This window comes from Pomacea canaliculata, linkage group LG6 (assembly GCF_003073045.1).
Source record: "Pomacea canaliculata isolate SZHN2017 linkage group LG6, ASM307304v1, whole genome shotgun sequence".
NCBI classification, from domain to species: Eukaryota; Metazoa; Mollusca; class Gastropoda; order Architaenioglossa; family Ampullariidae; genus Pomacea; species Pomacea canaliculata.
The window spans coordinates 19,634,281-19,706,369 of record NC_037595.1 but is presented as its reverse complement, the minus strand read 5'-3'; the positions used below and the strand labels follow the sequence as shown (position 1 = coordinate 19,706,369).

General features: G+C 38.0%; 3 protein-coding genes and 1 long non-coding RNA gene across 4 annotated transcripts; 3 read left to right on the top strand and 1 right to left on the bottom strand.

The window, feature by feature from the left end:
- Window positions 1-25,764: 25,764 nt before the first annotated feature.
- On the top strand, window positions 25,765-26,847 carry LOC112566928. The gene has a single exon (XM_025243357.1). The coding sequence runs from the start codon at window positions 25,765-25,767 to the stop codon at window positions 26,845-26,847; it is 1,083 nt and encodes a 360-aa protein (XP_025099142.1).
- Window positions 26,848-31,525: 4,678 nt separating this feature from the next.
- LOC112566927 (substance-K receptor-like) lies at window positions 31,526-32,623 on the top strand. Its single transcript, XM_025243356.1, has one exon. The coding sequence runs from the start codon at window positions 31,526-31,528 to the stop codon at window positions 32,621-32,623; it is 1,098 nt and encodes a 365-aa protein (XP_025099141.1).
- An 11,306-nt stretch (window positions 32,624-43,929) lies between these two features.
- On the top strand, window positions 43,930-45,063 carry LOC112566926. The gene has a single exon (XM_025243354.1). It carries the CDS (start codon window positions 43,930-43,932, stop codon window positions 45,061-45,063), a length of 1,134 nt encoding a protein of 377 aa, XP_025099139.1.
- Window positions 45,064-63,536: 18,473 nt separating this feature from the next.
- On the bottom strand, window positions 63,537-68,903 carry LOC112566764. Its single transcript, XR_003099693.1, has 3 exons — window positions 68,783-68,903; window positions 67,549-67,873; window positions 63,537-67,053 (listed from the first exon to the last, which is right to left on the bottom strand). It is a non-coding gene; the product is annotated as an uncharacterized LOC112566764 (long non-coding RNA).
- Window positions 68,904-72,089: the final 3,186 nt, after the last annotated feature.

The window sequence follows — 72,089 nt, the reverse complement described above, 5'->3', positions numbered from 1 at the left end:
TATTCTTCAGAAATTGTTCCATCCAGAGTTATTTCCCACTAGCAGTAGGGAGAAGGGGAAGTCAACTAATTAGGTATTTTGTTGTGTTTGGAAGTAGCGAAAGAGTTGATCAAACCGCATTATCGAAGTCGGTTGTCGACTACTCAATTCAACATGATTGTACACAACCAAAAATGAGAAAAAAAATATTAAGTAATATTTACATTTCAATGTTTATTCCCGTAAAATATATGTTGTTTTAACACTTTATGTTTGTATACATTGTGTAAATAATCTTTTGTTAATCTTTTGTTATTATTACTTTCTAACTTTTAATAAAATACACTGTAAAACCGTGTTCCACAGAGAGTTGTTTGTTTTGTAGGTTAATAGAAAAATCTTTCGAAATTTCATTCGAAGACATTCGCCTCCATGTCAAGACTGATTTCGCGGGAAGGAATTTTCACTCCTGTGTATCAAATTAGTTAAAAATAATTAGCAGTGATCGTAGCTGTGTCTCCTAAAAATCTCATTGTTTACAATTGTAGCTGATGTCAACGGAATCATTGTAAACAAAATAAAATCCGTAGCAATACGGTGTGTTGAGTGCAGGAACATCGCATGTTAATGCATTCATAGACTGACTATATTACAATGGATGTAGTTCAATTTTTTTTTTTTTGTTCAAACAATAAAACGGCATTATTATAATATTTAAAATTGAAGTAAAATATATCACGTGAATAGCTTCAAATTAATTAATGGAATTGTACATTTGCATAGATAACTCGCTGTTCACTCGTATGAACGTACGCAAACGTAAACACGCGCTCATACACACACGTGCTCACTTTCTTCACTATCTATTGTGATAAAATGCAAAAGGCGCGGAAAAAAGAGACTATTGGTTGTTGAGCAAGTCTACCTACAATCTAAAATACATACCCATGTTAATACATGCAAATTGCACTAGCTTATCTTTGCAATCTGTTGATATAGAATCACAATATTGAGAACATAAAGCTATCAAGGGAAGTCAACTTTAACTTACTGGAAAAGTAAACTCGTCGTCGAATTCGAAAACTTCCGATTTGTTTTAACTGGGTTGTGACAATTATTTTCCATTCGTCTCTTAATGTCAATAAAGATGTCTTGACATGTAATACGCAAGTGAAATACACACAAAAATCACAACAGGCGTAGAAAGGGAAAAAACCCAGGATTGTCACCTGTGGAAGACCGGAATTTGACGCTATTATTTTCTAATCATTCCATCTTTTTTTTTTTTTAAATTTTATTTGCTCCGATGTTACCGATTAACATTATGAAAACATCTTTTCAGAGAACTTAGGAAATTCGGTTTCGGAAAGTTAATAATTAATAACTGTTAGGAAACCTTTTATTTGACATCCTTAAAGATTTGTATTTCTTGATGTATCTTGTTTACAAAGGTACATTCTTGTAGTTGCTACCTGCTGCAGGCATCAGTACATTCCCTTATTTCTGCTATCACTGTGGTAAAGAGTCGTGTGTATCCTTTATCTCTGGCCCCTCTAAGGGAACACACAAGAGGTACAGTATACCTGTCTACTCCAGTTAAAATACACTTTTCTATCAGCTTGTATGGGCTTTGATAACATTCAACTTCTCGTTACTAGTGTAGCCTTATTCTTTCGTCTTGTTGCATATTTAATTAAAAATTTTCGAGTTCACTGTAATTCACAATGAAAAACATTTATTTACATAATTCCCGCTTTTCTGCATTAGAAATGTCAAACAGTTTGCAGCAATTCCTGAAATCAACAGAGCTCTTAGAAAGCAGATACACCCCATCAATACCGCGCGCGGAACCTAAAGGTCAAACGTTGAAGTAAGACATTAGTTGATTTCATTAAACTAATCTTCAATCGTTTTCTCGTTATTTAAAACGCCTAAGCTAGAGAAGAAGTAAAAATAATAATGTCACTTTAAAAGTTTTACACAAATTTACAAAACGGTTGCGCATTTGCAAAAGCAATAAGATGAAATCACACACACACACAACACACGAGCGCTTGCACATCCACACATACGCACTCATAAGAAATTTTCCTTGCAAATTAACAATGTTTCCACGAACATTTGATATATTTTCGCCTTAAATAATTCTTTGTAGTTTCCAGCATTTAAAAATAAGATGGTTATGGAATAATTATCATAGCAATAGTTTTAAAAATGAACGACTAAGTATTAAAATTTATTTTCCTTTGCAAAAAGCTTTCTACATATTTCCTTTCTTCATAATTATTAAGGATCTATAAAAGCAGCGTGTTGTATGAGTCTCCAACAAAATGTTTTAAACCAGTGCTAGAACGGCTTGTTGATAGAAAATAACATTGTGGATGTTAGGAACAATGAATGAGTCTTTTAACGTGACGATACCCGGGGTGACATCAACAGTTTTCTCTCCCAGTGAGCCAAGCTTCGCCATTTACAAATTAGTTCATATCATTGTCTATGTAGGTCTCACCCCACTGGTGTGTCTTATCGGTATCCCGGGTAATGTCATCAACTGTGTTGTGTTCTACAGTCAGGGTCTCCGCGATAGGATGAACCTCTGTCTCTTCTGCTTGGCTCTCACGGACTGCGCCTTCTTGTTGTCCATGTTTATAGTTCACCCTGTGAGCTACTTCATCGAGTGGTCTGACGAAGCGACGTCCAAAAAATATAACAAACATGGTTTTTTTGCTGTGATTAGCATGGTCTACACCTTACGATCTACATCGTCTTTCATCACCATGGTGATCGCAGTAGAACGTTGCGTGTGTGTGGTGTTTCCTCTCCGAGCTTCTACACTGATGAGCACGCGCACCATGGCGACAGTTATTGTAACGGCTTTCGTGATTCTTCAGATTTGTTATTCTGTTTTTCCTCTTTCCTTTTACATAGACGCGGTTATTGTACAAGGTAAAAGTATTGAGTTGATTGTGGAAACCAAGTTCTTCCGCGCCAACAAAAGAATGCTGACAATATTTCAAAACAATCTGTTAGGATTTGCATATCCCGTTGCTGTTTACATCATCGTGTCGTCGGCGACTTTAGTGACAATAATCAAGCTGAAGTCTGCATTAAAATGGCGAGAAGGGACGAGTTCTGTCGTCTCAGACAGTTCCAGCCGTCAGAGGGCGCTGACAGTCATGTTGGTAATAGTTTCTTGTGTGTACATAGGATCCATGTTACCAATAGTCGCTTGGGAAACTTGTGTCTTTGTTTGGGCCAATCTTGACCTCAACATCAATGATGAGGCTTTGCTGATCTTTGCTTTGATTATGAACTGGCTCCCACAAACAAATAGCTGTGTACTCTTTTTCATCTACTATCACAATTCTTCCAAGTTCAAACTTCACTTCCAACAAAGTTTTAGACCTCGTGGAAAAAAGACTTTACCCACAATTACTTCAACTACTTGCACATCTTTTAGACTCCGCTTGTGTTTATCATTTTGAAGAATTATGTTTCAGTCAAGGGAACATAATTTTAAAGATTATTATATACTTTGCATCATAACTGTCTCCATAAGTAGACAGGACAACGTGTCACAGACTGATTGAGCTACTGGCTACATACACGAGCTATGATTACTGTGATTCTTAATCAAATATTCATCGGATTTTATTTGTTACACACCCTGTGGAAATGAAAAAAAAACATAACTTATAATGATAAATAACAACTTTCGTTTTAGAGAATGTCCTTAAAATTGTTGGAGATCCTTAGCTATCTTTGGATGTGGATTTCCTTTTTGAAAGATATATGAAAGACTGTCAAATCTTCAAACTACGATATTAGCTCTTCAAATAGGATTCACGAAGGGTTTTTAGCAGCTGCGACTAACGGATGATCCGACCACAGTGTCTGTAGTCAGCCCTGAAGTAAGATAAGCGGATCAGTCGGGCTACAATAATAATAAAAATGTAATTTTTGTAGCACTTTACGTACCCCGCAATTACAGCTTAAACAACTTTGCAAACATCATAAACGAATTAATAGTAATAATTGTCGTAAAAATGTTTGTGCTTTTAGTTAGTGCATTTCTATTATTCATTTATATTTATATATTCATTTCTACCCTTCACTTCTTCTTTCACTTTGTTCATCGTTAGCGTACACCTACCATCGCAGAAAAGAACTTACTGAAACAGTCAAGGTGCCTTCATGCCTTCCGGTTTCTTTCAATAGACCTCATGGACGCAACCGCTGCCTCGGAGTTTTTCAGATTTTCTTTTTTTAATGTTTGTTGGAGGTCGCAAAAATAGTGAACTGTCTTCGTGACCCAGAGCCTACTCTTGTGTCTAGAGCGTCCGAGAACATTGTCTCATGATGCCAAGAGAACTTAAATGATGTTGTCGTTACATGTATGTGAGCGACTTGATTTTCTGGCTGGTCATTTGTTTCTTGACAAGCACTGAATTATTGCTCTGATTATAAGCTAAGAGCATGCTCCTTACGCGCGTGAGTAGACTTTTTAAAAATTTTGAATTCCTCCTCCTCATCGTCATCGTCGTCGTCGTCGTTGTCGTATTCGTCGTCGTAGTCATTAGTTTCTACTGCTTAATATGATTATCTCTTGTGATGATAAGTTTCTACTTTTTGTCGCCGGTCTCGGTCTGTTAAGATTTGAATTGTAAGCTGTTGGTTTCACTGAAGGTAGTCACAGTAAGTAAACTTGACAACACATAAACTGACGAGAAGAGACGAGTTCTGTCTTCTCTGACAGTTGCAAGATGACTTTTGATGTTACCTGTGTGATTGATTACAGGTAGACACTGTTACATGCTGATAACTTTCAGCTAGGTCAGTAATAAGAACTAGCGGTATACATAAACATATTCTGGAAAACTACGTGGAATATTAATATGTCTGAAGTGAAGAACTATTAAACGAAATTCAAAATGAAAGAAACAAGCATTACAAAATGCCCCGAATTGGAGTTTTTTGAAATGGAAATGGTAAAGATAGAAATGTGTGATGCGTGTCTTTTAGTTTATAAAAGTTTGGTGTTTTAAAGCACTGTAGAGGGAATATCTGTAAGTGTCTGTATGTGGACTACTGCGCATTGACCACTCAACTGCCAAACTAAAAAAATATATTAGATTTTCCTTCTTTGGCACCAAGCTATTGGTGTTCATCTAAAAACCTGCAGGGGCTTTTAGGATCCCATAAGGACTTTAACTAGGTCGTGTACAAAGTATTTCATCTTCCGCTGTCTGTGATAGATACTAAGGAATCTCTTGAAGAATTTCATCTCAAACAATTGAATTTTGTTCTGTTAGCAGGGTCCATGCTCCTCAGACTTACAGCAGGATGGACAGAGCGAGAGGTTTTGAACAGATTGAATTTGGAGAAAACGCTGATGTTTGTGCTGCTTAAATTTTAAAGTCTGGTAGTTGACAATATTGTTAGTGTGATTCTGTGACCTACGTCCTCCGCAGTGCTACCCTGTTTGGGATTGGTCTCACCCAAGTCTTAGAGGACTGCACCTCTTCTTCGGATCTCTGCCAAGCTGCATCAGGCATCATTCCCGTGCTGATCTCCACCCCGTTCGAACTTAAATAGGTGGTGGATTCTGGAATGATTCACGTATGTTTTTCTCTTACTAGATGTTGAAAAGTAGTGCGGAAAGCAAACATCGTATGCATGCACGCACTTTCTTGTGAGGAGCACCTGGAATTTTTGTACAGATCCTTGATGGTCCATATCAATCTTTTCTCCACATTAAACGGGTGAAGTAGTTCCAAAAAGTTCCTAGACTTAATTTCTGTTAAAGATCTTCTGAAAGTCCTATAAACCTATAGTACAAATCATTTACCCACTAGAGATGCTTTTGTATGAAAACTCGTGTGTTGAAGATCTGCTTAACGGTGCTTTTTCTGGCGAGGTAACAGGCGGCCTTTGCTGTTTGATCGCGGATGATATTTGCTTGTTTTAATTCCTGATCATGTTCAGGGCCATGCGGTTGCTTTAAGGACAAATTACTGACCTCACTGCATCTCTCCTCTACTCACATGGCCGGATGCAGTTTTCTGTCCTCCTAAGGTTGTCCGCAGGACAGTGAGTCCAGCACGCCTGGCCGCGCACACGTGACATACCCTCGTGGTGAGAGTAGAGTCATGGAAGGTGGGAAGGTACACATACTTCGGAGAATGTTTTTCCTAGATGTTGTGTCAGCACCTCTTTTTGTTTTCAATTGGGATTGTCTATCTTAGCCTATGAATAAATGTGCATGCAATAATTGAATAGACCATTATTTCTTTTTGCTGATTTTCAGAATACCTAAAGATTAACATGAACAGACGGCTGCATCCATATTGCAGTGTTAGAAGTGAAATTATTGGATCATCTCAAGTCGAACTAATGAGAAAGTATTAGCTAAGCACTTTTTTAGTAGTCAAGAACGAAAAACTGGGTTTAAGACCAAGACAAATATCTAAGTATTAGCATATTAATTAACTATGACCCCAGCTTATCCTCATGTACAAAAGTATGTGATTGTTATTGAACCCATTAGCAAACACATTCATAATTGGCTGTTAATGTCTGCATAAACCTTGAAGTATAGTGATGTGACAGGTCTCACAACAAACGAAAACTGACATTGTCCAGCTTCTACCGTGGCGTCCGGTGAGCTCAGTGTTATTGAGTTGTTGATGAGACAGAATTATGAACTACAGATATCTTTAGTATTCATATGCCATTAATTGTCACGGACCGTCCGCAGACACGCGCATTCTTTCCACAAACCAAAATATCCTGATCGCTTGAGGGTGGGCGTACTCTCTTAGAGGCACGAATAATTATTCAATTCAAATACAATGTCAAATGAAACAAAGGCAAAGTATCAACACTCATAGATTCACTCCTTCATTCGCCACTGTTCGGTGCGAACACGGACTACAGTGACTCACGACCTGTGAAGTACATCCACCTGTAGTTTACCCACGGTATTACTTTCCGTAATACTTTTTTCCGCTGTCGCAGCAGTTGCGAGGAAGTCCCGAGAAAAATCCACCAGCTCTCACTTCGGTTCTGCTTTTCGTTTTTTTCTCTAACGTTATTTTCCTCTATATTTTACGTCACCTTATTTTGACGTCCCAGTTTACGTCATTTGCTCAAGGGCAAACAACTTCCAGCCCACTACGCTAAATCAGATCAACCACGGTTGTCGATCTTCCCTCCTAACCCCCTCTACTAAGTACTTATCCGTTACACTAATAAAGAAACAAAAATATAATGTAACTACAAAGTATGCATGCATGGAATTATTTTGCTTTATTTCTGTAAAAAACAAAATCGAGACTACATTTCCTGTCAATACAAATTAGTCGTGTGATATACATTGGTCAGTCGTTGATATTAGCAAGTGACAAAAGGACGCCATTTAAAGTGATACAGCACGTGGAACTATGTATAAGCAGGAAAATACCTGTTGATGCTTAGTGACCATAATATGGTTTGATTACAAATTTTTGCAAACTGTTGCTTTATGATATAGTATTATAATTGTAAAGAAGATGGTATTTCCATCTGTAAAGACTGGAATAACACTCTGTGCCTTCGTGTACCTCAAAAGGACAGAAACCACTCGGGATACAATTGGCTCACCTACAGAGTTGTAAATGCTACACTAAGGGTAAGAAATGTTTTTGAAGGGGAGGGGGACTTTCGTGAGCATTGACTGAATCAATGTAAGTAAAGAGAGGAAAACGCGAGAATTGAGAAACATCAGGGTTGTCCATGGGACAGATTTTTCTATCCCGTCCCATCCCGTCCCATGGCAATTTATGCCTGTCCCGTCCCATCCCATCCCACGGGACGTTTCCCATGGGATTCCCATGGTAATAACAATCCTATAGACAACACTGAAAACCACTTTTCGGCTTTTATTCTATAATTCGTGCTACTTCAAATACAATAGATGATTCAGAGGAAAGATTTAAATCCTTGATGAATGAAATAACAGTAAATTTATTTTGCAATATCAAGTATCGACTACCATGGGAAATACAAATGTGTGCTGTCCCATCCCATCCCATCCCATGGGACGTTTCCCATGGGATTCCCATTCCTATGGACAACACTGAGAAACATCGTGTTGACTCGTAGCTTATTTACTCAAACATTTTAAAGTGAAATTGCTTCTATAAATAGATTTACTTGGATTGTATTTGGTATTGTTGTCTATAAATTTATTTTGTTACACAATTCAGAAGGTGTTTATGCTGTCCAGAGAATGAAATTTCGCCATTTGTGTTCATCGATTAAAGAAGGGATATATAAGGAGAACAAGTGAAATATGAAATTTGTTTCGTATATGCCAAAGGTATATGTAAATTGTTAATCATTACATATAAATAAAACCGATAGCGGCATTACATTTAGTTTATTTTACAGCTAATAACTAAAAAAGTTATTCCAGTATTTGTTTTTCTCTAATAAAATAGTTTTTGATCTTGCATAATGTTTTGATTCAAACAGTATGAACGTTAACTTTTTAAAGTATTTCGTAATCATTTTAAGTAACTGTATGGAATCTCTTTTAACCTTATTAAAAAATAACAATTTTAAAGTGTATAAAATAAAGGAAGTGTTTAGCAACATTGTGTGGACATTATTGAGTGTAGTTAAGTTATGTCTTTCTTATTTTACATCTATTTCCTCTTTGAATGCTCAGTTTGTTTATAATATTATTTATAGTATGACAAGGCACCACCAGTTAATCAGCAAAGACTATAGGAAGCATAAGCACAAACACAAACAAAAACTGTAAAACGTGTCAGTGTGTCATGTGTCGTGTAACGCAATCGGACGATGCTGAACTCGCTGTCACAGGCACGCTCACAGTCACACAGACAGTTACACGCCCGACGTGAGCAACGAAACCAACCGTTCCCCAGCGCAGACATAAAATAGAAGAGAATACAAAGTAATGTTTATCGGTGGTCGAAAAAAGGGTAACAATGATGGAATAGTTTTTTGGTTGTTTTTTTTGAGAACACGAACTTCATGCGCTGTATTCTTAAAGGGCAAGGCAATAAAATATATTAAAAAACAATAAAGACTACAAACAGTGGGGACTGAGAAGGAAAAAATAGTCTCTAGTTTCCCCATCCATATTATGACAGACGATTATTGACCCTGCTAGGTGTGCGGACATCCTATCTCCCACAACCCCTGATCACCTTCATACAACACTGTAGGTCTGTTACCTGCCACATGGTCTCTACCGAAAAATACACGACGCCTCAGCCCTCTCCTCCTTAAACGGAATAAATGACTAAGCCCCGGCACAACTCCCTCCCCCGCACCTCGACCCCCTGCAGCACGCGACACCCGACATCATGCTTTTTAATTACTTTACCACTAATCTATGCTTAGATATGGCGAAGTATGTTTTGTAAAATAGCGGTATAAGTATAAATATAGTGTTGGGACATGGTATGCCTCTTTCGGTGGTACTTGACATTCATAACTTATGTTATCGATGATCAATTCGCCTTTTGGACCTTGGACGATACACCTTCTGGTAATGTGAGTCTGTGATCTTTCTCGGGGCGATATGGACTTAGCAGGGACGTTTTGACTCAAGCTGTGGGCGACATGGTCTTGTGGTGAAGTGACCTGACCCCGTGACACACAACATGCACTTTCTTTAAAAATTATTATTTCTGTAGAAAATTCGTAAAAGAGGGTAAAAGATGGGCTAGAAGCAATGTTGCAAAATCTTCTTAGTTTTTTCAACACGCAGCTTTTGCTAGAAGGAGCGATTATAATGCATAACATGTCAGTCGTAAGTCAGGTTGTTTGGGTAGATGTAATAGAGATGATATATAGATAAGATACACAAAAACTGAAATACGTTCTTGATAAAGTTTGGGCAGTTACTAGATGGAGGTCGTAATGGGGAAGGACTTGATAAAGATTTAAGTCTGTATGACAGAAACAAATGTGACTCATTCTCGCTGGATAGTACTCGGCGTTACAAGTAGGGTCAGCATCATATCACACATCGAGCTGTGCGCCAAAGACTACATAAGGGAGGTAACTACTGTATTCTTCAGAAAATGTTCCATCCAGAGTTATTTTCCATTATCAGTAGGGTGAACGTAAAGTCAACTAACCAGGTATTTCGTTATCTTTGAAAGTAGGCGAAGGTTAAGTTGATCAAGCGCCATGTCGAAGTCGGTTGTCGACTACTCAATTCAACATGGATGTGTACACAACCAAAAATGAGAAGAAAATATTAAGTAATCATAACATTTTAGTGCTTAATCCAGTAAAATATTTGTTGTTTTAACACTGTATGTTTGTATACATTGTGTAAATAATCTTTTGTTACTTTCTAACTTTTAACAAAATACACTGTAAAACGTGTTCCACAGAGATTTGTTTGTTTTGTAGGTTAATAGAAACATCGATCAAAATTTCATTCGCAGACATTCGCGGGTATGGAATTTTCACCTCTGTGTATCAAATGAGTTAAAAATAATTAGCAGTGATCGTAGCTGTGTCTCATAAGAATCTCATTGTTTACAATTGTAGCTGAGGTCGACGGAATCATTATAAATAAAATAAAAGCCGTAGCAATACTGTGTGTTGGGTGCATGAACATCGCATGTTAATGCAGTCATAGACTGACTATATTACAATGGATGTAGTTCAATTTTTTTGTTGTTTAAACAATAAAACGGCAAATGACTTGCATCAAAAGTATAATATTTAAAATAGAAGTAAAATATATCACGTGAAGAGGTTCAAATAAATTACTAGAATTATGCATTTGCATAGATAACTCGCTGTTCACTCGTATGAACGTACGCAAACGTAAACACGCGCTCATACACACACGTGCTCACTTTCTTCACTATCTATTGTGATAAAATACAAAATAAGGGGAAAAAAGAGACTATGTATTGTTGAGCAAGTCTACCTACAATCTAAAATACATACCGATGTTAATACATCCAAATTGCACAAGCTTATCTTTGCCATCTGTTGATACAGAATCACAGTATTGAGAACATAAAGGTATCAAGGGCAGTCAACTTTAACCTACTGGAAAAGTAAACTCGTCAGCGAATTCGAGAATATCCGATTCGTTTGAACTTTGATTGTGACGATTATTTTCCATTCGTCTCTTAATGTCTCTTTATTACAGGTGATCGAGAAAGACACTGAGAGGTCGTGGACTTGTGAAGGTCAGTCAGGCTCACGTGACACATTTCAAAGGTGTTAAACTTGACAACGGATGTTGAAATAACGCCATTTTTTTAAGACAAGAAGACTGCAATTCCATCTTCGTGAAACAGCCTGAGACAGAAATGAAGAATAAAACCTGCAGATGGGAGTTTGTGTCTTTACTTTATCGCTGGAAGAAATGAACCAAGTTTTTAGTGAAAAGCATCGACGAAACAGTCAAGAAAACAGTCAATATAGACTTTTTGTTTTTCCGAGACTTACTTTAGTACACGACTGATGAAAGAGTCGTATGTACCTTTATCTTCAGCGCCTCTAAGTGAACACACATGAGGTACAGTATACATGTCTGCTCGAGTTGAAATACACTTTTCTATCAGCTTGTATGGGCTTTGATAACATTAAAGCTTGTTGTTACTAGTGTAGCCTTATTCTTGCGTCTTGTTGAGTATTTAAAATAAACTTTTCGAGTTTACTGTAATGTACAATAAAAAACATTTAATTATATAATTTCCGCTTTTTTGCATTAGAAATGTCAAACATTTTGCAGCAATTACGGAAATCAACAGGATTCTTCAAAAGAAAGTACACCCAATCAATACCGCGAGTGAAATCCTAAAGGTCAAACGTTGAAGTAAGACATTACTTGATTTCATTAAACTAATGTTCCATCGTTTTCTCTTTATTTAAAACGCCGAATCTAGAGAAGAAATAAAAATAATAATGTCAGCTACGAATTTTAAATATATTAATAAAACGAAATAAATCACACACACACGTTTGAACATTTACACATACGCACACATAAGAAATTTTACTTGCAAATTAACAATGTTTCAACGAACATTCAATATATTTTGGCCTTAAAAAATTCTTTGTAGTTTCTAGTATTTAAAAATAAGATAGTTATAAAATAATCATATTAGTAATAGTTTTAGAAATGAACAGTTAAGAATTAAAATTTCTTTCTTTTTATAAAAAAGCGTTCTGCATCTTTTCTCTCTACATAATTATTAAGGATCTATAAAAGCAGCTTGTTGAATGATTCTCGAACATAATGTTTTAAACCAGAGGTGGAACGGCTGGTTGATAGTAAATAACATTGTGATTGTTAAGAATAATGAATGAGTCGTTTAACGTGACGATACCCGGGGTGACATCAGCAGTCTTATCTCCCAGTGAGCCAAGCTTCGCCATCTACAAACTAGTTGATATAATTGTCTGTGTAGGTCTTACCCCACTGGTGTGTCTTATCGGTATCCCGGGTAATGTCATCAACTGTGTTGTGTTCTACAGTCAGGGTCTCCGCGATAGGATGAACCTCTGTCTCTTCTCCTTGGCTCTCACGGACTGCGCCTTCTTGTTGTCCATGTTCATAGTGCAGACTGTGGGCTACTTAATCGAGTGGTCTGATGAAGAGACCTTGAAGAAATATAACAGACATGTTTCTTCTGCTGTAGCAAGCGTTGTCTTCGCCTTACGATCTACATCGTCTTTCATCACCATGGTGATCTCGGTAGAACGTTGCGTGTGTGTGGTGTTTCCTCTCCGAGCTTCTACACTGATTAGCACGCGCACCATGACGACAGTTATTGTAACGGCTTTCGTGATTCTTCAGATTTCTTATTCTCTCTTACCTCTTTGCTTTTACAAAGATGAGGTTATTGTACAAGGAAAAAGTATTCAGTTGATTTATGAAACCGAGTTCTTCCGCGCCAATAGAAGAATACTGACAATATTTAATAACAATCTGTTAGGATTTGCATATCCCGTTGCTGTTTACATCATCGTGTCGACGGCGACTTTAGTGACAATAATCAAGCTGAAGACGGCATTAAAATGGCGAGAAGGGACGAGTTCTGTCGTCTCAGACAGTTGCAGCCGTCAGAGGGCGCTGACAGTCATGTTAGTAATAGTATCTTGTGTGTACATTGTAACCATGTTACCAACTGTCGCTTGGGAAACTGTGTCTTTGTTTGGGACAATCTTAAGATGAATTACAATGATGAGGCTATGCTGATTTTTTCTTTAATTTTGATGTGGCTTCCACAAACAAATAGCTGTGTACTCTTTTTCATCTACTATCACAATTCTTCCAAGTTCAAACTACACTTACAACAAAGTTTTAGACGTTGTGGAAAGAAGATTATAACCCCAAATACTTCAACTACTTGTAAATCTTATAGATGTCGCTGATGTTCACTATTTTGACAAGTTATGTTGAAGATAAAGGCACATAGTTTAAAAAATATCTATATACAGATTATCATAACTATTTCCAAATGTAGACAGGATAACGTGTCTGAGACTGAGCTTGAGGATAAATGCATGATGTATGATTACTGTGAGTCAAATATTCATCGGATTTATTCCTTACACACCCTGTGGAAATGAATAAACGCAACTAATGATGATTAAATAACAAAAAAGATTATAACGCCAATTACTTCAACTACTTGTAAATCTTATAGATGTTTCTGATGTTCACAATTTTGAAAAGTTATGTTGAAGACAAAGGCACATTAAAAAAGGAAAGAATAAACATAACTAAGGATGCTTAAGAACAACTTTTGTTTCAGAGAACGTCCTTAAAATGATTGGAGATCCTTAGCCATCTTTGAATGTGGATTTCCTATATGAAAGGATAATTAAAGACGTTCAAATCTTCAAATTACCGTTTGCATGTTTCTACGGAAGTAGCTCTTCAAATAGTATTCACGAAGAGCTTTTAGCAGCTGCGACTAACGGATGATCCGACCGCAGTGTCCTTAGACAGCCCTAAAAAAAGAAAAGTGGATCAGTCGCGCTACTATAATAATGAAAATTTAATTTTGATTACTTAAACACTTTGTAAACAGTATAAACCAGGTAATAGTACTAAATGTCGTAAAATATTTGTGTTCAGTTGGTGCACCTACTAGATAAATGTGAAATCCACAGGCATAGATTCAGTTACTCTAGTACCACTATAGATATATTTATATATCACTCTATACCACTATAAATATTTATTTCTAGCAATCTCTTTCTTATTCTCGTTGTTCATCGTTAACGTACACCTATCATCGCAGAAAAGAGCTTACTGAAATAGTCAAGTTGCCTTCATGTCTTTAGGTATCTTTCAATAGACCTCATCGAGGCAACCGCTGCCTCGGAAATTTTCAGATTTTCTCTTTTGAATGGTTGTGGGCGGTAGAAAATATAGTGAACTGTCTTTATAACCTAGAGCTTACTCTTGGGTCTAGAGCGTCTGAGAACATTGTCCGATGATACCAAGAGAACTTTACTGATGTTGTCGTTACATGAATGTTAGCGACTTTATAGTCTGGCTTGTCTCTATCTTGACTAGCACTGAATTATTTCTCTGATTATGCGCTAAGAGCATGCTCTTTAGGAGAGTAAGTATGCTCTGTAATATTTATGAATTAATCATCATCATCATCAGCAGCAGCAGCAGCAGCAAATAACGTTGAATATTAAATAACTATCAAAAGAGCTTCAAAACTAAAGAAAACATTTTTAGAAATGACAAAGCTAGAAATGTGAGATGCCAGTCTTTTGATTAATTTTAAGAGTTTGTTGTTTCAATGCACGGTAGAGGGGATCTCTGTATGTGTGTGTGTGGACTACTGCTCATTTACCACTCCCTGCCGAACTACAAAATAATATTAGATACTTGTTCTTTGGCACTAGCTAAGTGGTGTGCACATTAAAACCTGCAGGGGCTTTTCGGAACCTATAAGGCCTTTAATTAGGTCGTGTACAAAGTATTTCATCTTCCGCTGTCTGTGATAGATACTAAGGAATCTCTTGAAGCATTTCATCTCAAACAATGGAATTTTGTTCTGTTAGCAGGGTCCACGTTCCTCAGCCTTACAGCATGATGGGCACAACGAGAGGTTTTGAACAGATTGAATTAGGTAAAAACGCTGATATTTCTTCTTTCCAAATTTCAAAGTCTGGTAGTTGACAATATTGTTAGTGTGATTCAGTGATCAATGTCCTCCCCAGAGCTACCCTGTTTGGGATTGAACTCACCCAAGTTCTTAGAGGACTGCATCTCTTCTTCGGATCTCTTCCAAGCTGCATCAGACAGTGTGTACCACGACCTCGCTTTTTCCGTTCTGATCTCCATTCCGTTGGCATTTAAATTGGTGGTCTGATCTGGTATGATTCCCGTATGATTTCTGTTGGTAGATGTTAAAGAGTAGTGGGGAAAGGAAACATCCTATGCATGCACACACACCGTCTTGCGAGAAAACGTATCTTAGGATTACTGAGAACATGGAACTTTTGTACAGCACATTGATGGTCCATATCAAACCTTTCTCCAATAGAGAAATATAGTTACAGTACAAATCATTTAGGCACTAGAGATGCTTTTCTACGAGGATTCGGGTGTTGAAGATCTGATTAACGGTGCTTCTTCCGGCGTGGAGTCTGGCTGCTCCTCCGATAGAATCTTTCTCTCTGTTGCCGTACAGCAACTTCAGCTTAACTCTACTGAGTGACTCATTAGGCTGATGGTCCGATAGTTCTGGCACAGTATTTCCTTCTTGAGTAACTCCATCCCCTTCAGGCCTGGTATAGTCTGCTTCACCTCCTCACGCAGGAAGTGCAGGTCTTCAAAGTTAATTTTGGAGTCCTAGGTGTCTTGCAGGACACTGAGGTTTGTTATCGGTGGGGAGATGTAAAGCCTACTGCAGTACTCTGTTCATTAAATAGCAGGCTGCGTTTGCTGTCTTTGATAGCGGTTAATATTTACTTGTTTTAATTCCTGACCATGTTTAAGCCTTTGCGGTTGCCACTCAGGACAATTTACTCACCTCACTGCATCTTTCGTATAGCCATGCAGTCAAAAGAAGTTCCACCATTCCTTTTCTAACAGGATTAGTTTCCTTAACATTAATCTCTCCCAAGGTTGCCCGCAGGGTAGTGGGTCCATCACTCCTGGCCGCGCACACGTGACATACCCTCATTGTGAGTCTTGGAAGGTACTCCTACTTCTAGAAACGTTTTCGTAGATGCTGTGTAAGCAACTCCTTTTGCTTTCTTTCCGGATTGTCTTTATTGGCCTATGAATAAAGGTGTATACAGTAATGGAATAGGCCATCAGCTCTATTTTACTAATCTTCGTAACACAAAATGATTAACAGACGGCGGCATCCGTATTGCAGTGTTAGAAGTGAAACTATTGGATCATCTGAAGACGAAGAAACGATAAAGCATTAACTTAACAGGTTTTTAGTAGTCAAGAACGAAAAACAAAGGTTTAAGAAAAGGACAAATATTGAGGTATTAGCTTATTAATGAGCTACTTCCCCAGATTATCTCCATGTAAAAAAAATGATGTGAGTTTTTTTAAACCCACTACCAAACACTTTCATAATTAGCTGTTAATGTCTACATAAACCTTGAAGTGTAGTGATGTGACAGTTCTCACTACAAACAAAAAGGGACATTTTCCAGTGTCTACTGTGGCGTCCTCAGTGCCATTGAGTTGTTGATAAGAGAGAATTTTAAACTGTAGATACCTTTAGTATTTATAAGCCACTCGTACAGAAACGAATATGTAATATACTTTCAAAGTATGCATGCAGTTTTCGAAATATCTTGTTTTATTTCTGTAAAGAATTTGAACTACATTTGCTCTCAATTGAAATCGGTCATGTGATATACATTGGTCAGTCGCAGTTGCTAGTAAGTCAAAAACGGACGCCGTTCAAAGTAATACAGCGCATGGAACTATGAATAAGTAAGAAAATAATGTATTTCTTGCTGAGTGTAATGTACACAATAATCAGTATACACAGCAGTACGACTCGTAGCCTCCATGCAGGCTGTAAACACAACTTTGAATGGTTTGTAAAATTACAAAGTATATCTGTTAGTTAAACAAGAGCATATGAGACGGAATAACTGTTGATACCTAGTGATTATACAATGGTTTGATCACAATATTTAAAAAAATAGTGCTGGACGACAGAGTTTTATAATATTAAGGAAGATGGAATTGCTATCTGTGATATCTTGTAAAACACTCTGCGCCTTCATGTACTTCAAAAGAACAGAAACGATTCAAAATACAGTTTGTTCACCTAAAAAGTTGTAAATGCTATATTAAGGATAATAAATGTTTTTGAAGTGGAGGGAAACTTCCGTTAGCATTGACTGAATCAATGAAAACAAAGAGAGAAAAACACGAGAATTGAGATACATTGTGTGAACTCGTAGCTTTTTTACTCAAATATTTCACAGTGATATTGTTTTTTAAAATATATTTCCTTGGACTGTATTTGGTCTTTTTTGTCTATAAACTTATTTGTTTCACAATTCAAAAAGTGGTTATGCTGTCCAGAGAATGACATTGTGACATTCGTGTCTATTGATTAAGCAAAGGATAACTTACGGAAATAAATATAAAAATTATGAGAACGAATGGAATGGGAAATTTGTTTTGCATATTCCAAAGATATATGTAAATGGTAATACTATGCCAACGGAAGAGCTAGAGGCAGTTTTACACACTGGTACGCATGATTTTTAACGTTTTTCAAAAAATTATATAAAAGAAACTATAACAGCTAGAAGAATAATTCAAATTGATAATGGTAGATCAAAATAGGTAAAATAGGATCTGTGAAAACCAAAAAGACTTGTCCTTAGAAATTTTATGCCGAGATCTACACATTTCACGTACATCGTCTCGCCATTTTTTTTAAAGAAGGGTTACTCTGGAAAATTGACGATAGTTCAGTCAAAACAGAGTACATCCTTTACAAGTAACTGTGTTCAGAAATGCACAAGCTATCGTAACTAAGCGATTTTTTACGAAAAAAAGCGCTGTAAACGCCAAAAAAAAAAAAAAAATTTTCGACATAACCGCGTGTTGCATTGAGTGTCAGATAAATAAAACCGATAGCGACTTTAAATTTATTTTATTTCACATCTTATAAGTAAAAAAAGTTATTGCTGTAGTTAATTTTCTGTGATAAAATAGTTTTTTATTTCACATAATTTTTCATGGAGACTGTATAAATTATAACTTTTTAAATTATTTGTAATCCTTTTGAGTAACTGTATAGAGCAACGATTATATATTTAATAGTTATTTTTTGCTCGTTAAAACCTGAATAGTTTTAAATTATACAAAATAAAGGAATGGTTGGCAAAATTATGTGGACTTAGTGTAGTTAAGGTATGTGTTCGTTATTTTACATCTATTTCTCCTTTGAATGCGGGTTTGTTTGTAGTTGTATTTATAGCATCACAAAGCACCATCAGTCAATGAACAAAGACTATATGAGACACAAACAAACACAAACTGTAAAATGTGTCAGTGTGTCTGTGTGTCATCGGACGTTGTGGACCTCAGGCATGGGATTACTGTGTATATACATATACCTCTGGGGTTAGACTTAGAGCAGAGGGGCGACCAGCGACACTGCTTTTGGATAACAACTAATTGCAGACTGTAGAGGGGCAACAGGAATCTGAACTGTCATAGACAAACTGTGAACTACACACATCACCTGGAAAAGCAGCGAGTTCAGTACAGGCTGATTGTTGGGACGACAAGTTTGGTCGGAGGTCTTTTGAAGTCCAGGTGGAAAAACATCGGAAAATGATCGGTAAAGCCTGTCAGTCACACACACACACAACCACGATGAAGGAACACAAAATATAGCAAAGCAGATGGTTGATTTTTTTTCAAAGGTTGTCTTTGAAGGTAGATTTTGTTTGTTGTGTTATTGAATGGTGGTGGATTTGTCAATATTCTTATTCCTGATTCGAAGCGAGGAGAAAAATGGCGAAATAACGATTAGAATGTAAATAAAAACTGGAGTAGCAAACAAAAAAAAATACAAAAAAAAAAACCAAAAACAAAAAAACAAAAAAAAGAGAGAGAGCTCGGAAACCCATTAATTAAGAGCAGACGTTAACGTAAAGAAATTAAAAAAACAAACAACTAAACCTGGAATGTGTCAACTATTGGAATGTTTCGACCACGCTGGAGAAAAAAAATTAAACTCAGATCCTAAAGTTTTAAACTTTAACAATTCTTATTCAGGATTATTTGTCGGGTATGTTTTCCCTCATGAAAAAAATATTTGTATTAGTTTTCACTGTTTGTTTAGAATAAAATAAAGCAATAACGTTGAGTTTATTATTTATGAAATTGCACTAAGAAGGTAAGAAAACAAAATAAATTTTAAATCTCTTATTTACCTGTTTGGCCAATAAATAAAATAATTTACTCATTTTATAACAACAACGTCTGTTACCTGCCTCTGTAACAGTTAATATGTGTGTGTGTGTGTGTGTGTGTGTACATTTGAACGTTCTCCAAAATTCCGTCACTTTAGTTGATGATTATTTTGCAATCATTTATGTAAACAATCTTTGCACAGAAAAATGTGAAATGATTATCCAACTATTCCTGCAGACAGCTAATGATGTACTGTAGATGGACAATTAGATGGCAAACACCGACCGGAATATTTACTGTCATGAGATTGATTTTTAAATAAGGACGAAACTCTGGTTATTTACACACGCAGTTTGTTAGTTAGGGATTGAAATCTTAGGGTGGAGTCTTCCTCTCCGACTTTAAAAAGGCTTTCTTTTCTCCCCGATTCCTATAACTCTGAGACTGATTTCGGAAAGACCTCATTACGAAGAAACTGAGCTACATATCTTTAGTTGCTAGAAAAGAAATACGGATCTCTTAAAGCGTTTTCAAACTTTCATTGTATTTAATTATCGTTAAAATTTCAAACCTGTAACGCACAGAACATTGTTTTACTTACTTTTCATAACTTGTTCTCCAGTAAGTAGACATATGGACGTAGAAAGACAATGAATTATTCATTGGAAACAATCTTGTTGACCAGGTGTGTCAATGGTTGCACGACTCAGAACTACGAGGACAGTCCTTCTCATCCCGCCCTGGTGAGCGAGGAGGTTTATAAAATATTTCGCTTGTTCTTTTTGGGATTTATCTTATTAATTCTGTGTCTTGTTGGAATCACTACCAACACACTCAGTTGTTTCGTGTTTCATCGTCAGGGTTTGCGGGACCGAATGAACTTCTGTCTCTTTTACCTCAGTTTAGTTGACATCGGATGGCTTATCTTCACAGTCCCGTTCAGCATCGTTCCTATCTTCATCTACCTGTCTTTGTTCGGCCTTACTGACGAGCATTATTTTACGATATGTCTGTACACTATAGGCGTGGCTTATGCCTTCCGGGCTATATCCGGGTGCTACAACTTGGTGATAGCTATAGAGCGCTGTGTTTGTGTCATGTTCCCACTTCACGCCACATCACTGATACGGACCAGGACCATGGGGATCATCCTAGCATTCATCGCCGTCATCCTTCAGGTTGGGTTCCTCTCGCTGCCTTTCCGGTACCAAGTCGTTAGAGCCGAGGGTGACGGGAACTTCTGGCATCTGGGTCTTTCTCCCGTTGGGGAGAAGTACCGACTTTTGCTAGACTTTATTTTTCTCCACTTCCTCGGTGTCATCCTACCATTGGCAACGTTTATCATCGTTTCCTTAGCAACCCTCATAACTGTTTTGAAGCTGAGACTCGCCGTCAAGTGGAGACAACGCACTAGCTCCAATGGCAGTGACAACCAACGCCAACAGATGGCGTTGACGAAGACGTTGGTGTTGGTTTCGTGCGTCTACATCGTCACGACGACCCCGTTTGCGGCATCCAAGATCTTCAGCCTCTTGTTTGTGGACTTTGCCCTCGCCGGACCTTACGCTCGAGCCTATGATATGGTCATGCACGTTGCAAACTGTGCCTCGGTGGTAAATACCTGTGTTAACTTCTTTGTTTATTGTAGTCGCTCATCACGCTTCAAGCGTGACCTCAAGTCTGCGTGTTTTCCACACCAGTCTGGGACGTCCAGCAACTCGGTCACGATGATGGTCTCTTTACACAGTGTTTCTCTTCGTCAAACTGAAGACAGAAAGTGTTAAACAGTTTTCATCAATGTGTAAACGAAGTCGAGTCTATAACTGCTTTAATTTGAAGAAAGTAACCTTAGCTGCCGTGGTCATGTGACAGCCATTACCTCTAAATGTACTTGTGTATCGGTGTGGCCGACTCATCCGTATCTTGGATGCCCCAGGTGCTCAAAGCCCAGGGCTTTCGTCAGGAATGAGTTACATACCACGTCTATAGAAATGCAAGAAACTTTTTTCAAGATTTATACAATGTCAGTACCAGAGAAAACGTTTCTCAGTCTCATGTAACTAAGTTTTATTTTTATGTTATCATGTTTCTGAGTTTGTGTACCTGTTTGGATTGTCTAGAAATAGTAAAATTAAAAAGGAACTTACCACGAGCTGAATATTCTGGCTTAAATATTTCTTTCCTTGATTCTATCTTTCCTTCAATTTTTTTTTATCTTTTCTTTTTTCTTTTTGTCTGTCTTTTATTTGCGCCAACTTACAGTAATCAAAACTCATAAGGTACGTAGAAAAAACATAGAATACAGGTGTGTTTACATTGTGAACCAGTTTCTTTAAGGATGAACCATCTGTACTGCTATGCACGAATAGCTTTAGGGTAAATTTTTGCAGAGGAGTCTGAGACTACAGCAATAACTAACGGTGTAACGACACGTAAGACATATGTAATGCTGACCACATTCGTCTAATCAGGTTATTATTTATTATATTTTACCGAATGACTGCTTCTAAACTTCTAAATACAAAGTAGTAGGCAGGCAGGAGGAATCACTCGGATCTCAATGTAAAAACTCTTAGTGTTGTGAAACCTTCTCTCCCCGCCTATTAATCTTTCCCTCTCTCCATCCCTCTGTGTGTGTGATTTTATATTTTATATATTGCAAAATTTAATTCTTCTTTTTGTGTTAAGTACACTTTTACATCCATTGCATTGTTGATTCTGTCTCATATTATTTTAGTGCAGGTTTCGCTTATACCTTTTCACTATTTTTTTTTTTACCTGCTCGTCATCGCCCTAGACAAGTGAGAAGGACTGACCTTGTCAGCTGCCGACTTTATCCATGTGCTCCCCTCACCTCAACGACAGGTATCAGTCAAGCGATGACTGACTGTATTTGTTGTCATGCAGCTAATTTACCGTTTATTGATACTTATTGAAAAGGATGCAGTCAGTGAGGACCATTATGGTCATTTATAAGAAGGTGAGCTTAGTAAAAGTTATACTGATGGAGTGTTGAAATTTCACAGAATGTTATTGGCATAACAGTTAAAGAGCTGCTCATAATATAATGTTTGTGTTAATCAGGTCTAGGATCGCACGACAGCTAATAAGAAAATTTTCCCATTGATTTCTTTAGAGCTCTTCACTTTTAAGATAAATAACACAAAGACCTCATATTAATAAACACGTGCACGCGAGCGCACACACACACACATTACTTTTGTCCGTACATAGTCAGGTAAAATCACTGATTTCATCAAGGTGAGCCTTAAATTTGAATTGAACGGTCAAACCCGGGATGAAGGCAGCTGACGGGTAATTTGAGTTTGATGGGAAGATGACCTGTCCTCATGTCTTTGTCTCATTTAACGGGACTTGGAGAAGACTGTCGTTAGAAGAATAGGCGAGTTCAAACAGGTGCTGATGGCCAATGGAATTGTGTGGAGAGTTCACAAGCTAAATCAGTTAGCATCGTAACTTATGCAATAAAGGCAATTAGTGTTATCGCTTGTGGCCATTTCATCGTAAACAATAACACACTCTAGTTTGTAGCACCGATTAGGACTGAGCTAATTCTGTGATATTTGTTGCTTTTAGAAGTCAATTCCATAAAGAAAGATATGAAAATATCAGAGTTATGCACCGTCATGACTTAAAATTACTAGACCACCTACAAAGTATTATAAAACAACGGAGGTAAGATATCAGTAGGTGAGGGTTCAAATTTATTTTAGATAATATCTCACTATACACTGCCTCTGTATTTGCTTATTATTTCGAGGCCCTTTAGATTTGTTTATATTTTTACTCTTTGTGGGTTTTTTTCGTATATGAGGTAGAGAAGAATAGCGAAGGAAGGAGGGGTGGAGGTAAGACGATTGACAGATGAAGTGACCCTGAGTTAAATTCTAACAGCACTGGAATGAGATCCGAGGTCAAAGTAATACTCAGCCCTATAATCTGTGAACCAGCCACATGTTCTCCATGTGAAACATAAACAACATATCGCCCCATAGATTTGCTTGCTCTCAATGCTTGTTCCTGCAACAATGAAGTCGATGACAGTTGGGACACTGAGTTATTCTGCTTTGGAATATGGATACAAGCAATGTTAGTAACAGCCCAGGGGATGACAAATGATGCCAGTGTTTATATGTATGCCTGTGTTTTTATGTATCACATGTTTAAATCATTCATCATTTAAATTACAGAAAAATGCAGAATGATCATTAAAACCAAAAAATGCATTCTTATAATACTTTACATATATGCGTGAAAGAGAGTGTGAGTGAGTGTGCGCACGCACGCGGTTTGGAGATGGTGTAAATGTGTTCGCATGTGTATTTTTTAACTCAAAAAAGCTCGTCACTAATTAAAATAGGTTTAAACACGAATGCACCAACGAAATAGCTTGTATTAAATAACTCCACGTTAACTAATTAAATAAATCAGACAGTATATAATAATGCTTCATCAATTTCTCTTCAATTAATCATATCTTTAACAAGGAAGCTATCATCCTGTGACTATCAAGTTCGATTCTCGCTGTAAACTGACGCCAGTAAAAATTATCATCCTCCTGTGGCACCAGAGGGCGAAAAGTCTCTGCAAACACATTTATACAATCAAGATGTTAATTGAAAATAAATAAATGCCATCTTCTGTATTGAAGCAGCAGATATTCGCTAGTTACAGCGGATTCTGTAAGTAAACATAAGCCTCATTAAAGGAGATGTCGATATTGTCGCACCGAGCTCGGACAGCATCGCCAGAAGCTTGTGGAGGAATTGTTATTCAGGAATGGTATATTCAGATTTGTAGGTTTTTTTTTTAGGAAAATAATAAACGCTCTGTGCAGTTATGATCATCGACATCTTCTTCTTTATCGTCATACCAATCACAACCAGAAGAGTTTATCATTACTTAGATATTACTTTTAGAAGACTAATTACAATTATTCTTTAATTATTATCATCGTCTTTTTTATTGTTAGCCACCATCAGCAGTAGTTAAGAAAAAGACATTTAAATATTTCCTCTTAAAGCTTCTTTATTTAAAAAAAAACTCACGAAAACCCTACAAAATATTCATTGAAAAATGAATGAAAAAAGTGACCTTTGTTTCTGAGAAATTTAGAATTCGTTATTTTTAAGAAAGATATCATATGGTAAACACGATACGACATTGTTAAGATACATTTTCCACCAGAAATATCTTTGAGTTAGACAAAATTCCCAGAAGACATGCTTACGAGAAACCAGATAGTTTTACATTTTAATCAAGCGACACTTCATTGACAAGTAGAGAAAAAGAAACTGATTTCAAATTAAAATGTTTCTCATATTTACTTGCACGTTACTCTGCACTTGGAATATTCATAAAGCTGGTTTGGATACAAGGAATGGAGAAGGATGAAGAGATGTACATGAGCAAATGAGAGTAGGACGCACTGTGAGCCAACACAATCGAATCTTTTTAATGACACACGGGGCTGAATTTCAGCAGGTGACAAGAGGACTTGAGACCCTAGAGCAAACACCGACGATAAACAAGAAAACTTATAACGACTGAAAATTCTTTAACAACCTGAAAAAAGATAGAAACCGTGTAATAATTATTAGTAGGGAAAAAAATAAAAAATAAAATTATTCGTCTTCAAGAAGTCCATTGAGGTATAGAAACTTTCCTAAATATAAAAAAAATTCATGTATTCAAAATTGCATCTATGTAAAAACGGGAGTTACAAGCTTTTAATAAAACACTCGTTAAAAATACTATAATTGTTTGGAAATAATATATATTTTGTTAATTATTTCCCATGATTCAATCTACTAATACCAGTATTTGTTCAGGTAAGGAGATGAGCAAAGGAACACAGTGTAGGTTTAATATCAGCTTACCTTAATGATGTATTGTCAGCAGCTGTAATCGATACTTCAGTTTTAGTTATAAACCCCGGTTTGTACCCGGAGAAATCATAACCATAACAGAACTTCTTTCAGTCAAGGTTTATGGGACCTTGCTTTCAAGAAAGAAATATAGAAAAATATGGCATGCTGTGTGGACATAGGATTGAAACTTTCTGCCTCTCGGGGATGAGGTTTGTAAGTGAAGACTACAAGAGTGATTAGAAATAGGAGCATAAACATTTCAAAGAATTGGGAGGAGATGAACAATGTTTTAAACACAACCAGAACTCTAGTTTGGTTCTTGAGGTTTCAGTAAAATCCTTTTTTTATTTTTGTCTTTTCCTGTGGAATAAGATCTGAAAAAAGGATGTCGGAATTTTATATTTTGTCATGCTTAGAGTAAAGAAAGTAGAGAAGAGAATGAAGCAGATGAATATGTTAGCTAACGCAACCGAAGAGAGTCGTGTTCTAAACACAATCAGAGCTCAGACCTACGATACAGACACTGTAGTAAGCAGAGAAATATATACAACATTTCGCTTGATATTTGTAGGATTTCTCGCTCTAGTTCTCGCTATTCTCGGCATCTCCACCAACGTGGTCAACTGCCTGGTGTTCCAGCGCCAAGGACTTGGGGACCGCATGAACCTCTGCCTCTTCTGCTTGGCCCTTGCAGACTTAGGCTTGTTATTGTTTGTCTTCCCCTTCAGCATGATCACCATCTTCTGCGATCTGGGTTTGTTCGGGGTTACTGAAGAACACTACTTCAAGACATCTCTTTATTCCCTGGGTATAGTGTACGCTTTCAGAACCACATCCGGTTGCTACAACATGGTGATCGCAGTGGAGCGCTGTGTTTGCGTCCTGTTCCCGCTTCGCGCCGTGTCCCTCATCCGGACCCGAACCATGGGCATCATCCTGGCGTCCATCGCTGTGACCCTGCAGGTCGGCTTCCTCACCCTGCCCTTCAGACACCAGCTCGTCAGGCTGGACATGGACGGGAAGGTGGTGTGGTATCTCGGTCTGTCAGCAGCGTGGGCCGCCAACCAGAAGCTGTTTGACATTATTTTCTCTCACATACTCAGCGTCATCCTGCCCTTAGTCACTTTTCACGTCGTTTCCATAGCAACACTCGTGACGGTAGTGAAGCTGCGGGTGGCCATGGCGTGGAGAGAAAAGACCAGCTCTGCCGGAACAACCAATGACAGCCAGATGGCGCTTACCAAGACCCTGGTTCTCGTCTCGTGTGTTTACATTGTTACCACGTTGCCCCTTGTTGGCTCTAAGCTGGTCAGTGTCGTGTCATCGGATTTCTCTGTCTTGGGTAGATACCTCATGCTGTACAACCTTATCACATATGTGGCCAACGTGTTTCCTCTGATAAACAGCTTTGTCCATTTCTTCGTGTACTATTCTCGGTCTTCGAGATTCAGACGGGAACTGACACTCTTGTGTTTACAATTGAAAACAAGGCGAAAGATTCTATCCAATCGGCGAAATGTTGGATTCAAGAAATGAGTAAAATTTTCTTATCTTTGAATACTATCTTATGCGCAATTTTTAAAAAATAGTTTCAATATACATTGTCTCATGTTTGCAATAAATATGGAATGCTATAACTGTTGCAGGTTAATCGCCATACCATGTAAAGTCAATAGGGTGGTTTGCCTTTGTTGTTAAAACTGTAGAGTAATGAGCGTAGTAGCTGTGTGAGACAGTAATGCAGCATGTTGTATAAATCTTATTAAGTTGAATTTAAAAAAAAATTATTCATGGACATTCAAAAATCTATCGTCAGGGTTCAGGTCTGGCATGCCTATAGAAAGACAGAAATGATCAGGGAGAGTTCATTGGTCTGATTTTGAGGAGGATAAAAATGCTTTCATTTCAGTCATGTTTCAGCTTCATAACAGTTGTCGCTGTTTGTACTGAAAAGCTAATTTTTTTATCTTTGTCTGAGTCAATTGATCAAAGGATTCCAAACAATCAGTTGTCTTTTCCCACAGATATCCGTTCCAGTGTGTTAAGTGTTGGTGGCCACCGGTTTAGTCTCTTTTATTTGCATCTCCATGCTGTGAGATATTGATGAACAATATTTCCTTCAAGGTATCAATCAGCAATCCAGCTAACCCATCTGTATCATCGGCAAACAGCAGTTTGGGAAATGTCCTCTCACCAATGCCAGCCAAATGCTTAAGTTCTTCAAGAGCATCTGCTATGATTCTTTCTAAGAAGATATTGTACAATGAAGGAGGGAGTATACTGCCTCGTTGTCATTGCCTCTGGTTATTCTTAAGACTCCTTGGCAAGAATGGTTGTTAAATGAAGTGAAATAGTAACCTCAGCTCCTAAATGCTCTCTTCCTTTTCTTAAACCCGATTTTTATCAAAGATAACTCCAGAGTAGACAAGTAAGAGAAACATCGATGTGTAGAAAGAAAAACTACTTAATGTAAGAAGTGACGGCTGCTAGGAGTGGAGCAACACTGAGGTAAGTTTACTGGTTATCAGTCCGTCTGAATGAGTGTGTAGCTTATATGCACTGAGTAGCTCTAGATGTCACAACAGATCCGTGGCCAGAAGAGGACTTAACAATCGTAGCAAGAGCTCTTTCCACAAATTTAGTACTTTTGCCCATCTAGGCTGTCCATCAGGGCATGTTCTCGTCCATTTCGGGTCCTTTTGTATCCCGGCATCACGCCGCACTGGCTCGAATGTTTGCTTTTCGTTTCTCTTACATAGAAAAATAATTTATTTACTTATATACTCTTGTTTGTTTCTTCCTCATGCTCACAGCTCATGTTTGTTTGGATAAAACATTAACGGGTAACATAGCTTTTATATACGTCTGCAAAAATTGATAAAAAGGACGATAACTCTATCAAATAATTGCAGACAGGCAAATGGCAACAATTGTAAATATGTTCCTAGGTGAGCTCTGGTAAACTGTGATAAAAGTGTATTGGTTGTGATTTTATCGTCATAATGAAGTAAAATATAGGATCCTCTCTTAATCTCATCAGCACATAGGAACTCAGTTTACTGGTCAGGCAGGGAGAGGTAAACAACCGGAAATATCTGACTAAGAGATTCCCTGAGTCGTGCAGATGTCCACGTGGCGTGAATTCTATTGTCATCTTCAGTGCAGTCTCGCGGGAATATCACTATCTTGAAAGGGAACATCCTCTATTCTCATTCACTGTTCTTATTCCAAAGATGTTTGCCCCTTGGAGCTTCTACGACCTCGGAAACCTATCTGCTCAAGGGAAGTAAGTTGTTATGCGTCATTATTTGGTTACGTCCCTTTGCTTCTAAGCCTTACAATCAACCGGTGTGCTTGAAATAGCAGTTCGACATCATGCTTCTGTTGGATAGACTGATTGTTAGTAAGCAACGAGTGATATAGGAGGATGAAAGGTTTAGATAAATCAAGTTTATCTTTAGATCGTCCATATGTCAGCCCAGAATCGGAGGTAATTCTGAATCGGCCACAGCTTATTCTGTATTTATAATATTATTATATTGCATATCATATCATAGAATTATAATATTATACGCATTTTTGTAATAAAAAGATGTAAAATACTGCATTTCTAAGGAATTGTGCTTGTTTGTCCTATAAACCTGCGTTTAAATTACATTTTTTGAAGTAAATATTTTAGCAAGAAGTAAGGAAAAAACAAGTTTACAAGATAAATAAAGCCAACCAACGAAAAAGGAATTAGATTAATAAAAATACATAAAACTTGAGTGCATTTTTTCATTTCCTGTTGCTAGTTTGTAATAGTTTGTTGGTATTATTTAATTCTGGTTGTTACTCGATGCATTTGCACCTCTAATCATTCACCTGCAAGCACCACGTCACCTTACACGAACCATCGATGCTCGTCACCTTATCAGCCTCTTGAATGACACTCCTGCGAGTAAAGCTACCCACAGAATTGTAAAACCTCTTAAGATACAAATATCTATTGAATTATTTCAATGGTATCCAGAAATAAAACGCTCTGTAAACACTGCCTCGAATTTCTTACCCAGAGTGCAAGGGACAATTTTCTTAGAACGTGGGGCTGTTAAAGGTCGACAGCAGTCCAGCTTTTGCTGGTGAGATGCCTTTTAGGGCGTATTTAGAGATTATTTCAGTACAAGATAATATATCCTTAAATCTTGGCAAATTAACACACCTGATTTTAAAGTACATCATTATGCACAGAAATATGGCTGGATATTGTGATATTTTGTAGACTGAGACAAGGGAGAGCTGCAGTCAGTTGTTGATTAGCGGTCATCATCATCAGAAGCATCAGCATCAGCATCATTATCATCATCATCATCACCAAGAGAACGGAGGGACTGGGATAACTAGTAACTAACGCTTCATGTTAAAGTCAGTCATGCAATAAAAATAATAAAACAAAAATAAAACAAAGCTTGTTCTCTTATAGGAATTTAAACACCTTTCGCACGCACAATCTCTTTGTTTTCAAGAAAATGTCAGCTCCACTCCAGCAAAAGAGAAAGCGCCTGGAATATGAGTACACCTCCCTCACGGGGAGACATGGATTTTTCTCAACTCTTTGAACAGCGCCTAGCGATGGAAAAGATAAACTGTGCACACCCCCAATAAATCATTTCTAACTCGTCACGAAATGGTTGAGCCAGGAGATGTCCTACCTTACTCTCTCCTGTTAACACTTTGTTACCAACAAATATGGTCATCTTGGCGATAAAATAAGGTATGACCAATTTTAAATTACTACAAGACCTGCAGTCGAAAGTTGCTGTGATGTAGCTTGGGACAAGTCGCTAACAGGGAAATGTTATATCTCACTTCTCCAGGGGTCAGTAGCATGAACTGTCGAATCTTATATATTCCCGCTTATTTCATCATAGTTAAAAAAAAAATTAACTAGTACCATCATGCATAGCAGAATAAAACATAACAAAGATCAATGATAAAGAAACGACTTTTAAAGTCATTCTTACAGCGTTGGAATTACAATAGTGTCCTGCACTGGAAATTAGGAGAGACATGACATTCTCATTATCTTCAGTTAACGCGGAAACTACAGAGGGGAAAATATCTCTAAAACAAAAGTTAAACAGATATTGTAACCGGAAATATTCCCTTACCTACTTCATCAGTTTTATGAGTGAAGGTTAATTAACAACCCCAGTACACACAAGGGAGGAATAGGACTGTTTTATGATCCTGCCTCAAATAAAATGGAGGAGAATGTAAAGGCAGAGAAATATTGAAATAGAAACAGAAGTTAAAAAAATAATTTTTGAGTACAAGGTCCAATGGCATTAGTTACTTTGGGTGGAAACATAAAAGGAGTTGATTATGGTATGCAGATGTATGTACACAAACCCTAAAAACAGAGGATAAACATGTACTCAGCACGATACAATTCATTTATCGAAGATTACAAAATAAATGTCACAGTAGCATGCACAGGGCCAGTTACCGTAATTATCTAAACAAATTTTGAAACTGCTGCAGGATGTTGGAATCAATGTATTTCAGTAAATGAGACCAAATAGACAGTGAGATAAAATGTGAAAATGAAACCTTGCACATCACGCCGTGAATTGTGTAAACACAGAAAGCAAAGCTGATTAGTAGGCTGCACACGATTTGGCAAGTGGAACGAAGAGGTCTGTAATTCAAAGACTAGGATGAATTTCTTGTAAACAGAAAATATTCTGCAGTGACACAAAATCGTAAAAACTCTTAATTTGTCACAATGCATGTGTAGATTGTCAAAGGTAGGTTAACACAGGTAATAGTTTGGTAAACAGCGCACTAGATATTTATCTCTTCGCTTCAGTCTTTCTTTTTGTTCAAATATCAGTTGAAAGATATATTTGGAAGGTTCGTAACCTGATCGATACCCAGGTGCTTATATAACCAAGAAATGTGTCTGTGTATCCGTTTCCGGTATCATTTAGAATGATAAACTGATGAACTTGATGGGGAAGATGGGGTAGGAAGCATGTTTAAAAACAAAAAAGTGCCATCATTTATGTTAGTGTTTTCTTGGACACTCTTGCCTGCTTGTAGTGTTTGGCAACACAGAAATGCTTCCAGTAATGTTGGATTAGTACTAACTTGATTTTTCGGAAAGGAGAATAATAAGTTGACGAAGACAGTAAAAAAACAACAAGAAGAAAGCAGAAGTAATCACAAAACCATGAATTTCACGCTATCGACATCACTTCAGCACAACGAATCAAACATCATTAATGGGACGATAACTCTTGAGGTTGGCAGCGGGGTCGGCGAAGATATCTACAAGACAACTCGTCTCATCTGCGTCGGGTTTATCGGCCTTGTCCTTAGTCTCATCGGAGTCCCTACCAACGCAGTCACGTGTCTCGTTTTCGCTCGACAACGTCTTCGAGAGCGCATGAACCTCTGCCTCTTCTGTCTTGGTCTCGCCGACCTCCTCCTCATGTCAGTAATGTTAGGGTACAGCCTCGTCACCATATTCAGTGATCTACGTCTGTTGGGTTTCACTGAGGAGCAGTACAGTAAGGCTGTTCTGTACGCCCTCAGCTCCATCTACGCTCTGCGCGCCACATCCGGGTGCTACAACGTCGTCATCGCTGTCGAGCGCTGCATCTGCGTCATGTTGCCGCTGCACGCGGCCGCCCTCATCCGCACCAGAAGCATGGGCGTGCTGCTGGCCATCTTGCCGCTGCTGCTTCAGGCCGGCTTCCTCACCCTCCCACTCAGATTCCAACTTGTCCGAACGGAGAACATGGACACCGTCCAGTGGCATCTGCTTCCTTCACGACTGTGGCTGGAAAACCAGTTTGTATTCGATCTCATCTTGTACACCATCCTCAGTACGACTTTACCCCTCATAACATTCTTCATAATTTCTGCAGCTACTCTAATTACTGTTATTAAACTGAAAGTTTCACTAAAATTCAGAGAAAGATCATCTTCTTCGAGAAAGGATGTCATTCGACACCAGACGGCGCTGACAAAAGTTCTGGTCGTAGTATCCTTGGTTTACATCGTAACTATGCTTCCGTTCGTAGGATACATTGCCGGCCACTTATTTGTGGATCAGTTTTCTCCCTTTGGCCGTTACGCTTATCTTTACATGACCTTCAGCACCATCGTCAACGTTTGTCCTTTCATCAACTGCTCTTTCAACTTCTTCATCTACTGCAGTCGCTCCACGCGCTTTAAAGAAGACCTCGGCGCTCTATGGCGGGGTCAACGAAAAGCGAAGTCTCAGCTGATTGCAAGTGTCTCCAGTGTACATAGTCGTTGGTAATTATTATTAGTGATTATTGTTGAATTGGATTCAATTAAACGTCCACAGGAACCTAATAAATGTTACAATATTGTAGAGAGGACACACGAAAGGACTAAAAGCAGAGAAGAGAAAGTAATATATTTAGATCAGACAAAAAAAACCTACATACGACCGAGTTTTAAGAGTCGTTGTAGAATGTGAAGATGAGAAAAAAAAAACAACAACAACCAGCTAGAAAACCAAGGTATTATCAAGTATTTTTAGGACCATATTGTCGTTGTCAGACAAAAACATGTTTTAAGAGCAGTAAAAACACATGGAAATGTTTTAAGGCTTCCAAAGTATGAAGAGAACGGGAGTTTAGAAGCAAGAATGACAAATGTCTAATATATCTTACTTAAGTTGGTGTTTATACGCTCACAGTTAATCTACCGTTTGCAAGATCGACAGAGTAGAAATGTTGGATATTAATGCGTTATATTATTATCATGTACGGACAGGATGAGATGTAAACTTGTGGTTAGTTTGTGTAAGAGAAGGTTGCTTTTGTGACTGGAAAACCCTATCTACCCCCTCAGCACATGGATACTTGATTTCTCAGGGAAGGTAAGCCGCCGCGGAAGGACAGAAGGAGAAGGTAGTAATCTGTCTTTCATTCACCGTATCTAAGGTACCTTGGGCAGCGTTTATAGTATCATATTGCTAATTGCTTGTGTGACAGTGCACCCAGTAGAAAGTCAGCAGGAGGTATGACTCTTGAACCTTGACCTTGTATCTTTATTACTACGATGATCTCTACCTTCTTTGATTTTGTATCTTTTACATACAGCGCAAGAATGTGCTGGTTTTTCATGGATCGACGCCGTGAGTTTTTTGAACGTAGTTCATTATTCTGAATACTATATGCTTCTACTCTCGTAAAAGTTCTCATGTAATTAATAGAGAGAAGTGGTCGAAACAAATCACTCAGTCCCTTGTGCAAGTTTTCATGTACTTTCAATCTAGCAAATATTGATGCTTCTTTGATACCTGATAGTTTTGCTTAACGGAAAATGTATTAAATTATTTTATCAGACGTTTCGTGTTCTTAAAAAATTACTTTTTTACCTAGCTTTAACCGATTCCTGTGTACGCGTATTTATATTGTAATTTCGTTATTCCAGGGGTGTACATTTTGTGACTTAATGATAGAAGAGGACGAATGTGTACGGGGTGTGTACTTCAGACAATTTTCTCTTCCTGCCTGCCACTCCCTTTAAGTAGCTGATATCTACAGAACATCGATGAGGCAAGAGTTTGAACACATTCTGGTATACTGCTTCATGGCATAATAAGTGAGGACGAATATAATCGATGATTTTTGTATCGGGCAATAATTATTCTTGCAACTGCAAAACTCCTAATATTTATTTGTTGTTGTAAGTTGAGGTTTGGGATTTACTGATATTTATTACTGCAGTTTAACTCTTGCTGTCTTCTGTTCCCTTTATTCACCCACCATCCATCTGTGCTCTTTCTCTCTCTCTTCCTTCTGCTTGTCCTGAGATTAAAAAAAAAGGTAATTCATCATACTGCAGACTCACTCGTGTGACCGCACACCCAAACACATATGTACGCACAAAGCATAAGTTTGAACGTAGGTGACTTTTAATAAATATTTAATGGAAACAAACTTCTTATCGACTTATTTCCGAAAGTGTCATTTAGGGGGGAATCGAAAATACTAACCACAGAGCTATTATTTGCTATTGCTATTGTAGTAGCTGGAGTATCTCACCAACAGAGTGTACATTGAATACTATTCCTACACAAGAGTGTAAATGTTCTGTTCTCGTATAATTTCTGGTCAAATGATGACAGTGTTCATGATCTGTTGCTGATCGGCTGCAGACTTCAATAGTACTATAAGAAATGTTTGCATTATTCGTTTTACATCATGGATACTTCGAAGATATTATTTACTGTAGTGGCCGGGTTCGTCTTCTTTTTTCTGTGTGCCATTTAAATGCTCTCCCATAGAGGGCGGGTAGCAAAAGTGCTAAATCGTGGCAAATACGACTAATTTCTTATGTACTTACAATTTATGCAGTTTTATGTCAGTATAAATAGCTCAGTGAAGAAAGTAAACCAATCTACACAAAGTCAAACAGAGTTGCTAGGATACTGTGGTGAGTGCTGGTGCTATCTCTAAGTGTTTTAAGAGTATTATTTTCATTATATTCAGAGTATTATTGGCATTATTTTCAGCTAGGAGTCTCTTCACAGATATAAGTTATCAGGGAAGGAGTTTATTGGCCATAAATCGTGGGAAGTGGCGGTCGAGGATTTTAGTTTCCCATTCAAAAAAGTATCTAAGAAACACATTTCTTGGAAGTTTATTGTTGACTTTAAGAATATTATCACGGTTCCATATTATAAACTTCTAGATGGTTCACCGAGGTTTGAAAGCCTACAAATTCGAGAGAGGCTGAGAGATGGTCGGAGAAAACAAGCAGCAGTCCAGAAACATACGCTCTTTCCTGTACTGATCCCAAAGTTAGCTTTATTAACCATGATTTTCTAATCATTTACTGACATTACATATTGTCTGAGATCAAGTGCACTATTTCCCTTGTGTTAATTAGAGAAACGACTTACTTGTCTCACTGCCTCATCTGCAAAGCATGGCGATTAATAATAATTACCGTAAAGGATCCAAGATAAAGAAAACGCAGGGTGACTGCAAAATTATAAACTTGGTCTTGTCGGCAGGACTAGATTGTTTAGCATTCCTTACTCATGCTCTTTACCCCATATGAGAAAAGTAAGAGATAGAAACCGTTATTCCAGTTGCACAGTTTTGAAAATATCGCCCCAGAACTCCGTTCTAAAAGAAAGTCGATGTCATATGCGACGATAAAAAAAAATTACTATCTCGTTTTAAACTCAAAATGTCCAGATATGGCAGCTAATAAACATAATATGTACCACAACAAAGAGCCTACTTCGGCTTCAAATATAGTTCAGATAATTACGTGAACCCTTTAGAAAGATTTTAAGAGAAAATGCTAGGTACGGTAGACCAACGAGCGCACGTCTACACAGGTAAGTCTCCATGTCCTCACGTTACTTCATTCCAGCACGCGCATGCGCAGGTTAGTTCAGCAAATATCTGCTGTCATGCTCAATGACTGAATAGGACATACATTTGTTTGGACTGAATCGAACTTTGGACAAGTGCTCACATAAATTGAAGTCTGTCTTAATATTTTATGAAAGAAATTGAACACCTCCTCTATTAAAATGTTTTTAAAATGTAGTGTGATCAGTCCCTTGGCATTTGATAATGTCCTCAAAAGGCATAGCAGGGGCAAGTGCTCTTCTCAGAAGGGTATTTTCGTATCATTGAATCAGCATCGGCGGAACTCGAGAATACTATCGGGAAGAACTAGTTCAACAAAGGGATTTTTCAGCCGCCTTATACAAATATAAAAATCAAACTGTGATTATCAGGTTGGATAAGACTTCTCGAGGAAACGATAAGGAGTGTAAAGCATAAAACTTAAAGGCTTTGTTGAAAGTAATAAGAAATCTTATACAAACCTGGCTATGTTGACTCAGTTTTTATATTATGCACTAAAAAATAAAACAATTATAGGAATAAAAAGATCATCAGCAATACATTACGAGAAAGTGAATGCCATGTCAACGAATATTTGTGTGTTTTATTGGAAGAAAAAACACTCACAGCAGACTCAGGGTATTTCCCCTTTTTCAAACATGTTCGATGATTCAGTACTTGTTCATCGTCTAATCAATGGTGAAGAGAGTTTATAAGACGGAACGTGGCCATTGCAGGCAAGGTATTTTATTTTTTGAGAGTTCAGACAAACATGTAAGAGATAGGCCATGATGACTGCAAATTTGTTGTCGGCGGACTTCAGCCATCCAGTGTATGGGAATGGGGCTTTCTATAAAAATATCTGATTAAAGATCAAGTTCTTCAGTAAGACCAATTAGAAGAGAATGGACCAGTAAGAACCATGAACATCTCTATAGATGTGTCGCTTCCTCCCAAAGGTTCAAACATCAGCAGCAGCACAACGATGACATACGGCGGCAGCATCGTTAGCGAAGATGTCTACAAAATAACTCGTCTCGTCTGTGTCGGGTTCATCGGCCTCGGGCTGAGTCTTGTCGGCGTCCCCACCAACGCAGTCACGTGCCTCGTTTAGTCCGACAACGTCTACTAGAGCGCATAACCTCTGCCTCTTCTGTCTGGCGTTTGTTGATCTGTGCTCATGTTGCTAGCTTCGGCTACAGCCTCGCTCACTGTGTTCAGTGATTTAGGACTTTTGGCTTCGGCGAGGGAGCAGTACAGTAAGGCTGTTCTGTATGCCCTCAGCTCCATCTACGCTCTGCGCGCACATCCGGGTGCTACAACGTCGTCTCGCTGTCGAGCGCTGCATCTGCGTCATGTTGCCGCTGCACGCGGCGCCCTCATCCGCACCAGAAGCATGGCGCGTGCTGCTGGCCATCTTGCCGCTGCTGTTCAGGCCGGCTTCTCACCTCCCGCTCAGATTCCAAATTGTCGAACGGAGAACATGGGCGCCGTCCAGTGGCATCTGCTTCCTTCACGACTGGGCTGGAAAACCAGTTTGTATTCGATCTCATCTTGTACACATCCTCAGTACGACTTACCCCTCGTTACGTTTTTTGCTATTTCTGTGGCCTACTCTAATTACCGTATCAAGCTGAAAGTATCTATGAAATGGGAAAGGAGACGACCACTCAAACAAGGACGTCACCGCCACGCAGACGGCGCTGACGAAACAAGTTCTGGTCGTAGTATCCTTGGTTTACATCGTAACTTGCTTCCCTTGTGGGGATACATCCCGGTGTTCACTTATTTATGGACCAGTTTTCTCCCTTTGGCCGCTACGCTTATCTTTATACGACCGTCAGCGCCATCGTCAACGTATGTCCCCTCATCAACTGTTCTTTTAACTTCTTTATCTACTTTACTCGTTCGACGCGGTTTAAAGACGATCTCGGCGCTCTTTGTGGTGGTCAACAAAAGGCGAAGTCCCAAGTACTTGCAAGTGCTCCCTCCATCCGTAAAAGAATTCCTTCGTTCTGACACCTAGCAGAGAAAAAAATATTTACAAAATACAGCAACTTGTTAACTACAGAAGCAAAGATGTTTAAGCTAAATCAATTTTACTGAAGAATATGCAGCATCTGTCTAATTAAATTTATGTCAAAACAGCTAAGATATAAGCCAGTGTCTTTAAAGGCTACTTATCCAAAATATCCTATGCGAATAACAGCTAATATAAAAGTGCAGGTAGGAAGAAGAAAACAAACATTGTAAACTGCAGTATAGTTATCCAAAATGCAAGGAAAACAAACAACAAAAGGGAGACAAGTGCAGCCAAGTTGCCTGAGGCTTAAAGCGTGTAATAAGATCCACGCTTGTGATGAGTCGAGGACAACAGGTACCAAAGGAAACACAGTATAAAGGAAGAAAAACACATAACGGCAGCTAAGTATTTATAGATTGACTATTTCTTATATACTAATAATCTCATGTTGGAAAGTGTTGAAATATTCGGTACATGGATGTCAAAATATATATAACATTATTACATTGGTATTATGTCATACCTTGATTTTTGAACGACTGGAAACTGTAGTTTGCTATTAGTTGTTGCGGAAGTTTGTATAAAATGTGTTAGCGCCTCTTTATGCAAGTTTTTATCACCATTAATATAATTGCATCAACTCTTGTGGAAGTTTCCATGTACCTTTAAAACTAAATGGTATTCATATCTGATGTTTTTCTGTAATGTTTTCACATTTTTGGTGTATATTCAGATTCTTAGAATCAAGCAGACTATTGGTGGAGTAGAGAGCAGGAGAGAACAGTGTGTTGTGTCAATAGAGAACTGCTCATTTCGCAATAACATAAACTATCTACCATTCGGGAAACTGCATTCATTTTGCGAAAATATTTGCCACTTGCCATACCTACAGTTCGAAAACCGTTATTATTTGGCAATAATAAGCTATTTGTCATGTATGTGTCGTTGGTAGTAGAGCAGTATTTAGATGGTTGTACGTTTTGTTACTCATCCATTTGATGCCTAACACTTGTGACAAATACCAGAAAGAAACAGATTTTAAGCGTTGACGAGATGCTGACATTTTACAAACTGCTTTCACCTGTCACCTGACCGACCGGTCTTAATGAAGCTCAGGGAATAAGATGATTGTTTGTTGTTTTGACAAACAGTCAAACATCAGCTTTTACTTCTTTACATTTTTAATCAGTTTTAAAGATACTTAAGCAAGTGCTCTTGTGCACATAAATGTATCGATAGCATTCACAAGTTAGCATGGCAACAGTAACAAAGACAGAAATGGAAAGAGAAGTTGACGGTTTACAAAATCGACCCCCGAAAGGATTGACAGAGGAAAAACAGACAAATAAGTATGTGGACCGACAGACGCGGGACAAATAGACACAAAGCTGGACAACGAAACAGTCAGACAGTAGGAAGCAGACAAGAAAGAGTTCAAGTAGGCAGAAAGTATCAGGTCTACGATGATTCCTTATCGGGTCATACAGGTCTGTAGACCTACATGTCTTGGACAAAATGATAAAACGTGAAGTTCTTGCTAGTCATTAATATGGCAAATACCTGCTTTATATTATTGAGGACAGTCAAGTATGTAACAGAATGTCTGAAATTCTCAAGCTGAGTCGCACTAGTACATTGCTCAAAATATCTACATTTAAACGTGGATTTATATATATATATATAGAGAGAGAGCAGTTAAAAGGGGGCAAAGATGTCTCAAGTACAGAAACATGAAGTTAGAGACCGCGAACTCTGGACATCGCTTTTGTCGGACACAAGACACATTTCCTGTAGGTTCTGATGTAGCCCAGGAACGACTTACTCTCATTTCATAGCTACGGCCCCACGGGAGGCATATACACAACATACGGACAATACAGAGCAACTTACTGCCACCATTCAGGTGAACTCAGTAATACTGCCGGTTGAACAACTCGTAGCCGTGTCATGAGTTAATAATGTATTTTACTCATACATAATTTTTTATCAAAACAACCTTTCACTTAAGTTAAAATAAATAAATATTTTTATTTATAAAACGGGTGTATAACCGCCGACCACTTTCGCCCCACAAGACGTGAATATTCCGTTCTCTGCATAAAACGTGAATGTTACGTTTTCCCCACAAGACGTAGATGTTATATTTTTTGATAAACCGCGTATCGTATGTTTTCGGGATATCTGTCCTTCACATCACAGTCAGATACAGCAATCCAACAATCCTCCCTACAATCGTCCATAAAATACAAGAATAGCATATTCGAAATGATATTTTAATTTGTGATGTTAATTTTATTTTGGTGTGTGATGTTATTTAGTCGACCTGCAGCTGCTCTGACCACGAGTGTTTCTTACGTGTGGTCTGCTTTTCCAAATTATTCTGAATGTTGAGAGCTGATGAGTGTTGTGTTAAAAGTAGTGTCTTTCTACTGGGTCTCTAAATAATGATAAAAAAGAAGATGAAGGATTTTATTACCACAGATGATGATGATAATGATAGATAATCCGTTTGAAGGTTCTGAAGTAGACAAGTATGGCACAAAGCTGTTGATCGAATCTTTCTAATTGTTCCTATCACTGTGTGTTCAGCATATATGCAGCAGAATGAACAGCTAACAAAAAATAATAATGTTGATGAAACATAACTCTATTTTACCACAGAATACTCTTCAGTGTTTCAAACATCGTCATGCGTGACACGAAGAGAGTGAAAGCAAAGTGTAGTAAAGGGAGACAACACAAATTATAGTTCATTACCGAAGCAAATCTGAGTTCCTCCTCCTTCATTGGAGTCCTAGCGACATGACCAAGCTGTGACTGACAGTGAAAATTGCTTTCTTATGATCATATTTGTAAAATATGTTGATAGTTGATGTTAATTTGTGTTGTATAAAGACTAACGATGCATAAAGCGTGTTGTACTTCGTGCGAGGGAAACGTTGGCTGTTTGTGCATGCTGCTGGCTGAATCACCTTTGTTTCTATACAGATACATGCAAAGGATAAATCTTTATTTATAGGCAAACAGAATACACAAAAGTTATGCTTTTTTACATCTAGCCCTTGGTTTAAGTAAAAAAAAAAACAACACTACATTAATTCAAAGCAAGGCAATAATAAATAGTAGAGAGAAAATATGTACAAACATGGTGGTTGATATCTGAATTGACAGGTTATTTTTGGTTTGGTTTTTGTTTTGTGTTGTTTTGTTTTGTTGGGTTTTATTTATATTTGGGTTATGGGGGTATCAAGATGTGGTACATGTTTGCTAGGGCCTGTAGTCAGACCGGTCAAGCTCTTCTCAGTTTGACGGAATAGGAGAAGGACCGCTGTCCTTATTTTTTCTTCAAAGAAATTATGCATCATAAGGTTCACTGTTATTCGAAAAAATGTTTCAAAAGGTACACTATAATTATTTTTTTTATAATTTTAAAGAGATAACAAGTTAAAGTGCAGTAGAATATTGAGTATCAATAAACCTTGAGCGATCCTGTGAAACAACATGGAATTACCAAAGAAGAGATTTACTCGAAAACAAAATAGCGCTGCCTCCTTGGACAAACATAAGGGGAGACAAGGTCGTACTAAAGCCACTCAGATATGTAAGAATTGATTTTGAGAACCAGATTATTATGGGATTGTGAGAGAAGGGGTTAGCAGGCCTGAAAGAGGTGAGCAAACAAATGCAGTGTAGCATCACAGGGTGTGTCAATGTTTTAATGACAGGCAGTTGTTACCTTGAGTAAATATTTTCTGTGGACAGAAAGACTTTAGAAAGAAGGGTAGAAAATCTACCCTACTGACAGCTATAATGTGCAGGGCAAGCAACAGCAGATCAATAGACATCGAGGCAACATGGTCAGTGGTCATTATAACCAGCAAAGTATACACCAGAAGATGGTCATTACGAGGGAATGTTCTAGTGGATGCTCGGGCCACTTAAAAGTGAGCGAGACCTCAGTGTTTGTAGACTCAGGAAGAGGTTAAAGAAACATTTAATTACGGGACAAACTTTGACGATGGAGGTTAGGGTCGTGTACTGACAGGCCTTACAACTAAAGGGAGAAAACTTAGGTTGCAAAAGCGAAGCAGCTTTCATTCAGCCCTTAAGATCTTAAAATCATAGGAATATATTTGAAAATTATGCTTATGTTGAAATGTTAATATTGTTTCGTTAGCAAAAATTATCACAATTTTACCTCATTAACACATAACCCGAACCCTCTAATTGGCTGAGGGGTCAGGTAAGTGTAGTCATGTACAACCATGACGTCAAGGGCGATGACTCTTCCTGTGCTTTCTCAAGAAAGCAGTCTTCAGCTAAGTTTAAGGAATAGTATGCTGACTGCATTAAGTCTTACCAAGTCATTAAAAAAAGTACACCTCACTAGATATTTAACTAGGTGTCTAACAAAGGGTTTATAATCTCACACCGAAACTAGTGCTAGTCTTTGAATTGTTTCCCTTGAATGTTTCGTGTATTTTCAAAAACAGCCAGCGCGTGCTTCTGCTCCCATTCTTTGGTAGAAATGGTCTACAAAAGATTTATTATAAATTTTAACAGACCTATAAAGTAGTTAAATGAAGCTTGTTGTTACATAGGTGTACCTTTACAGTAATTCCATCATTAAATTTTTAATACATGCTGATGCTTAAATCACAATAAACATAAACAACAACAAGAATTCTTAGTATTTCTGACATTCGTGTATCTGAAGATAGCTGTAGACTGCTGACGTGTAAACACCACTGACTGAGATAGAGTTGGGTCACATATGTTGTTTGTTTTACAGTTATTTACCAGCAAGCATTTCGCAAACACAAGACACGGTCGATTTGTTTACATCTTGACAATCCTAGCGTCGACAAACGCCTACATAATTGTTGTCAGCTATGTTGTGAAGCTCAAGAACTGACTACAGATGTGTATTACTGCACAGCCTACTAAGATTCACCTACTGTTTCCCCAGCCATCGACTAACGTTTTGATTATCTGTTCTCTCCCTTCCCTCACCCCTCCGCCTTGCGCTGGTGCCGCCTCCTATGGAGACTCGTGCAAGTACAGGTGTACCTGCTCCACTGCATATCTAGCCATCTACAGAACAACCATGATAAGTAAAATTTTTAAGGTAAAAAAAAACAGATTACCAGACAGGTATACAGGAATAAGACCGACATAGAGATAAAAAAAATTTGTGTTTTAGGAAGGGAGAGAACTGTGGCAGCTCTCTTAAATGACAATTTAGGCACCAACAAGAATAAATTGTGAATGTAGAAAAGAAAGAAACACCACACACACACTCACTCTAAGTCATAGAAGCTTTTAAAAAAAAGTTCTCCCTGACTTAAAATAGCAAGCTGTGTACATTATTCCTGTTATCCAATATTATTATTTTATCACAGAATAAAACACTTCAGAAAATAAAGCACGCACTCATGGCCTTAACATTATCTGTAATTATGCAGCTAGTTTTAGGTATTTTAGTAGCAAATGACTGTTTTTACTTGGAGAGAAAGACAAATATACCAAAGAAGAGATTTATTAGAAAAGAGATTCGGCTGCCACCTTCTACAAACACAGAAATTAGACTGTTATTACCTTGGATAAGATTTCAGGAGTAAACAAGGTGATGTAAACAGAAGAAGGCTTGATGGCTTGATCAAAGGATAGTCAGAAATCTTTTTTAAAGATGGCTGTGAAGGCAGTATCGACACAGTTCTTATCTTTCGTTAGGAAAAGCACTAAAATGTGTTTGGAATAGGAGAAAGACAAACAGCAATGTTTGAAAAATGTACTAAATGCTCTTGAACATTTTTTCGAAAGTGTATACTCAGATTTCGTTCCCCTCCCTTTGTTCCAATTTCTTCAAATACCAGATGGTTAAATTCCATAATAGTACAAACACCCTAATCAATTCTCAAGAACATTTATAAAAACGAATATGCTAGAAGAATGTATTTTCAGGTACTTCTTGAGCAAAAGTAGAAGAGTACCTTAGCAGGTTTTGACGAGAGACTTGTGAATGACAGGTCATCTTCTGTCATCAGAATTGCAGGTCAGGCAGTGTGGCGAATCTCTGGTCTGTGAGCAAACCTACCTGCAATGTCCTAAAAACACTCATTGCCTACAAAGGATCTGCTTCTGCGGAAATCCCAGCAATAAGATGAAATAAGTACAGGCTGTAGATCGACAGTCACAGTTATGAACGACACTCTGCAGACTTCACTATCTAGCGGCTTCAATGCCAGCAACGAGACAACAATCATCGACACAACAATAATCCACACAACAATCGTGCAATCCACAGGAGACGGCGGTGAAGAGGCCTTAAGGATAACTCGTCTGGTCTGTGTCGGGTTTATCGGCCTTGGGCTGAGCATCATAGGAGTTCCCAGCAACGCGGTCACGTGCCTTGTGTTCGCGCGACAACGGTTGCGAGAGCGCATGAACCTCTGCCTCTTCTGTCTGGCCTTGGTCGACCTCGGGCTCATGACTCTAAGTCTCGGCTACAGTTTCGTGGCCATGCTGAGTTACTTAGAAGTGTTGGGATTTGACGAGGAGCACTACTACAAGGCTGTTCTGTATGCACTCAGCTCCATCTACGCGCTGCGCGCCACATCCGGGTGCTACAACGTCGTCATCGCTGTCGAGCGCTGCATCTGCGTCATGTTGCCGCTGCACGCGGCCGCCCTCATCCGCACCAGAAGCATGGGCGTGCTGCTGGCCATCTTGCCGCTGCTGCTTCAGGCCGGCTTCCTCACCCTCCCGCTGAAATTTCAGCTTGTCCAAACTGAAATCATGGGTACCGTCCAATGGCGTCTGATTCCTTCCCGACTGTGGCTCAAAAACCAGTTTGTATTCGATTTTATTTTGTACACCGTCCTAAGCACGACTTTACCCCTCGTAACGTTTTTGATCATTTCTGTGGCGACTTTAATTACCGTTATCAAGCTGAAAGTATCAATAAAATGGAGAAAGAATCAGACCTCTACTAGTCAGGATGCCAATCGACACCAGACGGCGCTGACAAAGGTCCTTGTTGTCGTGTCTTTGGTGTACATCATTACCATGCTTCCCTTTGTAGGATACATCGCTGGCTATTTGTTTGAGGATCAGTTTTCTACCTTCGGTCGTTACGCATATCTCTACATGACCTTTAGCTCCGTCGTCAATGTTTTCCCCGTCGTCAACTGCTCCTTCACTTTCTTCATCTACTACAGTCGCTCCACGCGATTCAGGGAAGATCTGAGCGCTTTGTTGAGAGGTCAAAAAACGCTGAAGCCAACCCAGCTATCTCAAAAAACTGTTAGTGTCCGCAAGAAAACTTCATTATGATCAACACGAACAGAAATACTTTGCTCGCATTCGAGATACGGAGAAGTGGTTCGGTTACAACATCGTGTGTGGGGTTTTGTTTTTTTTTTTCTCTCTGAACATTGCTAGTGATGGTTAGAGCTTCAAGGATGGTCAATTCTGTGTCCTACGTTTACCCTTAGCTGACCACCAGCATGTTCATAGTCATTCAGGGGAAATAAGATCATAACCACCGTGAAGCAAGAACATAAAAGTTAGCTCAACCCATACCCCTGGTATTCCTTTCTCACAACAATCTCCAGACGCTATCGTGCTAAAAACCAACATATTTGTAATTGCTCTCACGGTATTGTATATTTACATTTGAACGAACATTCATTGCTCCAAGATCCATAAAATCACCCAAGGCTACATTTAACCTATCAGGTATGTAATATAGATTACATTTGTACTTCGATAACACAGGTGTGAACATCATCATACCCAATCATCTCACTCACACACCAGTCCTCAAACTTAGCTCTAAAGGACACTTCTGATAGCATATACTTGGCGATAAATTACAGCCTTTTTACTGAGATTTCTCCTTGATAATAGAGTGGTCGTTATTTTTGTCAACGTCAGGTGTCACTGTGTCGTCGTTCACCTGGTAGTTCAGGTAAATAAGAAAGAAGACCGTGCACCTGTACAGTCCACAGTTGATAGTCCATGTCTACCTGCATCGTTCTTTCTGGTGATGCAAAATTTCACTGATATTACGATTGTTGAGGCGTCATACCCTATCAAACAGACAACAGCCGACTTTTCTCAGGTATCTTGGGTAATAAAGGTAAACACGATGACAAACTTATGAACTTATCTACAGGAGTCTACTCAACAGACTTTAACACTAAGTGGTAAGCTAAGCACCATGTTGCTGCAGGGACGTTCGTAGATATGTTGTCTTCCAGGTCGAAGAAGTAAAGAAAGCTTTGACACACTGAAGACACAAAGACAGGCAAACGAGTGTAAATACAGGGTGGGCCACATGAGGCGGGTACGTCTCCGCGAAGCCGGTAGAGAAATTAAATGGCGCGTTCCGATTTGATGTGGTCCACCAGGTACACATTCAGGGCAGCACACAATTGTCGTGTTAATTGAGGCCATAAACAACAGCTGCCAAAAATAAACTGGAGTCGAACAAAAACAGAACTGGAGATAATGTTGACAGCAATCAAGTGTTTATCGGGATCCTAGATGCTAGCCACAAGAACAGAAAATTGGTATCAAGGGCAGGAAGGCTAAAAGTGTCTTAAGGTCTTTACGTGTGTGAAGGTGGCTGGACAGGAAATGTCAAGGACAACACATAAAAGAATAAAAAGACTACAAAGGCAGCTAAGTAACAATTACTTTAGTTTCTAATTATTATAGTTCCTTATTATTTTAATATCTGTCGATGATGTTCTGAAGTATTTCAATAATTTCAAGCTAAGATATCGGAGACACATACTACATCTTACTAATGTTGTTCAATGGTATGATAAACATCACACATTTCAGCTTAGAGCAGTTCAAAGTGTTAAGTGAAGTAAGAAATACACTGTAGAAAGATTCTGAGTTGTTTCGTAAACTTACGAACCCAAGTAGAGACTACATGAAAATCTCTTTCATCTTACCACTGCCCATTTGTCAGTCCATACATTCTGACATTATATCTGGCACTCAAAGTTGCTGGAGGGAGAGAGGGGAGTAGGAGAAGAGTATTACGATTTACTCATTTCGCGATGTGTGTGTGTGTGGTCCACAGAGTTTTCTCGGTCCTGATCAATTCTTTGCAGTGATTCAATGGTATTCCGGAAGTTCATAGACATAGTCTGTGTTTTGTGAATTTTACTTCGAAGAAACGTTTTCATTGGCAAAGACATCTTGAATAACAACAACAACAACAACAACAACAACAACAACAACAACAACCCAGTCACAGCCATTACAAACACAAAAACACAAGACAGACAAACTTCCAGTGGCTCTCTGTGAAGTTAATGGTGATGCCAGATCTTTCTGCAAAAATCTGCAACAATACTCGAACACACATTCATCATATTTATTTCACTGCACTCTCACCACGCATGTTATCTACTATCTCAGTGACTTCGACTCATATGAAGTCGTATATATAACGGTGGCAGTGAAATCAAAGAAAAGTTGCAGGTTGAAATAAACACCAGCAATGAATAGTGGATGGTGTTTTACAGTCATTTAACAGTGATATGTAGAGCAGATTACAGGTGAGTACAGAGCTAAAACGATGAATGTGACGCCCGGCATACAGTTGTTAATAAAGAAAGTGCACTGTGCCAACATTTCATCAGATGCATTATCTCTTGTAGCATTTGGGAAAACACTCGGAAGTTAGTGAGTCTGAGCTTACTCTGAGAATAATAAAAGAGCTTGTCCTTCTCAAAGTACAAAGCAGAAATATTTATATAATTAGTTCAGTAGCTTTTTAGAACTTTTAACCATTTTTTTAAAAGAAGATACAATTATTTAAACAAGATTTAAGCTCCTGTCAGCACGTGCTAGTATAGAAATGACAGCTGTCATGAAAAGAAAGCAAAAAAGTAGAAGCTAATACACAGCCGGAGAACAACAATTGAAGTACTGCTTTTATGTCAAAGTCTAAATGAGATAAAGAAAATGGTAGGCATGGCCAATGTGACATGCACAGAAAGTAGAGTGCAAAGTTCAACAAGATAATCACCCAACCTCTGGAGGTCAACTTAGCCGATAACAATAAACGATCGACCACTGCGATGAGACGAAAAACCAATCTCGGAGTGTATTATTTTGAAAAAATGCCATGGTAAAGAACATGGCTATATTATGTGATAAAATATAACTTGATATTTAAGAAATAAACCCAAGATGAACATTTTAAACGATTAACGGCAATGTATCTTTCCGTTAGCAGTCAGCATGATCTCTTGCAATCATTCTACGAACATCATTTAACGAAAATCCACAACGATGAAACAAATCGTCATCGTCTTATTATTTCGCATCTTTCTCTTCCATGAAACTGATTCTGCAATTTTTATCATTGGAACTAATTTAGAAGATGTTTTAAATTATGAAGAAAGAAACACTTAAAACGTCCTATTCAAATGACAGCGATTTTATGAAAACATTTCTATATTTTATTCTTTAAAAGAATTTTACGATTTTTAAAAACAACGGAGAGTCGAGCAATATTGTTTATAATGTAAAAAGATATAGTAAAATTAACAAGTTGATACCACGTGTCCTCATAATAAAGGACTTTTTTGCAACTCAGGGTAATAGCTCGATATCACTACAGCGGCTTCTACTTTTTAAATAATACTGTTCCTCTATTGTTTAAACGTATTTTTCTCGTTTTCTTTTTTTTTCCAAATACAGAGCGGCTGACAGACCGATATAAAAAGAAATGGAAGACGAGAAGAAAAGATAGACTGGCGATAGACGGACAATAAAATTGGTGGAAATCTTAAATTAAAATAGGCAAATATATGGACGACAGAAATTTGAGGAAAGGAAGGAACAGATAAAATAAGGAAAAGAATGAAAGACAAAGATACTTGAAGCTGAGTGAGTGAGTGAGTGAGTGAGTGAGTGAGTGAGTGAGTGAGTGAGTGAGTGAGTGAGTGAGTGAGTGAAGGCATCAAGAAAGTAGAGGTGGCAGGAAGGGAGGATTAAACAAAAAGGCGTTAATTAATAGAAAAAGGCGTGAAAGAAAGGACAGACTTAAATACACACGATAGACAAACGCAACGAAAACCGACTTCCATGCTGCTATGAACATGAACTCGCCTTCTACTTCCTACCAAACAAATCGCTAGTAATGAATGAGAATACTCCTAGGCAATCCATAATCAACATGATCTCGTACTTGAAAGCATAATTATAAAGTGAGTCATCAACAAAATTGAAGCGAAATAAAATTATTTTGATATTTAATTGTAGTCTAATTTAAGATGTTGTGAGTCAGCAGCATCCATCATTATCCATTGTCTAACTCTCAACCGCTGACCACCAGCCATGCTGGATCGCTGGTACCGTCCCTTCTAGACAGAGACTGGTATCAGAACATGTCCGTCATTGTCTTTGATAACTAAAGTTTTGTGTCCACTCTATGGAGAAAAAAAAAATCTTCAGCAGTTGGTAGACCTTCATGCTGTCATCTGTCACTCCCTCCTCTACACCTCGGCGCTGTTCATGGAGCTGTTCTTTGCTGCCTTCGCCTTGTTACTGATGTTGTTTACCTTTTATACTCGGTGGTTTCATCAGGGATACTTGTCAAGGCACTCCATTGAATACAGATATCTAGACTAGTATTCGTGACCAGAGTTGCTTCTTTCATAGACAGTGTTTGCATCACTGTTGACCATACTAAGGGGGACATATTTATGTCCATTTTTTTAAAATCATTGCTAACAAAAGATGATAGATGAGAGCTTTCTGTTTGAAGATAACAGGTGACAGATATCTGTGCAGTTATGTCACTGCCCAAAGATGTCAGATAACTTACCGAAAATGATAGATACATGCTTTCTCCAAAGATGATAGATGAAAGACAGCTGAGCGAACTGATGACTTGCTGCTGACCAAACGAATCTCTGGACAAGAAGTACAAACAACAGAAGACTGTCAACACATTACGGAGGACCAAGAGACTGGCGTTCATAGACAACAGCTCGTTCAGAGATGGTCTGGTGATTTATCCCTGTCCCTCTTCTTGTCATACAGACTTGACTGTTAACTTCACTACTTTGCCTCAAGATCCACATCTGTCGACCTTAACTCTTCTACAACACACCTCTCTAAGCCATCGACACAAAATAAAGACTTTATTTTATGAATGAATTAATGTCTTATTGTTTACAATATTTTTGTATTTGTGAATCTCAGTCATTTTTACTTCTGCGCTGTACACACAATGATTTACAGAAGGACCCGTGATGATGCGTGGATGCATGTGTGTGTGTGTGTGTGCCTGTGTATGAACATACATTTGTGTGCGTGTATATATATACGAGTAAAAAGGTTTGCCAGTGAAAGTCTTTGAATCAGTGGGTGTGCCTTTGCCTTATATATTAGATGGAAATAAGTGTTTTGTGTCAGTGTTTTTTTTAATATTAATCTATCACAAAAACAAATTTAATACTCCCCAATGTCTGTGCCACACCCATCCAATAGGTACAGAACATGAAAAAACAGCGGAAAATTAGGTAAGTTTTATTTTTACAAAAATTAAAAGTCTATGCCACAATATCTTTGTTTTGGCTAATACACACAAACGTTTTCTCGAAAGTAGAATCTCGTGCCTTGTGAAATTACAGAAATGTAATGATTTTGATGTAAACGGTTGAAGAAACAAGAAACATAAATAAATGCCAATATTTGTAGTCTTCATCTTAAAGTTTTGGTTTCGACCGGCACCGCAAATGCTGGCAACTGATTAGTCCAAGATAATTCCCATCACTCAAAACTGTTCATATATTTGTGTACATTTTTATGTCAGGGACAGAAATTTACCCGAATGTAAAGTTTACAGACAGAAAACTTTGAAGTCGATAATGGCACGTCATGCTTCAAAGACAAATTGATTGGCTACAGTGACTCGCTGGCTTTAAAAAGGTTTGTCAGGGTCTTTCACAGACATCTGCGAAAACAGAAGAACCACGAGAAATATTTTATGTCCGAATGTATCTGTGAGAAAAAAAATGTAGAATCGTAAGTTTTTTGTTACCTTTCTTCTCGCCTGCAAAGAGAACTCGTTGTAACCAATAGCTACATGAATCTTGCGAACACTCAAGATGTCGAGTGCTGGAAATTTCACCATGGAAACTGTTTTGTCGCAGGGAGGACTTGTAGCAGGTAACGTCACACAAAAACTGAGCACAGGTGACGTTAGTGACGAGGTCAACAAGAAAACCCGTTTGGTGTGTGCGGGTTTCATCGGACTTTTTCTCAGTACGGTAGGCATGCCAACCAACTTTCTCAACTGTCTCGTGTTTTGGCGCCAGGGACTTCGGGACCGCATGAACCTTTGTCTCTTCTGTTTGAGCTTGGTCGATTTGACCCTCTTAAGTCTAAACCTCGGCTTCAGCATCGTGGATATTTTCTGCGACTTAAACGTGTTTGGTTTCGGGGACGAACAATATTTGCTGATGACGAAGTATATTCTCGGAGTGAAGTATGCTTTCCGAGGCGTGTCGGGATGTTACACGGTTGTCATCGCCGTCGAGCGCTGCGCGTGTGTTCTCTTCCCGCTCCACGCTCTGTCGCTCATGAGGACCAGAACCATGGGCTTCATCCTGGCCGCCATCTTAGTTATCCTTCAAGCAGGTTACCTCACCATCCCGCTTAAATTCGACGTCGTGAGTTATGAGGTCAAAGGGGAAGTTTTTTGGCGTCTGGGTCAGTCGAAGCTGTCTTTGACCAATCAGTACGCGTTTGACTTGATATTGTACACTATTCTCAGCGTCAGCTTACCATTGGTCACGTTCGTTCTCGTCTCCTTAGCAACGCTCGTGACGGTAGTTAAGCTAAGACTCGTTTTGAGATGGAGAGGAAAAACCAGCTCTACTTCCGGGGAAACCCACGGCCACCAGACGGCGCTGACGAGGGTGTTGATCGTGGTGCTGTGTCTGTACCTCGTGACCATGCTGCCGTTTGTAGTCTACGTGACCGCGCATCTTATTATTCCGGATTTTTCTCTTTTTGGTCGCTTCGTCAACTTGTACATGACTTGCAGCACCGTCGTCAACGTCTTCGCCCACGTCAACAGCTGCTTCAACTTCTTCGTTTACTACAATCGCTCGACCCGCTTCCGACGCGATCTAGCGTCTCTGTGGCGACATCTAGCGGCACCGCGTGCGGAGGACATCTCTTCCTCCAACTTGAGCTCGTAGTCTGCAATCTTCAACTTCTTCCATAACTACAGTTTCTCGGTCCTCCTCACAACCAACCACAGGTCGCAATGGCAGCATCCAGCATCAACTGTTGGGAGAACGTCACTTCCTGTGGCTTGTGTTAACAGAATGCAGTATAAATGGAAAGTACTGTTTTTTTGTTTTCTGTCTTTACAACCTTCATGCATGCTTTCGACACGTTGTCTACATTCCTGCTCAATTACAGAAAGTCTTAAAGGATATTAAATCTTCTATTGTCATAGTCGTGCTTAATGTCTAAAACACAAAATATTAAATCTCAGGAACATGAAATAATGTTTTAGTATTGTTATTATGCTTTAATCATCTAAAAGCGAGACTGGCTGGCGCGCACACGTCTGGTCGCACGCGCGTGCATATTAAGATATATTAATGACGGAATAAAGTAACAATGTGTTTATATCATCATTAAAACATTAAAAATGGCAATACTAATTGCTGTCAGGTTTATGCTTGTTTCAAATAAAAAAAAATTTCAGCGAGACTTCCGTTTCGAACCGATGATTAAACGAAACAAATTAGAGGTTTTAAAGTTAATTATATAAACTTTAACAGAACGTGAATAAAGCGAATGTTCTTAACATAAGGAACAATTTATACAAACAATAATTGTTCAGTCAAACTTTAAAATAACAAAAACAGTTTTGTGGTTCTGGTGAGACTGATGTCAGCAGCGAACAACCGACATCAACAGGGGTTTACCTGCCAATGGCCAATGGCCAATCTCTTGCCAAGCATCACCCAACCCTGTAGAGTTGTTACACTCCGAATTTTGGCAAAGGTCTATGTCATCATAGAGATGACAAGTAAGACAAATGATCAGCAGCACAAATGATCATAACCAAAATGGTGTAACCATTGTCATTTAAATGCAAAGGAATGTATTCCAAATAAATTAACAGAAAATAACACTTTGAAAAAAAGAAGAAACGCTTACTAAATGATTTTCACTCTTGCTCATCCGCTACATTTATTATTTACTCTCGATTGAGTCCCACGATGTCTGTTGCTTTATCATATGCAATGCAATCAACGATGTTTATTGGCATGAACTACCTCCAGTTGGTATTAATTATATTCCCGAGAACATGTAGAATATTTAATGCCCAATTCTTGCTGATGTTGTGTCAAGTGGCAGTAACCAAAAGTCTAGAGTCGGAAGCAGTTCGTCCAGACTCCATTCAGAGAAATGACATCCTGCTTTATTTAAGAACATGTTTTCACTGTGGCTCTTCTTCTGGGATGCACCATACGGGTGACATGAAAAGCCGGCAGAACTCGTAACCGATTTATCCAGGATGACCGCACCCCATAGACAGGTCAGTTGGAAAAGTATTCATCCCAATACCTAAATAAAAAAATACCATCGTACATCGATATTGCATTTGCCCATGTTTGTGTAAAGTAAACAAGAGGCACTGGTCAGGAGAAAGCTAAAAGTCGAAGGCTTCCTCGAGAATTTGCTCACATAGAAGCTTTCAGAGTGAGAACTTGATGAAAGAGAGAAAGGCATAATTATTTCTCTTCCACATTCTGAACCTTAAACACAGTGAACCACTTACGCTCGCGATACTTAGGTGAGTTAATCTTTACTAAAACATTCAATATTTGTAACATATTTTAGTATTATAATCAGCTGGTTTTGGAAATCTTAGAACGCATACCTCATAAGAGTTTAAATTTACGATATCTAACTTGAAATTGTCAAAGATAAATGCATCAGTCAGTCATCTCTTCAAAAATGTAAGCTTTGTTCGCACTCATTCATTCTTTCGAAGCTTGGCTAATGGATTGACCCAGTAGGTGATAGGCCCACAGTTGAAGATTTCTCATGATCTTCTCCATATTATGAAGTCGCCATGTTCTTTTGCTAGTCATTCCGCAGTGGTGCTAATGAGATTTCAAAACTGAAAGCATGACTGTTAGCTTAGCATGACTATTAATTAAAGTTGCTGATCATGCTCATGATTCTAATGGTTTTGTAGTTTTGACACTGCTTTCTGTTTTCTTTGTTTAGGAGGGGTATGACTAGTGATTTCGTCTTTATTTTAGCCATTCTTTGCGTTCCCAGACTCTTGGAGAGAGAGAGAGAGAGAGCAGCGAAGGCATTTGTTGTTTCGTGCCCACCCAGCTTGAGCACCTCATCTTCAGTATGCGTACAGTTCCCATGTTGTCTCTGTTGATAACAGCATGTCTAATCTTGCCTTAGTGTCCTAAGCTTTTTCCAATATTGTATCTTCTTGTTATTAGATGTATACACAGACTCCTGTCTCAAAATTCTACAGATTACTATGTTGTGCATCGTCTGATTTCAAAACGCATTTGCAAATTGTAGTCAGAAGTGTTTATAATAATTAATTCAGGAAAGTATTTACAGAAGAAAGGACAGAAAATGGACCCCTTTGTAGTTTATTTAATTTATGTTATTCAACTACTATGCTATCACTCAGACAAAATCCAGGTTTGGATGTTGGAGGAAGTCTTGCGAGGAAGTTTACGGAAACATCCACCAGTCATCATTCACGATCATGTTTTGCAGTGTGATTTCTGTTGTTAGCTCCAAACATTCTAGCATCAGCTAATATAAACACGTAGCTGATCTGTCTGAAACATCTACCCAACCATCGTCTTTGTATAACCATTACGATTTCCACTGTCTGTGATATCTTTTGAAAAGGGTTCTGAAAATCGTGCACCTTTGTGAGTTTTGTCCTCGTATTCTATTTTGACAGATTACAACTGTCTTCGTGCATAAATTCGATATTAACATTTCATTTTTGTCTTTTAGTTTCTTCGTTCAAACGGGTCTCAGAGTTACTCCATTCAAACGAACAATGACACTGCCACATACAACTGTTTTATGTTCTCTACAAGTCAAACTAAATTGTTTGATGGCCGGTTATTATAATGGGAAAAACCATTTATTTACAACCCGTGATTGCAACGATGAAGCCACAATATTAGAAGATGTTAATGAAGAAAGGGGTGGAGGTTGAGTGAGCAGTGTATTTGGAGGCAAGGACTATTTAGCAGATTTTGTTTGGTTCCTTTCTCGTGTGATGCCATTGACTGAAATGTGATACACACCATGAGCAGCTCCATGGTATCAAGAAAATCTGATGACAAATACAATAATGACCTCAAACTGGATGCAATTATTAAAACATTAAAGAGCACCATTATTCACAGTACCTTTTAGTCCAGTACCAAGAACCGAGAGTACCACGCAGTCTCGTCAAAATCTCGCACTTCCTTGTGCATCGTTAAGACAAACTTTTCTCGGTAGTCTTTTTATTTTGCATTTTCGTGAAATTGAAATCTTTTCGCATGTATAAGTCAAAGTAACGTCATTGTCCGTATATTGTGTCTAATGTCTCTTCTGTCCAGACCACATGCTTGTGAACGATTTAAATAAGTTATATAGCGAAAAAAATATTTATGAATATGAGGAGAGAAACAAAAAACTATTTTCATTCTTGTATTTCTTGACATCTGTGAAAAGATTACGCACCGTGTTTATCAGGAGAATATACCTTCAATTACTACTACGTTTTAGGATTTGAAAATTTTGTCTGATTTTGTGTTATTTTCTGTTTATATTTTGTATTCTTTTACGGGGAAATAAAAATTATTCTAACATGAAATTGGACTTCATGAGTACTCTCAATTCAATAAAGTAGATTGAGCTCTTTCATCTGTTGGTCAGATTTTCCGGTAGAGTGTTGTAGAATTCTTCATTATCTTTTTCTCACCACCTTTGATCAACTCTGAGAAATCACCAACTCGTAAATTGACAAATAGCTATGTTCATAAAATTAAAATACAGTTAATCAGAACCTGTCTTTCTATTTCGATGAAAGTATTTAAGGAGATTAGAGTAAAACGAAGGACCAGAAAGTCAAATTTGCAGTGAGAGTTGATTCTTAGACAAGTTATTGCAAAGCAAAAAGGAATAGAACGATTCAGAAAGCTAAAAGAGCAAGGCAAACACAAAGCAAATGAATAACTGTGTGGAAATCTCTTGACAAGAAAATTGTTAACATCAACGCACTAATGGAAGACAACAAAGGGTCTCCAGTCCCCCAGCATTGGTTTCACCCACGTTATGGTAACAACGAGAATGAGATCTCTAAAGTAAAAACAATGTTAATTCAAATCATCCACTGTAATGACCGTCCTCAACTTGGGAAAACAACAAACCTTCAAATGCCCTATCATGGTGGCAAAAATGTGACCAAAGTTTTAATGCCCTGAACGTTTGCCCCAACGCCATCGGTTTCCTGTGATCGTCCCTTTGCCAAACCTAGAAACACTTTTGGCATTTGTCCAGTTAAGAAAAGACCTCTTAACACAAAGCACTAAGATGCTGGTGAAACTCGGGAGCAGAAATAGTCAAAAACTCTGTCACAAAGGTTGTGTAAACTCTCTTAGCTACATTAATCTTATGCTTAACACCACCCTTTAAAAATGTGAAATATTAGAACTATGAGTCATTAAAGAAATTCAGCAAAAGAAAGCCACACCAGCTTTCCTTGTTTCTGAAAATAAAATAACAGTGGATTAAATTAAAATAATTACCTTCGAATTCCACAAAAAACACGAATTGAAAAATTAAAAATAAAAGAGGAGGTTGAAAAAACATAAGAAACTCGATACCGATACAGCCTGAAAGGACTTGTTATCTAAGTTCTGGCAGTTGTAGCTATTCACATATTAAGAAGTGGGCAAAAACAGATAAACAGATAAAAATCACAAAGCTTTCTTTTTTCTGTTTACTTTAATGTCAAGTTCGTGTTCTGAAAATGGCATCTAAGAAGTTCACAGGCACTTTTTCAGTACAAAATACGAAAAAAAAAATAATAGGAAAACTAAAAACTCTAAGAAAACTGTAAAAAAATAATGAATACAAAAATAAAAGTCAATTTTCTTTGTTCTGTCCCTGTAGAGAGATAACATAAGTAAATTAGATTATAAAAATTACGATTGAAAAAATCATATCATTAGAGCGTACTCAGAATCGCAGCAGTATGCCAGCTTTCAGCCTCGTAATGAGATGTATGGATCTGCAATGCTCCTTAAGAAATACTTTCATGTGGATATGGAAATATTTGTGATGCTGTTATCTTGTTACTATGAACAACACACTGAAAACTGTCTTCGACCACACCAATGTCAATCTCAGCAACGCTCCAGCAGCGGCAGTTGGAGACGATTTAGTCAGCGAAGAATTTTATAAAGTAACACGGTCGATCTTCGCAGGATTCCTTCTTTTCATCTTGTGTCTCGTAGGTGTCCTCACCAATCTCGTCAACTGCCTGGTGTTCCTCCGACAGGGATTGCGGGACCGCATGAACCTCTGTCTCTTCTCGCTGGCGGCCGTGGACGTGGCTTTGCCCGCCTTTGCCTTCTTGCAGAGTTCGACCTCGATCGTCCTCGACTTGGCCCTATCACCGAGCACAGAGGAACTTTATTTCAGAACCGTGCAGTATACATTTGGTATCATCTATGCGTTTCGAACCACGGCAGGCTGCTACAACATGGTCATCGCAGTGGAACGATGTGTCTGCGTGATGTTTCCGCTCCATGCCACTTCACTCATGCGCACTAGAACCATGGGAGCAATACTCGGATCCTTCGTGTTGCTGTTGCAGGCTGGCTTCATCATTCTGCCGCTTCGATTCGAACTTGTTAGAACTGAGACCAGCGACATCATCCACTGGCGGCTGGGACCTTCCACGTTGTTGTTAAAGAATCAGTTTATCTTCGATCTTCTTTTCTACACCATCCTGAACTCCAGCGTTCCGTTAATCACCTGTCTCGTCGTCACCCTGGCAACGCTAGTCACTGTAGTCAAGCTAAAGGTAGCTATGATTGCCAGGAGAGAACTTAGCTCGTCTGGTACAGACTCTCAACGCCAACATACGGCGCTGACCAAGGTCCTGGTGGCCGTGTCGTGTGCATACATTATAACCATGCTGCCATTTATTACATATATGGTCACACAACTTATTGTTCCGGGATTTTCTCCTTATGGCCGCTACGCGAATTTTTTCCTATCGTGCAATTCAGTAGTCAACGTATTCCCTTTCATTAACTGCTGTACCGGCTTCTTTATTTACTATAACCGTTCAAAGAGATTCAGGGCAGAGTTAAAATCTTTATTTTCTTTTCGAAAAAGAAAACCTGCTAAGGGTCGTTTAACTTAAAAGGTAAATTAGTTATATATGATTGTATTCCTAACGACAGGTGGGCCCCGTAAGAGAGTTGATTGACTGAAGCAGACACTGACTTTACTGTGTATGGCAACAATTACCCATTGCTTAAAAGAAAGTATAATATGCAATAAATATTAACGGTTTCAAAGCACTAAGAATTTATAAAATTACTTGTTTTTAAAAAATGAACATGTTAATTGAAGTTTTCATATAAAGAAACTAAAAAATGTATCAGATTCTTGCCCCATATTGTTTCACCAGTAAAGAAACAAATGTAAACTGTGGACAGATTGTCAGAAGCTGCAGGACGAGAACTATGACATAATGATTAGTTACAAACAAGCTGTGTATCGCTCACCATGTTTCTACTTAAACTATCGCCGTATTCCATTCTCTCATTTGCTCATTTTTTTCTATCTGTAATCTCTTTATCAACATCGTCGTCGTTAGCCTCTTGATGGCTCGTAAGTGTAGAGAGGTTGTTTATGAATTGACCTGGGTCTTCAATTTTTGCCTTCCGCATTCGAATTTGGTCATGATCTGAGATGTTCACATTGTAAAGGATAGTATTACTGTGATTGACTGTTTCTGTGACTTACTTCTATAGACCAAGGTGCCAGAAGGGACTCTTGTAGGTAGGTCAAGAGTAAGCATCCTGTTCCTGCCCGTCAACAGGCTTGTGTTTTAGCGTATTTTCAATAAAAGTACTAACCTTTTCTTTGTAATCTCTAAATTGCCATCAATAATTTTGAAAGTACTAGAATCTGATGGAATTTTCTCCCTTGTTTGTTTTGGCCAAACAATACAATAGTCAAAACCTGCGTAGAAAAGAAGGACGAACGAAACGAATGTATCGGACATGTCTTTTAACACAATGTTTCGCTCCCTATGTTCTACAAATAGTGACAGACTAACTGACAGACTGACCGTGACCTCACGACAGACCACAATGACACAATATGGTTCCTATACACGCAAGTCTTTGCAGTGAACACTCGACAGAAAACGGATTTAGTTGGTGTTTTCCCAAGGTAATCTTTACCATGCACATTTCGGAGGTAACTGTTTTTAAAGATTAAGTACACAGTGATGTTAGTAGGTGTGTTTCTTTAGCACTAAAAAGATATTGAGGCGAAAAATATTTTACTTTGTATTAAGAAATAATGTTTATTGTGAGTTTAATCTTTTTATTTAAAAACTGCTCTCTTGCGGTTCTTTAGTGAAAGTCAATTAGACATCAGCTAATAGGATGTATAGCCGTGTCTTGGTCAGGCGACCATGTTTGGTCTGAGTGTGGTTCAGGGTGTCCAGGACTCCTTCTGCATTAAAAGTTGATCAAGCATGAGCTTGCTTTGTGTACATCAGTGGTCTTGTTTTCGATTTTGTCTTTATCTAAACCTGTACTGATTGATAACTAATCATCATGACTGCCCTGAAAATGCCTGATGCCGAAAGGTATTTTGCCGAATTGCTTTTAAATATGAAGGTGTCAGGTAAATTAACTTTCTCAAATTATGGTAAAAGAAATTGTCCCTTCTGAGTCTAACTCAATTGTTCAATTTGAAAAAAAATTAAATTCTTGGCTCTTTAAAAAAAATCGACAAGTCTCATATCCTCCTGAACCCAGGGTCAGAACTGGAATGGTCGCCTGATTAAGACCCGACTTACAGGTAACGTTTTTCTTTCTTTAGCAGTATGTGCATATACTTGACCTCTCAGGTACTAAAGGTCTCTGCCAAGAGAACAATGTCTCTCCAAGGTACGTTAAACTGCTGGTTTCTTTAAACTTTTTCCCCTTCTTCGCAATTCCTGTGATCTGTTAATATAACATTTTAGCCTTGGAAGTTTTTCTCAGATTTATGTCACTATTATTTCTGTTTAAGAAATAAAGTCTCATTTTGCAATTATATGTGTAAGTGATTCTACTGACGGCAAGTAAATAGGTGGATACTAAGTGAATGGTATCGAAAGCAAATAAAAACCTGGAATCTTTCAATGAGTAATCAAGCAAGTTATTGTCTGTGAGTACTTTATCGTACGGTAACAATTTCTTTTCCCGAGATTAATACGGGTTGAGAGTTTTCTTTCTTCATGATCACTGATTTGTGCTAATTTGAGTCTGTCGCCTATTATATTATTTGAAACGTGTTAACTGGGAGAACGAGGCAGTTACCAATAAAAACGAGACAAGCGTTTTCGTCGGTACGAAATGATACACAGCACACTAGTAAAGGCTACATTAATTGCTGCTTTCGCTTCTAGACTTGAATTTTCTGCTACATCTTAGATACTTCAAAGCTAATTGTGTCTTACGTGCACTGAATACATCTCTAAAATATATGAGCTATTTCAGAAAGATATCCTTAGCGCCGATGTATCTGGTTGCAAGTTCTTGCATGGTCGGTTCTTATTCATTTTGTACTGTTTGTAAATTTTTACATTTTAAACTTCAAAATGAAGTACTCTACGTGTAGATTTTGTTTTTTTTTCTTTTGATATCAAGTGTATCAAGTAAAATACCTGCAGTTATTTCCCTTAACGATGTTACATGACATCACACAGAAGTGTACCAATAAATAGCAACACCAACGTGCAATGCCGCCTGTAGGTTTTAGAGAGAAAATGCTTCCACCTTTCTAGATATTGCACACGAACATGTATTAAGTTCGCGTGTTTTAAGGGTATTCATTCTAAAGGAAAAAAAATATCAAAAATCAGAAGTGTAGATAACCGATTAATGCCCTTTCAGAACGAACATATCAGTAAAGATTTCGAAACAATATTTGCGTAAGCATGCTGTTTCAGTGTTTAGACATCAGGTAATTTTATAGCCATCTTGTGAATGGATTTCAGCCTACAGGATTACAATCATTGTTGAAAGTAATAATCGAGTTAACAAAGCAATACTAGATCTTTTTTGTGCAAGATAATTTAACCACTTCACGCACACACACTCTATATATATATACACACACATACACACGTGGGTGATGCAGTTTATATATAAATCTAGGTTCACCACAGTTTGTTTAATGACGTTTAATTAAAAATACATGCATTTATGTAATACAAAGGATGGACTACTGAAAACTGTACTGACATTTGATATTTCAAAACAACGATACTATACCGTCCAGAAAAAAATATTTTGAGAATTATCAAAAGTATTATTCCTAATGAGGCAGCTTAGAGAGTTGAGTCCCCTTGAATCTAGGGGGGGGGGGGGTTGGAAGGGGATGTAACTGTGTACAATTACCGGATGGCTGCTATGAAGTCTATGAATAGCAGCAGTTGGCTCAACATGCCACGCCCCTAACATAATACCAGCATTGGAGGAGACGTGTGACCATTTCACTAGTACGCCGTCCGTTGTCATGCCTCAGCCAATAGAACAGCTGTGACTTTACGTTAAATAGGGATTATCTCTGTACAAACATGACGTCACAATCATACTTCTTATCTGCATGATCACTTTTGTAAGCGTGTGTCTCGAGAAGGGAAGGGATTATTATCCAGTTTGGTGTTTTGGGGGGTGAATCGTAGTAATGTTGTACTACCCAGTTAGTATCTAATGCAATATCACGTTTAGTTGAAAAATAAAACTGCATTTGTTACATGATGTTTACACAATACAGTCATGTCTAATGCAACAATTCGCTACAGTTGGTTCTAAATATAGCAGAAAATCACGGGAACCATCAAACCGTTGCTTCTACTGCTCACAGTTGGAGGAATTAATATCAACCGTTTGTTTGTTTGTTTGTTTGTTTGTTTGTTTGTTTGTTTGTTTGTTCGTTCGTTCTTTTGTCCGTTCGTTACTTTTTACATGCTTACTTTATGGTTTTTGGCCAACTATCCTAATAAGATAAAAGTATTCAGCAATAATAATACTGCTTTGCGGTAGCCCTCTCTATTGACGATTTCTGAAATGCGTTTTAAATATCCCCTTTCATAGAATTAAAGAGAAAGTCCCTATCGCAAAAAGGTTTGATGACAATGATTGAATGGCACCCGAGAATGGCATGCCTCAGCCAGAAGAAAAGCTGTGACCTTACATTAAAGGGGGTAAATAGTCATTTCTTGTTATCAGTGAGCGGAGCCAACATTAAATCTATATAACGAGTTTAATATGCAACAAATGAATACTGCGTAATGGTTGTCCATTTCTTCTGATTTAAATTAAATGGTTTCTCAGGTAAATTATAATACTAATAAGGTAATGTTTACTTGAATAATTCAAGCTCATAGATTTATTACTCATGAGTTCACGTGAGTGATTCAAGCACGAACTTATATCCCCTCCATGGATTCAAGGATTGATTTATCCGACATTGAGCTGCTTCTCGCATCAAGAGACTTAACAACAGTGAAGTTCACAACAGAGAGACATTTCTTTAAGAAAAATAATTCAAAGCATTTTTACTCTGTAAATTATTATTATTGTTCGTTGTTGTTATCAGCAGACTACAACCGCAATATTTACAAGTATTTCTTAAATTTGCTTAATGTTTGAGCAAGTATCTTCTACAAAGCGATTTATTTTCTGAAATTCATTTAATAATAATAATGACAATTGCCCTGTTATCACGATATGTTACAGCTTATTAATGGTTCTTTGAGTGGATACCATGTCATTTACAAAGACTAATATAAGTTTAGCAGAAGTAAGACGGTTATTTTATTTCGATGTTTCCGTCAGGTTGTCAGGCCAAACAGAGTTGATAGATTTTTCACTTACAGATACATGTAGTGAGTAAATTGGCCACTAAATTGTCGATTAGTGTTATATCTTTTATTCTTTTGGTGTTTTATTCTCTTGTGTAGGTGAGTATGTGTGTGTGTGTGTGTGAGTGTAAGCGAGTAAACGTGAACTTGTTACATACAAATATTGTTCTCATACACGAAAGAACGCGCTCGCGCAAACACACATATGGACACTCATAAACTAAATATTCACTATACGTGATTGCATGTTATTATGAAAATTTAACCTAGGAAATATTGTGCAGATGGGGATGCTATGTGCAAATAGGGATTTCAGGAGGTGGAAAAATGTTTTTTTTTAAACTTACTTTCTATGTTTCCGTGTACCCATTTATTTGTGCTATTTTTGACAAATGACACACACACAGAGTTATCGCATTCTCTCTGTAAGTTGTGATACTTGTGTGTGTGTAGAAGTAAGAGAGAGCGAAGGTCGCCTGCTAGTCTTCGTGCTGGGTGTACTGTGACCACTTTATTCAAAGGAATGTGAAGCGCTGTTCACTCAGCTTGTATGACTTTGAAAAAAGAAACACATAGACAGGCAGGTGCTAACAGACTGTTTAATATGATGAAAAACCACTTCTAGTGTAAATATAAAAATCGGCAATTAGACCACTAGATAATTCAATCAATCTTAAATTGCAATTTGTGTGTGTGAGAGAGAAAGAGAGCCCGCGCGCACGTGTGTGCTTGTGTTCGTGTTTGTGTTTGTGTTTGTATTTGTGTTGGTATTTGTATTTGTGTTTGTATTTGTTTTTTGTGTTTTTGTTTGTGTTTTTGTGTGTGTTGTGAGGGAGACGTGTGATTCATGAATTTGTAAGTGCCTATGTAAGGTGATAATTTATAAGCTAGTTAATAATGATGGCTGACAGGAGCGTGCATCTTTGCAAACACGTGTGGCAGGTGACAAATAACATCAGAAAAGTATGAACGTGAAACGCTATTTGATCTCTTCTGGATATTTTTCAAAGGGATTTGGTATCATTATTTTTCAGCATTTTAATCATTCAAAGTATTGAGCCTAAATATGAAAAAGAGCTAAATAAGTGAAATATAAGAATTTGTAACAACAATTAAAAGACATCTTCACGGTTTACGTTCTATAATGATTTTTATAATTGTTAAACTTCAGATAAGAATTTGTATTAATATTTGGATTCATATAACGTATTTTCCTATAGGGAGCCGAGGTCAATGCGCTTTAAAAAATTTACAGAACAGGTGGTAGTGATACCTTATTACAGAGAAAATCATCATAAGTCATACAAACACAAATCTGCAGTGAACACTGCTAGGAACATAAAAGAACACAGAGACGAGAAGGCAGAAAGAACCAAGATGCTTACCTAGCTTAATCCTGTAAGCAAGCTTAGTAAATAAACAACAATGGCGCACAGCATTTGAAAGAGAATAACATTCTTAAGAAAGACACTAAAGACACAGCTGGTTACCTTGAAAAGCAGCTAAGTAGCTTATAGTTGTTAGTCTGGCAGCCATGTAAAAAATTAAGCACCAAAGATGAAAAATAAAACAAAATTTTACACAGATTCTCCATTTTCTTACATCTTGTCTTACGACCTTGTACTCCTTATTAAAATCTTGTTAATTTTAACAACAGAATTTAGTGGATGTCTCATGGATCTTATTTTTAGTGCAAATTCCAAATGGAAAGGATTATGTGCGCAAAAAATTACATTTAAAATTTGTTAATGAAAATACAAGAGCTGACACTTGACCTCGCAGTTATACATCTTATATCAATAATCTTCTAATCACCGGCTTGCCTTCTATGACAAGTTTTATTTTTTCAGAAACATGATGATTTATTTCGAGATAAAATCTGACAATCGCTTCAAAAAAATTAATCAATGTTATTAGTGATATTTATTTCGTTATTCTTCTTTAATTTTAACCTTCTGTTTGGTCAAGCTGAAGATAAATTATTGAGAAATTTAAGAAATGCATACATTAATTGGTTTACCATGAACGAAGTTAACAAAATAATAAGGAAATAAACTTTACAACCCGAATAACCACCATACATATTAACAAATCAACGTATTTAAAACATCATTAAGTGTCACAAGTGTATCATCTCCTTCCGATAAAAGGTTTCTTAGTAGAATAGGTGGTGAATACAAAAGATATTTCTGTCGATCAATGCAGGAAAGCAGACAGAAGATGTCCCGCCTTTTTAAGATATACTCATCTAACTGCCTCCATTGTTACATCAATAGGTTCTAAAGTCACAATGTAGTTGCTTGTTAGATAAAAAGACCTGTCTACAGAAGTATTGGAAAAAGTAGAGGATACGTTTAAATAGCCTATGTCAAGAAATGTCGGTTAATCTCAACAACCATGGCGAAAACAAACTCCTCCTTAACAGGAGTGTGTGACTTTCTTAACTGTGCAAAGTACCGAAAAGCGTTAAGCCTTCAAAATGTCCTAACCTCATTGTATTGACAAATGTATTAGCAAGGTCTTCTCAAACACATGTAGACTTACTATGTTTATCCTAGTTTCAGTGTCTCAACTTTTACCACCCCACCCCCAAACTACTCGTTTCCTGGGACCTTGACAAACAACTTTCCAAAACTCGGTCATAGTTTGATAACACTTTCTATGTCAATAAAGTTACCTCATTTACCATATTGTCTATTTGTAAAAAAAAGCCGACATAAGTTATGCATTCCACTTTCTACTGCAAAAAGTCGTCTTTTTTAAATAATTATTTTCAAAGGTACAAACGCTTAGAAACGTGAATCATAGAAGTTTGTCCACGTTGTCCTCTCTATATGTACTTATCGTCAGTACAGTTGAAACGTATGCAACAATGCACGTGTCTCGGACAAGTGGAAGCACATGGCCAAAAGACAGTTTTCGTTCCCTACAGAAAACCAGGTGTGTAAGCAGCTCAAGAGGACCAGCACTCAGTTCCATGTCAGCATCCTCGTTGAATGGTAACCCCGCATCAAGTTTTCACAACATTCTTCAACATTTTTCTGTTCCTGTCTCAGCATGTCGCGGACAGCACTAGCGTCAAGATTATTGAACTTCAGGTGCTTAATTACGACTTGAGCAACGGTGTTTATTGAATCATAAACCAAAATTTCTATGATTACGATCTGTGTATCGTATTCGTCAAATGTGTCATCAACTTTCCAGATCACATCTTTAACTTCATTGGCGATATCGGTAACACACCTGCAGCCTTCCACAGCATCATCAAAAGACTTTCGTAATCGTTTGTAGCAAACCTGTTTCATGTGATACACTTCATCGGTAAGCTCCCATTCTCTTTTGCTGATTAGCGTTCCTTTAACACTACGAACGCGCATGTGACATAACAGTTTTACCTGTCTGTTCCCCATGACAGCAGATTAACCTTCAACTAGCTTAGTGGAAATCGAAAGTAATAATTCAACCTTATCATTCAGTGAAAAGTTTCTTGGTCACTTAATGATCCAAAAAGTTAACAAGGTTAGCAAAATTCAGCAGATGTTTTAAACTTCATTAGTCTGCATGTGAATAGCGGTGACCTATACTTTTAAAAAAGACGCTAAAAACATAGAGTTACCAGATTTTTGTAAGTGTAACTGTAAATTATGTTGTCCAAGTCCATAAAATATACCAGGTAAAACAGGTAAGAATTAAATATCCTTTACCACGCTTCAATGGAAAGATGGCACTTTCTTCCCTTGCATTTCTCCCCTGCCTTTGTCTTTCACTTCACTCTTTATGTTCCTTTTTGTAGCAGCTTCAGTTTGTCCTTCTTTTGCCTTTGTAGAGTCGTACTCATCATGACGAGAGAACATCAGCTTCTCACCCTGACCAGGTGTGGGCGAGCTGTACATGTCCCCTCCACGTTTAAACTGCTTCAGCTTCCCGTTCTCTATGACTTGTGACTGCTGTGCAATAAACTTAGTACCATCTAGTGCTGTTACAGTCGTTATTTCTTCACTTGTAACAAATAAATCACGATTAGATTTTGTCATTTGTCCACCCATTATATGTGATCATCATTAGTTTTTGATACGAAGAGCAGAGGCTTATCCGTTTCTCTGAAAAAAAATCATTCTTTAATTGAGCGAAATGTAACTAACGTTTTCAATAATACTAAATTCTTTAGGTGTAACCACTTTACTCTTATGCAAACTACATGACATTGCATAAGAAAATTGTGAAATATCACTATCAAACAATGCATAGTGAGTTCGTTTGACAAGGTAACAAAACAAAGATCTGTGCTGTTTGGAAGAAAATTAGTTTGTGAAGGGGGTCAGTAACCGGTTTACATAGTGTGTACACCTCCGGCCTTGATAATTTGAAATAACGGCTAAACCATCCTTCTATTTTCATCCCATTTAAAAGAATCGATTATTAGACTGCCCTTAAGAATTACTTTCAATTGTTGTTTTGCAGTGCAATTCTTTTCGATTGAGTCTGTTAAGTCAGACGATATGTCTAAATTGTTTACCATTTAGGCCAGGTTCTTCTAGCAAATTGGTACTATTTATAAACCGCTTTTCCTGCTATTACAAATTAAAAGAAGGTACCTGGATGAAGAGTATTTAGTTTTCTTTCAACATTCTTCGAGGCAAGTCCTGGTATTGCAGCATTCTCCCTAGACTGTCTTGGTGTCCAATCACCTGATGGATTGCAAACTTCATCTCTTCATTCTGCTGAAAACCTCTCGTTTTTATGTTTTCTTCTATCTGCTTAGAGGGCCCTGATAAAGTGTATTTACTTGACTTATTATAAATTTCATGTCCGTCTACAGTCTTTACAACAATTTTTTCCTCGCTGCTTGCGGTACTTTGCTCGCCTCCCATGTCCTGACGAGCTGTAGGCTGGACTCAAAGCAAAGTAGGCAAACAACTCCTGAAAATATGTTCGAGAAAAACAACATAAAGTTTTGTAAAACTATACGCATTTACGAGATTGATGCTTACAAGCAAACACTATGTAATCCTAAGACAAGCTAGTGTGAATGAGATCAATTGTTTCTCGTTAAGGTGTAAATGCAATGTAAGATAAAACTAAAGGATGCTGCTTAGTTAAACAAAGTATTTGTTTAACGACTCTTTGACACTTACTCAGAGACAACAGTAAGTAAAGTATTTAGTAAATCAAAATAAATTTTTGCATTACCAATTCATCTTTAGCACCGTTATTGTCAATGTTTTTGTCATTGTGATCGTCATCGCAACTCACTGGATTTTTTTACAACCTTTAAATTTTTAAAAATAATCAATCGCTTTATTTAAAGCTGACATTAAACAAGCGATATGTATATACAGTGCTATGTTAATAGTTACCAATAATAAGTTATTGTAATAAGAAACAAATTGTAAAGAACTTTTAATTCTATTGTGACACTAATTTTTATGTCGAAGAGAAACTACTCTACCACACTGGAGAGCAAGTATTTAAATGCTTTAGATTTTAACAGCTTTAAATTTATCCTAATAGCTCACTTTCTGTGACAAATCATTGTAATGCTTCACAGGTTTCTTTAAGCACCTGCTGTTAGAAATAACACTTCTTTTTAAATATTTTTCCATGTTACTTATTTTAGAGATATTCATTCATACCCTAATAAGAAAAAGAAAGAACGGACCACAGAGTTACTATATATTCTTAGCAAGAGCGTAGACACAGGATCCAGGAATCTATAAGTGGAAGAGAAGTTGCCAATTTAAGTACAAACATAACAAATTAACAGAAAAATATAACTGGTAATTGATAAGTAACACATTTAAAAATAGCAGTGTAAGATTTTCTCCTTACGTCAACAGTTGTAGTTTAAGATGACTGGCCTCTTCACGACTTTGCTCAGTAATTCATCACTGTTGATCCTCCTCTGAATCAGTATGTACGAGCCGATCTCTGTTATATAACCCGTGTAGGTGATGATTTTTTCCATTTTTGGTAAACTTCTTATCGTTGATTTTTCGAAAATCATTGAACCAAAGGTACAAAGTACTTGATGATAATGAAGAAAATGGTATACAATGAAGTAGTCTCTTTTCGGATGAGTAGAACTGTTTAATCATTTACTTCACGTGATATCGCTTGATATTGATAAGAGAAAGCTCTTTCGATAAAAAACAAAACAAAACAAAAACCTCCTCTCATATCAGAGCTTCGTCATCTCTGATCATGTGGCCACCTTCCAGTAGCACTGGGCACAAAATATGACACTTCCTGAACCTATTTCATTCATAGTTCTCAATAAGGGAAAAACATTTACCGGTGCGATACTCCTTGACAAAAACTTATCTGAAAATTTGCCATTGATCTTTCAAGATCTTCCACATTGTGTTCATCAATATTTATTTGCTGTCTGCCAAGACCAACGCTTAGCCTCTTGCAAGGTTCTCCACTGTTAGATACACACTGCTGACTTTTACTCGTCATAAGCACTTTTACTGAGAATGACACTGATACAGTATAACCACAAACGCACCGATACAAAAATTGCATGCTAATTGATTATGGAAAGAAAGTTTGTGTTTAAAACACATCATTTTATTTTTCCGCGCCTGATGAGGTCCCCGCGCTAACAAATGCGTTTGTTGAGCCTGCGTCCAAAGATCCCGCAGGTCTTTTTGCTCAAGACTCCCGGGCCAGCAATATCAAACACATTGAAGGATGCTCATTTTACCAAGCCTGCTATTTTTAATCGCCTATTGATAACTTTTAAAAGGCCTTAATACGTGGAATATCCATCAAAGTACCAAAGTTTCATGTATTGTACAAAATCCGAGATGCCAAAGAAGTTTAATTACCGCACGCAGTGTCTCGGTATTTGTCGTGTTCCTGGCCAGTGAAGCGCTGGCCGGTAACAATTAATTATATTAAGAGTTTGAGATTGATTGCGAGTGCAAGAAGAACAGGAAAGTTACACTGAAAGTAGTCTACGCTTTAACACATTATTAGCCACATGACAAGTTTGTAATGATAATCTAGCCGTAACAAAAACTATAAAAGACCAGATGCAAAACAAACTCCTAAGAAAATTTGCATAATGATGTTTTCCTTTTCCCCCACATCTTTTCTTAGCCCATGTACAGACTAGAGTATATGAATCAACTTAAAGATCCTTGTGTTAATCTGAGCTAAATATGGACGATGACCGCATCTTGCAATGAGGAGATGTGTTTGAAAAGAGATAGGGAGATAAGCGGTGACCTCTATTTTCTGTTTTCTGGGGAAGGCAAACAAAGGGTGACCTCGACGATAATCTTGTCGCCTGTTCTTGTGCACCTAGAATGTAGTTATCAGATCAAGCAAATGACAGTATGAAAGAGATGAAAAGAGGCAAAAAAAGCAAACAACACCTAAGATTGTACAGTAATGGTCAAGTATTCATAGCATGAGACCCGAGAAACACGAAGAGATATAGTCGTTACAAAACTAGTATATATATAAATATACATAATTATATACACACATAAAGCTCCTTGCTTGCTGCTCTCAATACCTTCTTCACAAACTTCAGAAAATACAGAACTCTACTGCACGTCTGGTGCTTAGAGCAGGAAACAGGACCACGCCACGCCTCTCCTTCGTTCTCTACACTGGCTTCCCATCCGTTCTGGCATCTAGTACAAACTGCCCGTGCTGTGTTTTAATTTCTTTGCTGGCACCTATCCTGATTATTTTTCTGAACTGCTCTTCCCTAACATCCCAGCTAGACAACTCCGCTCCTCGTCTGATGATCGTCTCCCTACTCTTCCTGTCACCAATTGACGGTGGCACAGGAGAATTAGAGATTTTCCATGATCTGATGTTCAGAGGCTTTCCCTTGGGACTATGAGACTATACTTGTATTTTGAGCGATGGTAGTGTCAGGCTTCTCCCTGAGTGGTGTTTACCAACAGTATTTTCCTGTGGGACAGCAACAGTATTGAGTGGTTGGACGAACTGAGATTGTGCTTTGTCTACACACTGCAATCTGATCATTTTCATCCTTTTGTGACTGAGTCAATTACACTACTCTGCTTCTGTGTTCCAAGACCTTGCTGAAAATGTGACTGTATTGGATATTAACTTGCTGTCATATTGCAGAAAACTCGTTAAGAAGAAAACCGTGCGTGGAGTACGTGGTGGGAGGATAGTTCGAGTATGTCGCCTTGCTAATTTCCGTTCAGACTTAATGCAAGTGTTAGCACCAAGCTCTGGCACCAGTGAGCATCGTGGACTTACAGACTCTGGATAGTTTGTCTTTTGGGGCTACGGCCCTGTTCCTGTAATTCTTCATGCTGCTGAGCACCCCGGCGCATCGAGTATATCGCCATGATACGGATTTTGCGCGATATAAAACCCCACATCATCATCATCACCAAAACAACAACACATGGCTACATAATTTTTAGTTATTGTAAAGCCAAACAATGAAAGTCTGTCCCTTTCCATATCCACCAACTACTCACTATTGAATACTTTAAACGTGCACTGAAAACACACCTCTTCCGTACACATTACTCCTAACTACTTCTCCCAAAATGCTAGTCATTTTTCACATCCTTCCTTTTGCTATATCATGCTACTCTCAGCTCTTGTTCCTGTCATTTGGTTCCTCTTTGCGCTTTCTGCATTTGATTTTATTATTCGTTAGGTTGGTTACTCTTTTATAGTTCATATGCTATTTGTTTTCCTGTCTATCGTATGCTGTCCATATTTCGTTCTTGTTCTTAGGCACTAAGAGCGTGCTTCTTAGGAGTATAAGTGTGCGCTTTACAAATTTTACATTTACTAGTATCAAACCTTCGACTTTTCACGGTGACACTAAAGCAAAGAGACCTCACGCCATTTCTGAAAATATCTACTCAAGTCATTTCTCATAAAGTCTATTCATACGTCAGCAGCGTGACTCATTAATAAACCCCCTTCCGTATGCCTGCTCAGTTGATAAGCGTGGGTGGCGAAGCATCTACAGAGAGTACCCGGGGTGTGACGAGGGCGGTGTTTACTGAAGGCTATTCACCTTGTAGCAGCCCCGTTTTTCAGAAAGTGGGAAAATTCCTAACCTACTTTTGGAAGACTATTTCTGTTTTTTTTAAAGGGCAATCAGTACCAAATCTAAGTAGCA

Excerpts from the sequence above, each read along its gene's own strand:
- LOC112566926 (XM_025243354.1), top strand. The coding sequence starts at position 43,930 with ATGAACGACACTCTGCAGACTTCACTATCTAGCGGCTTCAATGCCAGC.
- LOC112566927 (XM_025243356.1), top strand. The coding sequence starts at position 31,526 with ATGAATTTCACGCTATCGACATCACTTCAGCACAACGAATCAAACATC.
- LOC112566928 (XM_025243357.1), top strand. The coding sequence starts at position 25,765 with ATGTTAGCTAACGCAACCGAAGAGAGTCGTGTTCTAAACACAATCAGA.